The sequence below is a fragment of the Henckelia pumila genome, chromosome 4 (genome assembly GCF_033568475.1).
Source record: "Henckelia pumila isolate YLH828 chromosome 4, ASM3356847v2, whole genome shotgun sequence".
In the NCBI taxonomy this organism is placed as follows: Eukaryota; Viridiplantae; Streptophyta; class Magnoliopsida; order Lamiales; family Gesneriaceae; genus Henckelia; species Henckelia pumila.
This window is the reverse complement of record NC_133123.1, coordinates 30,947,234-31,007,611: the sequence shown is the minus strand read 5'-3', so window position 1 is coordinate 31,007,611 and position 60,378 is coordinate 30,947,234. Positions and strand designations below refer to the sequence as shown.

The following is a 60,378-nucleotide window of genomic DNA, read 5'->3' as shown; positions in this document are numbered from 1 at the left end:
CCACTAGATCTGCTCGAATGGAGTGTCCCTGCAGCTCCAATGCCAGATCCCTGATGACACTAGTGGTAGTGATAATCTGTCCGGATGGCATGGTAACATCGTAGCCACTGTCTACAACCTCTGGTGTAATGTCTATCCGTCTGATAAAATCCCGGGAGATAAACGAATGCGTGGCTCCTGAATCTAGCAACGCAAACGTGGAGTTTCCTCCAACTAGAATTCTCCCTGCACGCAGAAGATTCCCAACAATTCATACCACTATGCTCCCAAGGTTAAAACACTAAAATCCTCAATTCTAATCACAAAGAAACAAAATTCTTATTCTAGCATGCTGATAATTAAACTCATGCAACAGGCATTCAGATATAATCACAATAAACAAAAGCAAAGTATTGAAAAAGTTCTAGGGGTTAGGTATACCGGTGATCAAGGAGGTATCTGGGTCTGCCTCCTCAGCCTGCATCACATAAACTCTCCCACTGACATTCTGCCTCTGCGGGCAGTTGGCAATCTGATGCCCTGGCTCCTTGCAACGATAGCAGACTCCTGCTCCCAATAGACACTGCCCGGAATGCATCTTCTGGCACTTCGGACACACTGGATATCTCCCTGGAGTAGGGGCCCCGCCCCTAGTCTGCTGCTGTGGCTTCCCCTGAGGCCTCTGCTGAATCGGGCCCTTAGATGGCCCTGTAGACTGCTTCTTCGCAGGTGGCTGCGAAGATGGTCGCTGATACCCTGTCTGCCCAAACTGCCTCTTACCCTGCTGCTCTCTCTGTATCTCCCTCCGTCCCTCCTCGGAACGCAAGGCCCTGCTGACTGCAGACTCATAGGTAAAGACGTCTGCCATGCGTACGTCATGCCTGATCTCAGCCCTCAGGCCCTCAACAAACTGTCGCAGCTTCTCCTGCGGACTATCAGCAATCATGGGCACAAAATGACAGCCCCTCTCATACTGGCTCACATACTCAACCACAGATCTGTCCCCCTGACGGAGACTCATGAACTCACGGATCATGCGGCTGCGCACGTCCTCAGTGAAATACTTGGCGTAGAAGATACGCCTGAACTCAACCCACGTCAGGGTAGGTAGATGGACTCCTCTGACTGCACCCTCCCACCAAAGGGCTGCATCGCCTCGCATCATGTATGTCGCACAGCTCACCCTGTCGGTGTCTGTGATCCCCATATAGTCGAAGATGGACTCAAGTGAGCGAATCCATCCCTCAGCCACCAACGGATCGGTGGTCCCCAAAAACTCCTTAGGCCCCTTCTTCTGGAACCTCTCTGCGACGTCCTCCTCGTGGGACAGTCTGGGACGTGCCGCCTGCTGCTCCAACAGAGCAGTAATCCCTGCCATCATCGTCGCACTGGCCTGCTCCAGTGCTGTCATGGGGTGCTGCGGAGGTGGCGGTGGAGGTGGAGGTGGAGGTCTCCCACGTCGGTTCACTGGTCTGGGAGGCATTCTGCACCACCACATATTTATTTACGTAAATCGCCATGCATAACTAGGTGTTTAAAAATTAAGGCTAACTTAAATTCTAGAAATTTAAATCATACTAATAACATTAAAACTTACAGACCGGTAGCGTGGATTTCTGAGCTAGCATAGCAGTAGTGACCCCTCCAAGGACCGTGCTCTGATACCAACTGAAACGACCCTAACTCTCTAATAAATAAATATGCGGAAATTTTTTTTTTTTTTTACTACTAAATAAATATACGTACATATATGCCCATACATATATGCACAGAATAAAATATTTAAAAATAAATACATGACTAAATAACTAAATAATTAAACACTAAAGAAAAATGCATTCTTTAAATTAGATAATTATCTGAGTCAACACCATAATTAAAATATACTGCATAAATAAAATAATTAAAATTGTGTGCATGCACTAAAAATACTAAATAAAATATTCAAACATCTCAACCCTTAAAAGTATTAAAAATGTAATAAAATGTATCATAAGACTCAAGCATGGTGACTCAGAAGCTGTCACGGTCACGGGGCTACTGCCGCACTGCTCATACATCCTCACCACCGGTAGGAGTAACCTGCTCCTCTACGTACTCACCTGCACCATATCAGTGTAGTGAGCCTAGAGGCCCAACATGCATACTAACAAGGGTTTAAAATAATTTAAATCAATTTAATACTAATACATACATATACATGAATGAGCATGCTTAAAAATTACATAACATAAATTACATAAATAAACATACATAACATACATAATATCATACATACATAAGTTGTTGAGCATTTATTTTCTGAACATCGAATGGTCCTATCCGTAAGTGTGACCCATAGTGCGACTGATCAGTCTAAGAAACCATCGTACGAGGCTGGTGGCGAACCACCCATACATAAATGGCAGAAAACTGCCCATACATAAATGGCAGAAACTGCCCATACATAAATGGCCACACTACTTCAATTTCCACCTAAAATATTTTATTTGCTCAACCATAGAAATTAAATCATATCATAAAAATTGATTTCATGAATGCATGTACTTAAATAAATTGTGTGTCCTTCATATATATTTAATTTAATTTTCTTACTAACATATAAATATTAAAATAACTTAAATGCATAAAAATAATTAAATATATAATCAGGACACATGCAATTTTCTCATGGATGGTTCTGGACTGCTGGCCCTACACTCAAGCCCATTAACTTAAGACTTGGCCCATAAATCAACCAAAGCCCAATAAGACTAATTTAGGCCCAATAACACTGTCCCTGGCCCAATGGGCCCAAAAGCCCAATAACAGGCCCAATAACTTTCATGGGCTCCCAAGCCCATAAAAATTTCTGGCCAACTTAAAAATTTAAATAAAAATTATTAAAAGCCCAAAAATAATTAAATTAACCCAAAATAATTTAATGTACCCCAAATAAATTAAATGGTACTAATTAAATTTTTGGGAATTTAATTAGTCCATTTAATTCCTAATTAACTTAAAGACTTAAAAATAAAATACCCGAGCCCAACTAAAATAACCCGGACCCGGACCCACTTGACTTAACCCATATTATTTTAGACCCGACCCGGACCACTTGACCCGACCCGGATCCACCAACACCCAATCACCCGAAACCCTAGCCTTCCTTTTCCCTTGCCACGGCCGCCGCGTGCAGCAGTCCTTTAGGGACTGCTGCCGCCTCGCTCCGGCCGCCCCTGGCCGGAGCGCCGCCGCCCGGACGTAGCCCACGTCCGGGCGGACCGAACCTAGCCTAGCCCCTGTCCCCATGCAGCCTAGCCAAAGAAGCCGTCGCCGCCTTCCACCAAGCCCTAAGCTGCGCAGAAAATCGGGCAGACCTGGCATGGTTCGAACCAGACCAAACCTAGCCCGTTCCAGCCCGCGTCTGGCCCTACCCTTCGACCCTAGGGACCCCAAGGAACCCCTCTAACCGTGGACCAGCAGCCCACCTAGCCATGGACAAGAAAACGTGAGCATGAATCATTAAAATGCCGACCGAGTGCAATAGAGAAGAAAAAATTAAAAAAAAACTTGCTGTCCAAACATGATGACTCTCGGTCCTACACACCCACACACATACATACACTGATATAGGATTTAAAGGGAAGAAAATCATGCCTTTCACCGATTTGTAGAGTTAGAAACGTGTACGACGGGCTTCGGGACGACGGGACGACGACGGGGTGCCTTGGCTTGCTTGGAACCTTCGAAATAAATGGCTATGGAGTCTTGAAGGTTGCTGGGTCGAGGATGAAGATGGAGATGGAATGAAGGTGACGGCTGATGGGGGGGAAGAAAGTGATCGGCTAATAGGGTTGGGTAGATTAGGTTTTATTTTGGCATTAATAAAAATATAGGTTTAGTAATTAAATATAAGAAGGTTTTAAATATTAAAAATATAACTTAAACTCCTAATTAAACTTTAAAAAAAATAAGATAACATAAAATAAATCTCGAAATATTAATTTAGGGGAATTTTAAAAATACTAAAAAGTCAATATTTTGACTAATTTTGGATAAAAATAACCCCTAAAATTAAATAAAATTAAATACTTAAAATTTTGAGATAATAAAACTCAAAATAATATTTTAAGGCTCCAAAAAGGCTCATAAAATAATTTGGCTAAAAAGTTGTCATCTCGTCCGTCCGCGGTCCCGTCTACGCGATTAAAAATAAAAATAATAAAAATCATAAAAATCACTAATTATGGGTTAAATGCTTAAAAATAAATTAAATCATGCATAAATAATTCACATAATTATCTAACCCATAAATCATAAATTTAAATAATTAAATATCCTAATTATGCAGGCGGATTTATGTAATTAAAAATACCGGATGTTACACATGATATGGATATAACTATCGGAAATTGCAAAAGGTTATTTGTGCAAATAGGAAATAACCGACAATAAAGTTACTCAAAGATAAAATTGTTTGACTTAACGTGGAGCAAACTTAAGCATTCGATTAAGCAGTCGTCAGTTTAATTTATTTTATTCAAACTTTTTATAGGGATTCCAAATGTGGAGAAATTTCATGTCTCCGCATAGGCAAGTCATGATATAAAATAATTGTATCACATAAACGTCATTAAAAATAGAGGGGTCAAACAAAAGTAAAAGCATGAAAGTTGCTCAGGCATACAAGATAGAGTGAGTTAAAGGCAGTTCGTCCACACTTTGTGTTGTTACAGGCTCGCTTAAGCGCTCGACATGTAGTTAGCTTAAAACATGTTCATTATGTGGCTGAGGTGGCGGAGCGTTAGGTTCGTTGAGTTGGCTCATCTAATCATATAAAATAAGTAGGTTGAGTTGAAAATTTCTCAACCCACCTAATTAATGGTAGGTCATCCCGCCCCATTAGCCTGTTTTGACATGTCTAATTAAAAAGTGGATATACACACACATATATATACACGATGAAATTAATGAGGGAAAAAAATTGTACTTTTTAAAAAGTTACGTGGATAACGTTGTGTGTTATTATTATTATTACATAGTCCTTTTAATTATTTGTTTTTTCAATTAATATGTGAAATTTGAGATATGAATTTATTATATCTTAACGTACAAATTAGTCATTTTACGTAGCTCTTTTGATTTTTATTTTTATTTTTTCCAAAATTGACACTTTTGTGTCCCTTGATATTTTTTAATTATGAAAATATCTCCCACTTTTATAAATTTAATGTATTCATTGCGTTTTGTTGATTATTTGTTTACAAAAAAGGGTATATTTTTTGTTCCAATTTTTGGGGAAAAAAAACGAAATACCATTTTTTTGTTAAAGAAACGGACTGTACAAACACACAACACCTCCAACTGAGTACTAGTGTATATTATATTCATTACATCACAACTAGTGTACGTGTGTGTGTGTGTTACTATTAATTATACTTATTGGGTAAGAATATAAATTTCATACAACGGAAAACATGTATAATTTATACTAGGTCTTTCCAAGTTGGTTATTTTAAATTACTCTTTCTTAATAATTAATTAAGGAGATTAATAATATACACAGACGTCATTCGCTTATGTACGGCTAACTATTTATGTTAGAAATTAAGGAAGGTGCATTAATGTAAACTAGCTAGCTAGTAGTGTTTGTTGGTTTGCATTCTTTTGCAAATTCCATGTAAAAGTTCTCCTAATAAAGATCACTCACAAAGTTCAAATTTCGGAGAACGAAATTTACTAGGGTGGGCTTCACAACGCTACACAGGCACAACGTATATAGAGCAAGAGAAATGGCCCACAATTATAATTTAAAGAGGTACGTGGCTGGATTTTAAATATTTTCACACACACACACACATTTATATATTTGGCTCCATCATGAACACATGGCCAATCTAACGTCTTCCTAATTCATGCATGCATCGATATGTATTTAGTAAAGGGAATTGAAGGACCACATCTATTTCGTCCCACCTCTTCTTGTTATCTTTATTCCCTTCCTCTATGTATGTTTGACAAGAAGAAAACATATAACGTGCAAATGCATGTTATGTGCCACATTCATCATCACAACTTATTGAAATATCAACGAAATTAGGGGATCCAAGGATTCCAATTGTAATTTTACTTGTTTTAAGTTTTCAACCACCTCGAATAAGATCAGAAACCTAACCGATCGAGCTTAATATATATGGATCAGCTCACATGTTTTTGTTATGTGAACATTAATAAATTAATTCTAGACTAGCTAGCTAAAACTATAGTATACATGAGAATGACATTGGAGGTGCAAATTCTTCGAGATGTCGAAGATATATTTTCAATTATGATAGAAAAGATTATTTCACACTGGTATTTTTCTAAATTTACTTGGGTTGGATTTGGATGGCACGCTCTGAATCGGAGAAATGATTTGAAGAATGAATTTTGCAAGAATACCTATCTCGAGTGAATTTCAAACCCACATAACTTAAATGTAATAGTATTTTTTATGGATTTGAACGACGCATGAGAAAATATTATGGATTTGAATGTAATAGCTAGTATGCATATATATATTTGCATCATGATTTTTGTATCATTAACATATCAAAAAAATTTGAAGCTAGAGGTACTTGAACAAGAAAGAAAAAAGCCAAGAATCATTCGATCTTCTGCACTTTTCACGTGTATTTGGGTTTAAAGAAAGAGATGTTGAAAAAGGTTTGAGCAATTATTCAACCCACATGCACGGGGAGACATCATATCAGCTTTCCCAATCTTAAGCACAAGCACTGAAATTTATAATCTTGGGTATATGCAGAATATCTCTAAATGTTAGGGGGAAATGGAAAAAGTACTGCCTCAACTGGAATTACAATATTAGCATGTAAGAAGCACGAGTGGGATTGTAGAAAGGAACAAGCATCAGAGAATTGCAGTGAAAAAAATTGAGACAAGATAGAAGAAAAAGTGAAATGAAATCCCCACAAAAATAAAATTGGACAGTATCAAAGCTTTTATTGAACGAATAATCTTCTTCTTCTCCAAAGATTTAACAGTTTGATCAGAATACACATGCACAAACTAAACTAGAATAAATTGAGAGTGTGGATAGCTTCAGATATGCTAAAAACAAGAAACGAGAAAGAAATGTAAGTCCCCCCCTAAAATGTAAAGTAACTAGATCAGTGGAAACAGTACGCACTAACACTGGATTCGATAAGCTCGGACGAAAGAATTGATTAGCTTTCTTCTTGGTTATGTCTTATTTTGTTTGATTTGAATCCACTCAAAGCGACCCTCCAATGGCTCGTCCTTCACTACATCGTAGTTGTACCTGCAGCAACAGTGTTTGAATTTGTCACCCTTGTGAGAGAGGGAGAGGGGTGGGGGAGCTAGCTAGGGAGTGGTTTGTTTACTTGTCAATGAATTGTTTCTGCAGATTCTTCTCAGCGTAGGAGAAGAATTCTTCGATATCATCATCAGATGGTATTTTCTCGCCCGTGACAAGGCGGCGAGGATTCGATTCTTTCGGCTTGGCCGTCGACTCCATCTCGCCCGGTTCTACTTGACTCTCGCTCGTGGTTTCGCCCCTGAAAAATAAATAATCAAATTCTCTTGTCGGCTAATTTGAATTTTGAAATGATCCAGAGACGAGTTGAGAAAAATCATTACGTTTATCTTTATCATTATTATTATTTTGAAATTATTTTTACCTCTCTCTTCGATGAAACGTATCGCCATTTGAGGTCGCTAAAAACTGATGCACAGTACCTTCATTCTCCTTCCCCCGTACCTGTAAAAAGAAATTCAAATTATATATATAAAAAAAAACCTAAACAGATTTCGAACGAGAATTATCCGATCGATTTCGCGCTGCGAGATTTCACCTTCGCCAGATCACTCGATGATCCGTTGGTTGAGCAGCAAGACCCCAAAGAACCATCCGAACCCGCGCTCTCGCATGTCGAACTATGTAAATTCACCGGCGTCACATCAGCGAAACGCCGCGTTTTGAGTTGAACCGATGATGACGGTACGTCCACCAAATCTTCTAACGTCGGTTTCCTCTTCTTCCCCAGAGCCACCGTCTCCGCCGCCTTCTCCATGACCATCACATCACTCAATAATCCCCTAGAAATTCGGAAACGAACGATTGCCGATCACAAACGTCCTTGTTTCTACAATTAGCTAGCTAGGCGTAAACTCGATCAATGGGGAAAGCTAATTAACGTGCAATTCCTCTTGATCTTCCTCGATTCTGCAAGTACGAGAATGATGCGCAGGGAGAATTATCTGGTATTTGCAGGGATTTCTGTGCTAGAGAGCATTAGGAGGTGGTGATGATGATGATGGAGATGGTTCTGAAGAGTACAAAGAATTCTGTTGGAGCGGTTCAGATTGGATTCTTTCTTGAATACTCCGTTAATAGTAACGATCCGTTTTCTCCCGTTGCCTGCTCCTCCATCTATCTATCGACACGTGTACATCAATATTTATTTGGGGAATGTCTATGCTGCCCTCCGGGGTAGTGCCCGGAGGGCAATCCAATGGCCCCGAGCCTTGTCACATCACTATGATGTGATGTGCAAAATGGCCCGGGGCCATTGGATCCGGCAGATTGGGCATTGCCCATCTGCCGACTAAGAATTTCTCATTTAATACAAATTTAATATTTTTAAAAAAAATTAAATCACAACGAGTTGAACTCACCACTCTCCCCAATTCAACCAATTGGCGACAATATTTTGATGACCTCGTTATTTTCACTCATAACTATATTAATGAATTAAAAAATATAGACTTCCTTTTAAATAACACAAAAATTCTTATCAAATCGTATCACAGACCAAATTTTAAGAGATTGGTCTCATATCTGATTTACCTATAAAAAATTATCATTTTTATGCTTAAAAATATTAGTTTTCACCTTATGTATGGACCATACCCATTCATCTCACTAGATAGCTACTTTTGGACAAAAATTTGAACTAATTGGGAATCAAAATTCACAATTTATTGCGCCATATTTTCCTAAAATGTAATTTTTATTTTTTTTTTGTAAAGAGTGTATAATAAATTCTGAGTCAGTTGATGTTTGATAGCCATCAGTATCACTCCGCTGAAACATTTGAGATATTACTTCATTGTATTTGGAGTAATTTTAATTCAATGAATTTGAAATTTTTTCACTCATATTTAAACTTCTTGTTATTTATTTATTAAGACATTGCATTTCTAATTATATATTCTAGAACGAGGTCATTTCGAATCTATTAATATTAATATATATATATAAATTTAAATTTAAATTTAAATATAAACTATATCAACGCTTTAATATAATTTAGTCATGTAGGTAGGCTCTACTCTTTTAGTCTGCTTTTCTGAAATCTGAAAAGATAAAAAGGAGCAAGAATTAAAGGCAAGGCATAGAAAAGGCATGATCATGGAAATTATATCCACTTTAGCGTTTGGCGAAGCAAGTTATGAAACAACACAAAACTAATTAAAACCAACTTTTTTCTCCTTTTTCTAATCCCATATTGAAAGCTAAAGACTTGGATTCTTACTAAAAAAATTAAACCTAAGATATCGTCCCATTCAAAGCATTATTGTAGGTTCAAAGGCGGAGCCGACGTCGGATACTACGGTGATACTCTTTTTGTTTGAGCAAAAATATATTCCGTAGATATAATCTTTCGACAAATCAAGGAGAGGATCAACAATACAAAGGATTAACACTAGCATTAAGCCTTTATGGGCATCATAGTAGTAAAATATTAGGAAGATAATAAGAGTATCGTGAGTTTCGATGCACTCTATTTCTAGAAGACAAAATTTGTTCTATAAATTAAGGAGTTGTGTCGCCGCGGATTTGACCTTTCTACTTCGAGCGGTGCCATAAATAGTTTATTTGATTTGATTAATTAAATTTTATATAAAAATATTAAATAACTATTTTTTCTTTTTAACAATAAATAAAATAAAAATTATATTATTTATATGAGATAATATAGTAATTTAAATTCAACGATTTGATTGATGTATTATAAATAATTAATGATTTGATTGATCTAAAATAAAAAGTTAATATATGGATAAATAATATGATGAGAAGAACGTGAGATGAGATGAAATGAGTTATATATATATTAGTAATATGATGAACAAGACGGTGCCTTATTGTATTAAAATTTACTTGGAGGCGCCAAGAAGCTATATAAAGAAATGGCATCATGTATCTTTTAGAATTAGTCGAATGAAGCTTTAATATCTAATAAATTAAAAATTAAAAAAAAAAAGAAGAAAAGTTAACATTAAGTTTTATTTGTGTTCCTATAAAACCTTGAATAGGTAGATCCATAGATAATAGATAGTTTTCAAGTGGCGTACCAATATTTTTCAGTCGGTCTGACGAATTCAAAAAATACTAAAATTTAATGCAACACATTTTTTTTTAAAAAAAGTCATATACTAACTTCATATGTTAATATAATAACGTTCTCCAATATTTCATACTTTAAAAATGCAAAATAATAATTTCGCCATCAACTGTATCAAACACTTTTCGCTCAACATATGATATTTAACATATCATCTCTCACCGACTATGAATTGATGTTTTGAGGATTTCCATTGCTAAAAAAACTCTCTCCACAATTATAGTTGCAACCGATAATAACACTACTAACTTCAAATTAATTATGTCAAAGATATAATTGATAATTTTTCGATTGAACCATCTTTTTACCGATCTCGCATAATGACGATTCACATGATATCCAAACAAATTCCTTGTTAGAACTTGGTAGAGCCACATGAGAGTTATTCCGCAGTTCCATCAATTCAAATCAAAAGGCTTTACATTTTCTTTCTTTTTTTTTTTTTATTTTAAAAAAGGTCAATATAAACACAATGTCAAATCTATTATATCTCTAAAACAAACCTGTTCTTCTTTTATTAATCAAAGATCATCCTAATAATTATACAATTAAAATTGACACTAAAAAGATATTATATATATAATAATAAGTTATTTTAAAATTTCAAGAGACCGATCATACAATCAAATTTATATTGCAAAGAGATATTTATTACATAAAGAATACTAAAAAATTTTAAAATGTCATGAGACGATCACACCTCTTCGAGACAATGTAGGTCCATACTGTTTTTGAACATATCTCAAACATGAATCTGAAGAGCCCATGCACGATGGAATACAATTTTCTGAATCATATAGTACATAAACCTTCCACCAATCAACTCACACATGATAGAAAGTCGCATCGTTATCTTGACACGACTAATCATACAGAGGCAACAATCAATTTTCTTCCAAATTATACCCTTACATGTCATAAAATCGTGAATTTCACCACACAAATTTTAGCATTTTTGGGAAGTTCAGTGCATGCATGCCCATTTTTAGTCAAATGAACCCAACAAGAGCCGACCAAACATCTTGTTTAGATTAATTACATGCACTTATTAAAGTGTATATTAATGGATCTCAAACAGAAGGAATTTTTTCAAGTTTACCACCCTCCAAATCAAAAACTTTCAATTCTCATTATATTCGTAAATTTATACGATTTCACCATAATTTCCAAGCCCGCCGTTCGATTATAACGGAAGGAATATTCTTAAAAATCGAAGACAAAAAAAAGGGGATTCGTGGCATTTGGCCTTGCTGAAGCACATGGCACATCTAAATACAATGGTTTTGACATTATATTAAGTGGTCCTTGACTTGAAAAAGATAGATTAGGATTAGAGCATGACTATATATGGAGTGGTCCAAATTATTAGCCTTAATCTAGAACTCAATGCCATATTGTGGTAACATGAATGCTATCAACCACCCTCCAAGGTCCCCCCACTACACTTCATTTCAATGTAAATTGCAGCCTAAACACGATAATATATTCAAGGTCACACATTTTTAGAGAAATCGATGTTCAGAATTGATACTACAGACTACGATGATAAGATTACATTTTTGGTCTTATCACGTACACGTTTTTTTCATTTTGAGTTATGTTACTCAATTCACGGTCTTAACCCATTAATTTGCATTTTTTTCGATTTTGGTTCTTGTTTACCATAGTGTTGATGTGTCACCAAACATGTTAGAAATGCTCGACAATAAATCAATATTTTTTGGCGACTTTTCATCATTTTCTAGTATCATGTCACCATTTTTTGGTAACACGTCATCATTTCGACAAAAATATTAAAATAAAATAGAAGTGCACATTAGTGAAGTAAAACTGTAAATTGACGACAATATGATTAAAAAGTAAAAAAAAAAATTGCAATTTACCGGTTGAGCCCAAACGAGTTACCAAATAGGGTTTCGGGTTTCGGGTTTGTTACACATAATTAATTAAGAGGGGTGAAAAGAATATCAGAATATGGGACGGGGGCTCAATGGTCAATAAAAGGCTTAGAGATGACATCTTTGGATTCCAAAATTTGTCCCCATCCTTTGTTAGCGCTTCAACTGTTAGTTATGCAATAATGGGCATTCGATTACACCAAACTCTTTTTTTTTTTTTTTGTCTCGAATATTTTTTTTCCACGATTTATTTCTTTCTTTGTAGTCATCTTCTTGTCACCTAGCAAATTAATTAATTAAAACCATTGACCACGAAATCTTCTCCTGTTCCTGATTTAATTTACAGTTTCAGGTGTTACTTTTGAATATAAGTCGTCGACTATATATAATTAATGGGATTTGAATACAATGCATGATAACTCATTATATACTCTATAAAATAAAAATAAAAATATATTGCTTTGATGCCCATGGGAACTCGATGAAAGCCAAATTAGCATATTCAGAGGATGTTTGACACAATTTTAGCAAAACGGTACGAGAAATATAAAAGGCTTTTGTTTGTATGAATTATTTGATTGGGTGAATAGTTTAGTTTTTGGAAAGAGGGATTGGATTTCATACACACACTTTACTCTTTTTTTTTTGAGTCATACACACTTTACTTATTTGCTATATTATAATGAAAGATAATCTCCTAAAAATTATTTATTTTATTTTTTTAAAAAAAGTGAACACCTTAAAATGTTCTTAATTTTACTAATTGAGTTTTTTTTAAAAAAAACACCGGAAGGGTAAAAAAAATTGTTCCTCAACTATTATTGTAATAATTGGTTTTACGTTCTCTGAAAAATATTTTATTTACCTCGTAAAAAAACCATAAAACACATGTTCTTTTATCTTTTTTTATTCAATTTTTTTCTTTCATTGATATATTTTATGTAGTTTTCATACACATTGTGCACGTGTTTGCTTTTTTGCTAGTATATGTGTTTTTCTCAATTTTCAATCACGTGAGATATTTGATTTGGGTGCGCCATGATCTGCTCATATTAAAATCATCCAAAAATCTATAATGGATTTGAGACATATTTTTTTTGACAGTAAGAACTCGTAATATTATTATGCAAAAGTTGAGTCAGACATCACAAGATTTACCAACCAAAAAGGAAAAATTCCCTTCTTCCAAACAAAATGTGAGGGGATGAAATAGCAAAATGAGCCAGAGAATGTGCAATTTCATTCACCGATCTGTTAACATGAAAAATTGTTGAACCATGGAAGCTGTCAATTAGTAGCTGTCGGATTTCAATAGCAATTGCATCGGAATAGCTGAAATTTTCATCTGGGTTAGTGACTGCTTGCTCTGCCAGTAGAGAGTCAAACGTGACTTCATGTACGTGAATCTATCTCTCCTTCACCATATTCAACCCTTCCTTAAGAGCTACAAGTTCCGCATAAACAACCAAGCTGGCTTTTCTATTCTTTTCCCAAAAGCCAGCACAAATTCCCCACCCGATCTCGAACTGCTCCTCCAATCGCATAGCTGCCTGAATTTTCATTAACCTCAGCATCTAGCTACCTCAAGTCGGAATTGGTTTCTCGGTAGTCCAGTTCACTGTCGAGTGGGTTTACATGTCCTCTCCGCTGCTGGTCTCATTGCGAGGCTAGCATTTTTAGGGAGTGTTTGCAATAGATTGTGCTTTTTTTTAGTGATTGCAAACACTCCCTTATAATCCTGCGGTGGATTTGAGACATATATATTAACATTATCCAAACATCTGCAATGGATTTGAAACAATGATCTGGATTTCAAACGGTTCAATACCACATTTTATAGTGTGTGTTTTTGGATTGAATAATTTGAAATCAAATAATTTACCTTCACGATCGTCGATCTAAATCCATCGTGCTGGCTTGCATGCTTTTGAGTTCAATTAATGGATTTGAAATTCCTTCCCTCTCATCTTAATTTTTTTTAATGTATCAATGCAATGCATTTTAATTCTCCTGATGAAGTCCTGGAAATCCATCCATCAATTAATCCCTATCTCGGATCCAAATTCTTTGATCCAAACGTAATCACAATTATTAATTTTAAAAAACTATGTAATTATTCGTAGACTATTAGTACTAATTATTATTTTATTTTTTTTAAATGGACCAAATTAATGAGTGTCTGGTTTATTGAGCCTGCCCGTCGTTTGCAGGGCGTCTTGTTCTTGTTTTATTCTTCGGACAAAGAATAAAATACCTTTGATTTCAGAATGACCCATGCATGCAATGTTAATGGGTCCAATTGAAACTATATTAATATATATTATATTGGGTGTTTTGTTGGAACTTGAGTACTACAGTCAGATATTCATGTGAACATTGTGAAACATTTAATGCAGCACGTTTTTTACCCTAAAAAATCTAAAAAATGTGGGGGACGACTGATGCGACATTCAATAAGGTGTTCATGTGAATATTTTGCAACGTCCGTGCGGTGTCTAACAACAAACGTCCGGAATATCATACCTCTAGTTCGGTAAGTGAGATGCATGTATCTGTACATGCACTGCAAGATACGTCATCTAAGGGTGAACTCCACATATATTGATAAATTTACACTCTTATATCATTGAGATAGTTCTCTTATATCATTGAGATAGTTCTCATACAGATGCAATGGACCCCGTGTATATGTATATATATATAGGAAAAATTGCTTTTTGATCCTGTATATTTGATACTTTGCGATTTCAGTCCTTTATATTTTTAAATTTCAGTTTTAGTCCGCTATCTTTATTTTTTTTTGCAATTTTAGCCCTTTTTCCGACGTGGCACCAATTCAGTGTTGATGTGGAGCTGATGTTTACAGTGCCCATAAGCATTTTCGAGTAAAAAAGATCGAAATTGCCAAAAATCGAAACATGTAGGACTAAAACTGAAATATGAAAACATAGAAGACCAAAATCGCAAAATGACAAACATACATGACCAAATTTTTAATTTTTCATATATATATATATATATATATATATATATATGTACACACATATCATATCGCCTGATTAATTAGCTTATTTTATGCAATTTTTTAGTGCACTCCCACAAAATTTTAGTTGATCTTAAATTTTTTTTATTGATCTTAGAAAGAATATTTTAAAAAAAATGAGTTTTGCCCTCATGAAGTCGGATTAGGTTTTTTTAAAAAATAAAATAAAATTTGAGATTAGGGTTTTTTGGTTATTGGGATTAGTGTGCATGTGTTCCTTTCCTTTTCTTTTCTCTCTCTTTTTTTAATTTCTTAAAAAGTAGGATTAGGGATTTTTAGATTGGCAACCCAGGTCAAACATAATTTACGGAAAAAAAAAAAAAAAGGGAACTTCCCTTACTAAATATATGATCCTACACTTATGACCATGTATATTTTAACAAATGGATATCATATATATATATATAGAGTTTTTTTCAAGTGTCCACCACCATGTCCACCAATGATGTGGCACTATTCTATTGAACCTACAATTTATCACATCCAATAGAATAGTGTCACATCATTGGTGGGCATGATGGTGAGCATGGTAGGTGGGCACTTGAAAGAAACTATATATATATATATATATATATATATATATATATATATATTTGACCAAGATTATTTGTCTCATTTCCACTTTAAGTCATATGTTTGTGAGATGAATTTTTATTAGCTAAATTTTAAAACCATAGTATACTAATTTAGGAAAATATAATATTAATTGAGATGGATTTAAAATTTAACCAATATGGATGTCGTTTCAGATTGAGGTTTCAAATACATTGTCGAGTCACATTCCTCCATTGAAATTAAATACATCCATACAAACACAATCTTACGGATTTATTGAAAATGGATAATATAATGCGAGAAAAACTCGGCCGAAGATACGATTCATGTAAGAAAGCTACCTTCAAAGTATTATCCTCGTGATAGATCCAATAACCCCAATTGCTTCGTTCTTGTGGATCTCGCATTCAGATCATCTCGAAGGTAACAAGAACTCAATCATGAACATTGGCGTGTGGCACTTTATGGCCATATATGGGCCGCAAGATTTCCAACAGGCTCATCAAAACGATACCCAAATCAAGGCCCATAACAAGCCCACTACTTGCAAAGAAAGAAAAAAAAGCAAAATGCGACTTTATCAAAATTTTCGATCCATACGATAATATTATCCATAATTCCTGCAATTTGGGCCATAAGCGCGTTTTATTACACACGACACTGTGGACTGGGAAACGAGAACAGCATCATCCCGCGGATAGAGGTGAGAAGCGAGGCGGAATGGTGGCTGGCACTCCGATTCAGTTTCAACCCCGTTTATTCTCCTCCTTCCTCGGAGACCGCCGCTACCTTCCATTGATTTATGCTGCTTCAGTTCATCGGCTCCTCCGTTTCAACCCAGGTTTGCTCGCTATACGTTCTAATATGAAGCTGAATTTGATTAATTATTTCTGTTGGCTGTGTTTTCACATGGCTGTGGATTGTATTGGTTTGGAACCTCGGAGTGGATGCTTTACTTGTATGTTGATCTTGTGTCCGTATGGATGTTTTGAAATGGGTGGCTTGAATTTGAGTAGATGGAAAACTGTATTCAATTTGAACCAGAAGAAGTGAGGGGGAGGAGAGCAAGGTGGATTATATAGAAATTGACATGCTTTAGCCCTCGGAGTAGATTAACTTGTCCCTTAACTCATTGGTGATTTGGTTCCCCTTCAAGCCCGGAACATGGTGCTTAAACTAGTTGAGCTTTGATAGATATTTGAGCTAATGAATTTTGTGTTGGAGCTGGAAGGAATCGTTGTATTAGTTTAAAATTGATTTGATTCAAAATCAATTACGGTGGAGGTATCATACATTTTGTTAGTGGATGGTTGATTTTATTCGGAATAGAGGCAGTTCACATTTTACTGCGAGTAGAAGCTTGGATAAAGCTTTCAACAAAGGCATTTGAATATTAATTCGTTGGTTTTATTGTTGTAATACTTGGATGAAATACATATTATATAGTATATGGTCAATAAATCATAATGGTTTAAGAGGCTCGTGAGTGAGCTCATTAGTTTCCTAGCAATCATGTAAAAGCTCAAGCTCATTATTAATCAAGCTCGAGTCAAGCAGCTGATTCAATTCAACTTATACCCCTGCCTAAACCCACAACACAGATTGGGTTACTGCATTTATCTAGAGTGTATCTCTAAATCTTCGTGTGGGTCTATATCTCGATGATTCTTTCATTCGTATATTCAATACATCTACTCATGGATCTAATTTTCTTCATCATTTTACGGTCTCCACCGCTGTCATGCTTATTTATTGTTTTGGTATTCAATTGTTGCCTGCAAGATGGGGTAAAATTTGCATTATATGAAACTGACACATGTAGCTGCCTCTTTTTCTCTATCTTTATCAAGAATCTTGTTCCTGTAAAGGTATTCTTTTTCAAGGTTGATTAATTAAATTCTTATGTTCAAACAGGTAGAAGCCATGTTTCAATGGAAATATCTAGAACATTTTCTGGAATCACAAATTTGTTGTTTAATCGAAGGTATGCATTCTGTTTGTTGGCATAAACAACCATGTTTGGTCCCGTTACGAGTGTGCATTTCATTCTTTTATTTGACTACTCCATCTTGTTATATTCCATAGACACGTCATACTCTGTGAGTTTTCATTCCTTTTGATTTGGGGTTAAAGAATTTGTGTTTTGACTTTGTGCCACCTGATTACTAAAGTGGCTCTACGACCAAGAAAACACACTAGTAGGAAGGACTGGGAAATCGTGGCGGTGAAAGCCATTGAAAGATAGGAGGAATGCTCTTAAGATAAGAAGAAAAGGAGGAGCTCTATACCTATCTCCAACCAGCAACAATCCTTTATCTAAGTGCAAGTTGGTGATTAACATGCTGGGGCCTGGGTTTATGGAAATACTTTCCATCCCTATAAAATATGGACATTTTGCTTGAGCACTTTCTTATTAGATGTTTAAAAAAAATCGCTTCTTACTTTTAGATAAATCCATCAATTGGCAGTATAAACCCAAGGAGAACTTATAGGTTAGACTGCATTTGCTTCGAATATATGGTTGATGAGACTGTAGTGAGTTTTAGTGCTCTATTTTCTGCTCTAGAAGATGGATATAGATTACAAGGACCTGATTTCTTTGGGCTCTTTTCTGAAACAGATAGCAGGGTTTTCTAATTTTGAAGTTGTGTTATCTATAAGTGGCTCAAGTAATCATTGAACAAAGGATTCATGATCTTATTTGCATCCTCCATTTTTGCATCTGTTTACACACATGTGGCTGATTTCTTTTCACTTCTCCTGACAGAAGTTCGGAAGAATCCACGTATAGCACAAGGAAATGTTTAAAGCCTGGGAAAGTTTCTCCAAGACGGTCAGTCCCTGATCACATACAAACACCACCATATGTCAGATCTAAGAAACCACCTGGCATTGCAAGTGGGCCTGAAGTGCATGATGAGAAGGGCATAGAGTGCATGAGAGCTTCGGGAAGGCTTGCTGCCCAGGTTCTTCAGTATGCTGGGACTTTAGTGAAGGTGGATTTCCCTTATAATTAGTGTTGTTTGTGTTTGTTTGTTTGAGCTGAGATGTTATATTCATGCACAAAAATATAGATTTTAACTAATGTATTTTCAAAATTGTATTTTACTTATCCCGGCAGCCAGGCATCACAACAGATGAAATAGACTTAGCAGTTCATCAAATGATCATCGACAATGGAGCTTATCCCTCTCCCCTTGGTTATGGTGGCTTTCCCAAAAGTGTATGCACATCCGTAAATGAATGCATCTGCCATGGAATCCCAGATTCTCGTGCACTTGAGGTTTGTAATTCTTAACCTTTCCTATTACGTTGTAGTTTCTTTCACGATTTCATCATTTAAAGATCGCTATGTTATGTTGTCTTTTCAGGATGGTGACATTATCAATATCGATGTTACAGTGTATCTTAATGTAAGCAGTTCTTCGTTGACAATATTTCAATTTGTTTTCATCTGTGGCCTAAGGACTATCCTTGCTTCTGAAATAGCTGTTACCATTCATATATGCCTCTCAATGGCAAACTGACTTCCTAGTATATTTTGAAAGTGGAAATTATTATAGTTTGTTAATTATATGTCATTTGCTGTTTCATAAAATTTAGACCAAAACTGATCATTTTTCATCTACAAAAAGTAGCAATGTACTTCATATTATGTTATATCATATATGTACTACTAATACTGCATTAATAAAAAGATGACATTTGCAATATTGAGGTGATTGATCAAGATGAATGCATGCTTTAATCGCCTTTGCAAATCAATTTTATTATATGATAAAGATGCTCTTTTACTGTCCTATTCGAAGTTATTCCTCGACCTTTCGTAAATTGTGAAGTATGTGAATCACTGATATTTCGTCGTTTAAATATTTTTATGCGAGTTTTTTATTAACACTTTTATGTAGCTTATTCTGTAAATTCCTTGATTTCTCTGTGGATTTTAACTACATCTTTCACTCTACCTATCATGATTTTCAGGGTTATCATGGTGATACATCTGCAACATATTTTGTTGGAGACGTTGATGAGGGTGCCAGGAACTTAGTAAAGGTATTATTTTCTGAATAGCTGAACTCCTTTCGTTCATTTTCTGTATTGTTGAATCGTCTTTGATTATTTACTCCCCCAGGCTATTATCATGTTAAGTTATAATGCATTTTGATGATTCAGCAGTTTGCTATGATTTTAAAATTTTCCCTCTCTCTCTTTTTCAAAGAGTAATTTTATTTTCCTAGGTAACTAAAGAATGTCTCGACAAAGCAATATCAATATGTGCTCCAGGAGTGGAACTTAACAAAATTGGCAAGACAATACAGTAAGGCATTAGCTGAAGTCCCTTTCTCCTCACGTATTTACAGTGGCTGTAATTTTTACATTTATATGATCAGTAACATTATCTATATATTTTTAGGTGAAAAACGTAAGTCGCATTTGTGTATTCTGTACACATGTATATGCATTTAACTGATGTCATTATAAATTTATATTGTAGCAGTTGTGTACCCATCTTTGTCTATCTGGAACATAAATTTCAGAAGTTGTAATTTTTTTTGGTATACTCACTTCAATTTGTTAATCTCACTGCACCGATGAGTTTTGCCAGAACATAGCCTAAACATTAATGTTATCCTTAAAGTGACCATGCAGATAAGCATCGCTATGGGGTTGTTGAGCAGTTCGTTGGCCATGGAGTTGGACAGGTTTTTCATAGTGATCCTATAGTCCTCCATTACAGTAATTCCACGACCTATTCCCATTTCAATTTTTATCATATTTCCAACCTTGTCATTTGTCAATATGATTTTAAGATGCAAATAATCGAGGGACTTGTGAAACCTCTTTTACAAAAGATTAGTGTGTATTGATCATGTTTGTTACATTTTAATTGGCTTAACTGACATTGTTTTTCTAGGGAATAATGGACGCGGAAAGATGGTGCTAAACCAAACTTTCACCATTGGTAATTTTTTTTTTCCTAGTCCACCATGTATACACCATTACCGTGCATTGATTCCATTCCTTCCTGTCAAATATAGTGGGAAATCTAATGAACGCATTCAAGTTTTTTGACTTGTATCCACGAATGATGTTGCATTGCTATTCTTAATCTGTTGAAAAGAGCTGTCGCGCAAATCACCATGATGTTTTTTTCCCCCACAGAGTAGTTTAAAGCACCAATAATCTTATCACACCAGTCTCGTGCTGTGAAACTGAGATTGTGGGATTTCATTTCACATGGTTCTTATTTTTGCCGTTGAACACTGATATTCATCGCCCATAATTTAACATTTTGTTGTATCCCGTCGTCCGTTCTCAGAACCAATGCTGACGATCGGAAGCATCCATCCGAAAATGTGGAACGATAATTGGACCGTCGTCACAGAGGATGGGAGCCTTTCTGCTCAGTTTGAACACACCATTTTAATAACCACAGATGGAGCTGAGATACTCACCAAGTGTTAGCTGCTAGTTATGGTCGTTGTGAAACAGAGTCCCCATACAGGTGAATCCAGAATCTGAAACATTGATTCATTCATGTGTATTGCATTCTTTGCTTTCCTAAGTTTCTCGGAGAAAGCATGGTAACATTGTTTGAAAGCAATGAAGCCACAATTGTAATTGCATTATATTGCTCTTGGAATCTGTTGCTCGTGTTAGTTTTGACTGGCCCATCCAATGTATCATACCAGCTCAAATTTGTATTATGAGAAAATTACATGCAAAAATGGAATATTCTTTCGTATATAGTAACAATTTGTGTGGAATTAACACATCTCTGTAATATTGTTATTATTTTATGTATTAATTAATTTGATTGAAATATTTCTGTGTTAAATTTTTTTTTTTTTTTTTTAAATAAGTTTATTTTGTTTTATGTTTCGTATTTTTAATATTTGCTTTTTGTTGTTAGTTTAATGATGGCGATTTTGTTAAACAGAAATGGATGAAATGGCTAAAGACTCATTTACTATAGACAAAAATTTATGATTTATTCACAATATTATGTATAATTAACATGAACTTTGATGTAATTAATATTCTTGCAGCATGGCTTAGATTTGACTGAATTTTGTCAAAATTTATTGCTTGCGTTTGTTCCATTACGTAAGCAAGTAAACGAGTCAAGAATTCAGCGATTCGAAAAAGCAACGAGGATACCATATGATAAGATAACTAATTCGAGGTACTCAACCTCCAAGAACTAAGATAGAAAAAGGAAAAGAACAAAAATTCATAGAGAAATTTCACTATATTTGCAATTGAATGATCACTAATACAAGTATGTTTTGCATTCTTACAATCGAGTAGTTAACTTTTACTATATAACAATGCACTTAACTTTTGTAACAAACTAACTGTTATAACTATCTTGTAAACCATAGGGTAACTTTCCCTCCCATCATACAGAATTTTGAGAGGTTATTTGGAAAAATAGAATCGATTAAATATTTTTAAAAAAAATCAACCTCTCCAAGTGTATTTGAAATACACTGCAGATGGTCAATTTTTAATAAAAATAGTTAATTGAAGTTAAATAATAAAATATTCCGAATTTTTTGAGAGGGTGTATTTAAAATTTAAAGTTAATCGAAAGTTTTTTTTCCTAATTATTGCAAGGGTCATGGGACTATAGTCTATATATGGAATTTTTTTTCAAAAAAATAATATATACAATTTTGATTATTTATTTATATTTTATGTTATTTATTTAACCACGATCAGTTCGTTCGGCCGTCGTTGGAAAGACGTGGCGCTTCTGACAACCTTAGATTCCACCGGGAACCATGTTTAACCGCCTTCTCCAGAGATCTGTAAATAATAAAAATTATTATTATTATTTGATTTCATTTCATGATAGCACAGTGTTCATTATTTTCCAGAAGATTCATTGGTAGTAGCAATTGGCAAGCATAATCCAAGATTCAACCATCCATGGATTCCATACCTGTTAATTGGGAAGCTTTGGACGCACTCCTGATTGACTTCGCCAAATCCGAGCGATTGATCGAGGAATCTTCGCCTCCGTCGTCGCCCGCGCCGTCGTCTTCGTCGTACAAGTGGCGGCTTATGATTCGCCAGATCAGGCATTCGTTAGAATCCGGAGACGTCGACTCCGCCATCGATCTTCTGCAGTCTCACTCGCCGGACTTGCTCAACGATCACCGCCTCCTCTTCCGCCTGCAGAAGCAGGTATATAGGAGTTCTGTTGTCGAACTCATGTCACGTGGATTGGATTTTGCTATTTCTTTAGGTTTAATGGTGAATTTATGCTTAGTTATTGATTGTTGGCCTGCAGAAATTTATCGAGTTGTTGAGGAGAGGAACTGCTGAGGATCGCGATTCTGCCATTAAGTGCATCCGGACGTCTCTTGCTCCGTGCGCACTGGATGCCTACCCGGTAAGGTTTCTATATATATATATATATATACACGTGTATTTTTTATGCATTGGTTGGGTGGGAGACGTAAGCGCCAGCTGAACTTACAGTGCTTGTCAATATACTATATTGTTCAAATTTGAGTTTTTGTAACAGTCTTTGATCTGATTTAAGGATTGACATCGAGAGAAGCAGAAATAACCTTTTTTCTCGTATGAAAAAAAAAAAAGCTATCGGGACATGCTCGTTGTGCTTTGCTGTTTTGATACATTTTTTGTTCCTTGTTCTTGAGGTATTAGTTGAGTTTGAACATTCACTGTGTTTGCGTGAATCACTGATACATGTCCTTTCTGATAAAAGGAAGCATACGAGGATTTTAAGCATGTACTTTTGGCCTTCATTTATGACAAAGACGATCAGACGTCTCCGGTGGCAAATGAGGTAAGTGGTAATCTAGTTCCCTGCTGGGGCTTATAGCCGAGTTCTTGTTATTCACATTTAAGGAACTGCAGTGATTTGAATGTCATTTAAACCATGAATTTATACTGCGAGGATTTTAGAATTTAGTTTTTAGAGTGCTATTATTTGGTGACACCTAGCGTCAAAGGTTTCAAGTGGTAATATCACCCCTATCTTTCTAAATAAATTAACTCTCAAGTTACCATATTACTTCTATCCAAGAATAAATTAAACATATTTTCTAAACAAAAATTTCACACATTTATCTTTACAAATTGCAGATATTGTGAAAATAATTGCATCATTTTCTTAGAAAAAAATCACATGTTGTCCGAACGATAACTGCAAACTACAACAAAATAAATACGAGTTTTTCGAATATAATTATTCGTAATTTTATATAAAAGAAGATTAACTTAAGTCAATAAATAATAATAATAATAATAATAATATAAAAAAAACCAACTTTATAAGCACGCAATACGGCATAGGGGAACCAATTATAAATGAGTAGGATGATAGTCTGATTTTTTTTTTAAAAAAAAAAATAGGAGTAGGCTCACATGCTAAATGTGGTACTAAATGCATAAACATTTTTTGTAGGTGCTACAAGTGTAAACCTAATTTGAGTCTATTCAGTGACACTTCATACTTGTCATTTTTGTATAGTGAGTAATGAGATTTGTTACCTTTGTTTCAGTGGTCCAAAAAAAGAAGGTTCGACATTGCTGGGTTGTTATCATCTGTCTTAACGGCCCATCTAAACGCATATGATCCCATCTTTTCGTTGGCATTGAGATATTTGATCAGGTACCCTTTAACCTCTAATATTGTTTATGCTGTGCTCGTTCTAGCGTGTGCTTGGTTTTTGCTACGATGTCAATATAAAAATAAATTTTTTTTTCTTATTACACGAGGGATTGGGGATTGCATGGGTTAGAGTCCATCCATGACCTCTCACTTTTAAGGAGAGGTTGGCGCTAATCCAACCAATCAGTGGATGCCAAATCTAATGTAGTTGTGCACAAACAATTCCAGTTTGCTGTTTTTAAAATAAAGTAATTGCTTGCTGATACTCCTATGTTTTGGATATTTGACAAAACGATATATATCTGCTATGGTGGTTAACATGGAGTTTCTACATCATCTGGTACTAATTTTATTTAATTTTGTATTTATAATATAATATATTTATAATTTAACCAATTCAATTTTTTAATTAATTGAGCACAACCTTGGCCATTGTGGGGGATTTGGCTTGACCAAGTTTTTACTTTCAATTTGCAGCATACACAGGGGATTTTGCCTTCGTCAGGGCATTTTATCTCCCATATCTGATCTTACAGAGAGGCTGCTCCTTGAGGAACGCGATCCCCCGGCAATACCACAAGAAAGTTTGAGTGAAGTGCCTCCTTTTGATGAGGTGAGATATTTAGCGTGTCCAAAATTGTTTGATTTTATTCTGGACCTCGTTAGGTAGCTGATTATAAAGTGATATCTGAATTTTGTTAAATTACCAATTTAGTTCTATTCTAATATTATTTCTTTATCTGCTTTTATATAAGGTGGACATTCAAGCCCTCGCTCATGCAGTGGAGCTTACAAGACAGGGTGCAGTTGATAGCTTGAGGTTTGCCAAAGGCGATTTGCATCAAGCCTTTAAGGTTTTAGTCCTGCAAATTATTTGATTTGTTTAGGATTTACTTTAACCCCTCACTTATCCATACATTGAAAGAAAAAGCTGTTTTAATGTGTGGTGAGCCATGAGCGTAAAACTGTGCATACTGACGAAAAAGGAACGTAATATTTAATGATGTTGACTCTTGCTCAGCGTTTAATCAAATGTAAATTCCATGACCGACTTAGGTTTTAGATTTCTTCGTTATTCTTGTTCTTATTGAAGAATATGTGCTTCCACTGAAAGGCGCTCATGTACTTTGTTTGCTACATAGGTATGAAAAGATAAATTAGTGGTAATTGCTAATTGCTGCAGGAGGAGAAACTTTTGAAGATTTAAAATTGGAGATGAGATTAACCGAAGAAAAATGAAGATCCACGAGTGAAACTGCGGCTTACTTATAGTTTTTTTTTCTTTTTATATTGTGGGGGAGGGGGCATGTTTGGGGTGGATGGGGAAGGGGGTTCTTCCAAGATGGAGGATGCAATTTCAAACCATCTCAAACTGCTAAATTCTTCAGGAGATGCTTGTGAGCACCCCACTTTTCATACTTCAAATTCATCTTAAAAATGTATATGTATACATATTCAAAAGTATGAGTTAAATAGTTTCCGGCGAAGTCTGAATATTTAAACCCACCATGAAATGCATAATTTTCCAAACATACCGTGAGAAAGAGTAAAAAATTGTCTGTTTTCAAGTGTGCATTTTAATTTGAGATAGAGGGTGACGGAATGCCATATGGTGCAAGTTGCACTGGATAATGAGCTATGACCAGCACGTTCTATGGTATAATTAACAAAATGATTCAGTTAGCTGTCCTATCCGATGGGCGATGTTGTCATTGGCTCATTGCAGCTTGGTGACTTGTTTGCTGCATTTTGTATTCCTAATTTGCCTTTAGTATGATGAAGATTTGTAATTTGGTTACTAGGGAATCACTTCAATGCATTTGGGGCAATCACTTTATTCTTGATTGTCACAGAATGAACTGAGCCGGATGAGATTAGATGTCTCAGTGCTTGACGAACTTGTTCAGGAGTATTGTGTCTACAGGGGTATTGTGGATTCTGGTCCCGCAACTGCTGGTAAAAGGCTTATTATTTTCAATGTTTGTAATGATTAGAGTTCTCATATGTTTCAACTCTTAATTTTCATTTTCATTTGATTCACGAACTTGCCCAACAGGAATGCAAGTTATCTCTGGAACTTCAAATGTTGATCAATTAGAGCCTGGTTGTTTATCTCATAGTTGTTCGGTGGTTTCTGACAGTGATATGTCGGTGAATAATGCTCATGTGGAGGGTTTTTCGGAAACTAGAATAGAAATGCTGGGCGTACCAAATGCATACATGGAAGAGCGATATTGCTCCAACTCAACCAATCTGAATAAAGACTGTAGCATCAGTGGAACACGCCAACCTGATGACCACAAAGTTGTGCAAAGAACCAGAAGTCCGGGAACTGGGGAAAGGAGCAAGCGCAGGAGATGGAGGGGGAGAAATGAGAATCAAGAATTCATCACTGGAAGTTGCAAACATGACCTTAGTGTCACTAAATCTCTTGGTGACACAAAAATGGTAGGTGATTGCATAAGTAGATGCTGATTTTGCGTCACGGTAGGTGATTACAGAAGTAGATGCTGATTTTATTCATGTTACTTGAATTTTATGACCCTGTTATTCTACAGGATTTGAATGTGTCATCCTTGGTGGACACTTTGAGCAAGAGAGCAGACAAATATGAGATTGTCCTGGACATAAAGGAGTTAGCAAGCAAGGGAATGGCAGTGGAGGTTGTTGAACAAATAAATTGCTTGGATCCAGAATTTTTCACTGAGAATCCTTTGTTGTTATTCCAATTGAAACAGGTTAATTTATGCTCTGTATCTCTTCTGTTGAAAGATTAAAAATCAAAAAATTCCGTACCTCTAAGATAGAAAGAAATCAATCTGAATTTTATTCTGAATGTAGGTTGAATTCCTGAAGCTTGTCCGTGATGGTGAGCATCATAGTGCACTGAAGGTTGCCTCATCCCATTTGGGCCCTTTGGCCGCCAAAGATCTGAGTCTGCTTAAGCCCTTGAAAGAGACATTACTGACTTTACTGAAACTGAATGAAGAAGCAACTGTTGAAAATTTGCACTTAGATGCCCTTGCAACTTCACTTCAGGTTTTGCATGTTGATGATACTAGGCTGAATCTTTTGTACTTATCTACTTTCTTTGTCATATCTCTATGTCAAGCATCTTGGAGTTGCTGGAACGACACATACAAATAATGTCTTGTCCTGTGACCCTTTATTTAATAGAATTAAATTTATTTGATTCGGGAAAAAAAAACAAATAGAATAAAAATTGTCGTCAAAGAGCTTCAGAAATGCAAAATAATCTGTAGGATTATTGCAAAATGGATTATGCAGTTGGAGGGTTCTGCCTTCATTAAGTAACTCAGGATATGGAGTTTATGGGGATGGATTTCTACCATTAATAATATCTCATTACATTCGTTCACCATATTGTCAAAGCACATAACTGAATGTCCATTGTTTTGTATGCATGCTAGCATGCTCAGTTATCAACCATTAAGAACTGTGTTTTGGGCATGGGAAGAGACTAGAAAATGAGCTCTAAAGTTTTCTATAGCATATTCTGGAAGTTATTAATTCGTCACTAGCTCTTCTTTTATTCTTTGGAGATGTTGGCAATTAACTTTTGGTTGTCTTGTGGAAGGTTGCCGTTGGTAGGCGTCTAGGCATTGAAGAACCCCAGCTTATGAAAATTATAAGGGCTACGCTACACTCGCATAGTGAATGGTTCAAGCTCCAAATGTGTAAAGACCAGTTTGAGGGACTTTTATGGATCAATTCCCTGAGAGAACTCGGCAGTCCTCTGCTTGGAGAGTCTTCTTGCAAGACTTATAGTAATAATTGCACACAAGGATCTTCACAAGTTACGGTATCCTCTGGTAGTACTAGGACTCACGAAGATGGTAATAGTCCTAATCAAATCTCGTCCACTGATATTGGATGTGACGAAAATGCTATACTGAAAGTTATGGTGAGGCTCGGACCCTCGGTCCTCAATTGTTTGTTTTTTTTTTCAAAAAAAAAAAAAAAAAAGACGAAGTCATTTTCACATGTGGATCAGTTCCTATAAATCATGGACTTGTGAGATGTGTCATGTGTAGAACGATTGATGAATATTACCCGCAATATTATTATCAAAACAGCATGACTCTTTCGGAAAACTGTGCCTTCCCGGCCCCCTAGCTCCAATACTGCTCGAGTAGTTTTTATCATTTGTGCTAGTATCTGCCGCATAGCATTAGCAGTTCATTTCATATTATTCTGTTTGGTACATCTCCTATTTCAGTATGTATACATGCACACATATAGAAGAGTGGTATATGTGCCATTGATCGGCATATCTATTATCTAAGATGGAATACATTTTGGAGCATGATTTCTTGTCGAGAATCCATCATTATGTATAAGATTCCAATACCTTATTGGAGATTGAATCCTGCAAGGAGATCGGGTCATATGAATGTTTACATTTTATTGTGTTTGTCGTTTGTCGAAAATGATATGACTTGGCGTATCTTTGTTTCGTTTCAGGAATTTCTTGCTTTGCCCAGAGCAGATGCAATTCATCTTCTTGTCCAGTACAATGGAAATGCAGAAACTGTAATTCAGCAGATATTCGCTTAGGTGCGTCTATCATTGGTTTATTTGTCTCTACTAGGAATCATTTTCTCAGTTATTAATATATTCTGTACTTATACAAGTAGCTAGGTAGAAAAACCTTCGTGTACTCTTAGAATGGGCATTCCAATTATGCAATATTCCTTTTATTTTTCTTTTCTTTTCTTTCTTTCTTTTCCTTTTTTTTTGACCGAGGAAATGTCACTATTCTTTTGGATTGCTCAATATGAGTAAAATATCATTCAGCCCTCCCACAATAACTATATTTAATATCTGTAATTTTTTTTAATAATATTTAATATCTGTAATTTATTTTGATTCAAAATATGTCGATTTATATTTCCTATATTTGTGGGGTTGATGTGTGCTTTGGACAAAGATATGATAATGACTCCGACCGACAATTGTGGTATAGTTAAGTGTATGTATAAAATTTCGGAACATTATTCGAATGCAACCTAACCCAACCTATGCCTAAGAGTTCTCAATCAGCCTATGTACAAATTTACAAGCAATTTGGGTTACTAACGGGGTTTCCCTGAAAAGTTCCTTTGATGGTGGCACATTTGTGTATCTATAACATAGGAATCGTAGGACCTAGGTCGATAGATTATTTGATTTTTAAGGCGAAATTTGATTTGATTACTGAATCGAAATGGATTATATTTATTTTAAGATGTATTTGAATTGTAATAAGAGAGAAATATTTAATCTAAATTAAATTCAGAATCCAATGAAACGCGTCCTTTAATTTTTTTAGCCGAATTTTTTTTTTAAAGCGCTATATCATCATGCTGACATGGTATGGTCGATTGCAGTATTTTCTTTCAATAATTTTTGTAAATAGGATTTTTTTATCAAAGAAAATCTTACGAGATGGTCTTACTTGACACAACTCATGAAAATTTATATTTTTTATATAAAAAATATTATTTTTATTTTGTAGGTATGAGTCAGGACGATCTGTTTTATGAATATATATTTGTGAAATTGTTTCACATGACATTTACTTTTATCTTATTTAATTTAATTTAATATTAATTAATGACAAAAAGGATATAGAAGTATTCAACACTTGGGGCGAGACACAAAATCAACAAACCACGGGACGCTTGGCTCAACTTGTACCCTCTCCAACCAAGCGAGCGGCTAAAATAATATACGAGGTGGCCCAAAGAGTGGCTCATTTAATCATCACATTCCACTTTTATTAATTCCAAAAAGGTACTTTTACTTCCTTTTTTTCCTAAAAAAAGGTACTTTTATTTATTTATTTATATACAGATATATATATATATTAATATATAGACACACACTGCTTACATTGTCATCATAAATTTTATGCATATATGAAAAAGGCCTCGCTCGTGATAGTGATATGAATGAATGTGTCGTGAATTCAAAGCAAAAACGTTCAATAATTAAAGCACGAGTATTTCTTATGAATACTTTGCCCATCTGTTCTTATTAGTGGAGTTCGCTTTTTGCGCCAATTTGCAATGTCAGCACAAATTTGTGTTATGTTACTAGTGCTTTCGAATGATGCTTGATATTGAGGAAATCATATGTGTTTTAATTATGTTTTCGGTGTGAACTAAGTGGATTATATTAGGACAAATTGCATTTCTCCACCTTATAAAATATTGAAAAATATATATATATAAATCTCTATCTAAAGTCAAATGTGTTTTCGAACCCGTATTTAATTTATAAAAGTCGAATACATTTTCCCAATTTATAGAGGATTTAATTTTATGCCTGCTTTCATATACACCAGATTATAAAATATCATTAATTTTATATAAAAGTTTACGTTTTTATTTTTTTGGGTTTTCACGTAGGTAAATGTTACTTTGACAGTACATTAATATTTAATTTTGATTTATGGAAGTGCACGTATTATTATAGGAAAGTATTAAATAATTATTACATAAATGCTGGTTCTTTTTTTCGAAAATAAAAATGTGGGTTTTTTTTTTTATAGGGAGAATTTGGGTGTTTATTGGGGTAAGTTAGATCCTACCTATACAGGCACTGTCTTGAGGTAGATCTAACGGTAGACATTTACCAATAAATGTGGGGTTCATTATTCTTTAGTGGACCCCGGATGTATTGATAAATAAGTACCCTTGCTCCGTTTGGTAAGAGGATGAGATAACTAAATGATTAATAAATTGATTGATAAGTGGTTGATAAAAAAAGATTATATTTGTATTTGATAGCTAAGGTGTGTGATATATTAGTGGGATTGATTAATATATATTTTATGTCATGACCAAAATACCCTTACTTCTCTCAATTCTCTCATTTACCCCTTCAATAAGTTGTGATTTTATTATTTATTATTATATTGAAGGGGTAGTATGGTAAATGATGGTGTGTAATCCATATGGACAAAATTAATCCATGGCAGAAGTGTTATATCCATTGTCCAACTACAACAGTATATTTCTATCAATCCATATGTTTATCTAAGCTCAAAATTTGAGACAAACATGGGCTTGCAAATCAATCCTGAAGTTATCAAGCCTACCAAACGGGCCTTTAGATCTATCATGGGGGTAATGCCTGTAAAGATAGGTTGAAATAAACCGTTTAGTTTAGTGGGCGGATGATGTGGTAATTTTGGTAGTAGAACTGCATAGATGTTTGTTAACACTAGCATCAGGGATGGCCGAGCTACTCGCGAGTAACTCATGAGTAGCTCGGTCAAAGTTCGACTCGAGCTCGATTTGACCGAGTCGAGCTCGAGCTCGAAAATTATATATATATATATATATATATATATATATATATGAATAAAAGATATATTAATAAATAAAAATAATATTATATTTATATATATATATTTATATTATATTATATATATTTATGTGTTATCGAACACAGATATTTAAAGCTCGAGCTCGCTCGAGCTATTTCGAGTAGCTCGATCATCCATCCCATCCAACTGTCAATATTAAGCGGCAAATGCAATGTTTGTTTATGTGTCAACAATTTCAAGAAGATTTTTTTTGCTTATTTTGAGAGGTAACTTGAACTCATCCACAATTAAAAGATAGGAAGTTGAAAATGAAAATCATTCTTGGAATTGTAAATATAATATTTAAATAAAAACTTTGATCACAGTTTTTCACGAATAAATTTTATAACACAGATCTCGAAATCGACTTGAGCTGATTAATAGAAAAATATTTGTTTATACTTATTTTTTTTATTATATATATGTATCGGATCGACTCATTTCATAGATATATTAAGATCATCTCACTATAAACCTATTCTATAGAAATCAAGCATAATTCTACAATAACACGTACATTCCAACAGTTTCATTAAAGTAAAAGTATGTTTTACAAATTACAACTATATTATTATACATGACATACCTATAGAAACGATGTTGGGTATCACGTGATTCACGTGGTGTTCATAATCTCGTTAATCTTAAAAATACTTTAAAACATATTATTAAACACCATAAATTTTAAAAATAAAATATCTTACTCAAAACATTATTTTAATTAATTATGAAAAAATTTACAAAAATCATTTAAAGTTTTAAATTTTAATATAATATTTAAAACTATTTAAATAAATTTTATCTAATTACCAAAAATTATCACAATTAAAAAAATAATTAATTTATATATGCACGTAATACATAAAACTATTACTCCCATCTAAAAAATTTTATGACTCTCTCATCTCAAATAAAAAAAACAAGTTTGCTGGTCTTTTCACGCATATTAATACATTAAATTAATAAATATTTTTTTTAGGCAAAAAAAAAAAAAAAAAAAAAGGAACAAAGAACAAGAATATTTGCTACACGCGTAGTGGGTAAGGGTTGTTAAGTGTAAATAGCGTCAGCTACTCAGCTTTTACTCGGTGCTATGCCTTAAATGGTGTGTTAAATTTACTGAGTTGTCGTTTCGAGTAAATTCTTAAATTACGGTACTTTGTACCGATCAAGAATTATTTCTTCTTAAAGTTTGAATTTTTTCTTTGGAAGAATAAAGTTCGAATCTTGGGCAAATCAAACTTCAAAGCTCTACAATTACTTGTGTGATTATAGCCGTCGACACCGCTAGAATCATTAATAATAACTTGAATTTTATTTATTTTTTAACTTGCAAAAAAGAAACGATATTTTCTTGGAGTAGCATGAAAAGTACTCTGGCGAAAAAGCAGAGGCAGCTGTACCCATCAACGTCTTTGTGCTTAACGAGGAGCTTTGGTTGTTTTTTTTCCACTGCTTAGTTTACTCCAAGGCGCACTTTCTTACAGCTAATGTAGTACATTATATTATATATATATATATATATATATATATATATATATATATATATAAATTACAGTGGGTTAAGAACTAGAGGTTTATGTGTTCAATAGGGTATGAGACGAAAAATGAAAAACGAGCCTTTTGTTGTGGTGAATGATTGTAAAATTCAATTAGCAAATAACAAATATTTAACAATACATATATATACAAAAACAATAGATTTGGTCAATAACAAGTCAACACATATTTGAACAACTATATAAATAATGCTCGTCTAGTTATTTTAGATGTAAAAATATTTATCGAATCTGTATAATTCGATTTTCGAACCATTTCTTTCTCAATCGACAATATAGCTAGTTCATTTAGTCTATCATGCGACATTGTTGATCGAAAATAATAATTGATTAACTTCAACTTCGAGAAATTTCTTTCTGCTGATGCAATCGTTACTGGTATTGTTAACAAAATCTTATTTGCATGCAATATAAGTATTTGGAAATAAACCATGTAGTTTCACAAACATTGTAGCATATAAATTGCTATTTTTTCATTTGTCACATAACATCTCACGACCATCAACTACGAACACAATTCATCGCCATTGATGTTTGAACATTCATCATGACTCAAAATTATTGAAGATCCATACAAGACTTGATCAAGTTATTTAAAGGCTCACTCTTTGACTTCTCCATATTCAACAAAAAAACTCAAAAGTCTCTTGATACTATTTAAATTATTCAAATCGAACTTGAAGAGAAGATCGAGCTTGATCATTTATAAACAGAAAATATTCAACTCTAAAAACTCTTTGCTTAAATTGTTTCTCTCTTCGAATTATGTGTTTTTTTCTCAAAATTTAGGTTCGATCCCCATTTCACTTTTCATTTGTGTGGCTTCATCCATGACACTAACGAACCCATGTTCTCTAAACTCATCAAGAAATTGAACAAGTCCTTGTAAGAGGCTGATCACAATATCGATATACATATCTTCAGACTGAATAAACTTACTCACAACATTTATTGCATATAACAAATTATACCAGATATCATGCCAAGCAAGAACTCAAAACTCTCAAGATCATATAGTGTCAAGGTCTCAACACCACTCTTTGTTTTAGAATCTTCAGCAACTTCCGCTATATCGAGTAAAGCATCTCTTATATGAACAATTTACTCTTTTATGACTTTTACACTCTCAACATGACTTTTCCAACGGGTATGTGCGTGACAATGGCCAAACGATCAAACAAGACACTTTATCTTTAAAAATTTCATCTATTTGTAGAGGAAGAAAATAATGTGTAGATGCGTTGTACAACTCCGAAGAAAGACCTCGTTTTATGACATCATTCTACCATATCAACTAAGGTCGAATTAAGAATATGATAACCACATGGTGCTTTAAAAACTATGGAATTTATTTCAAGAAATTTTTTTGTACACCTTTGTTTTTTCCATTCGTTTTAGATCCATCGTCATACCCTTGTCCTCTTACATCGTTAACATCAAGCCCAAGTTTAATTAACACAATGGACAACCCAAAACCTGATGTGTCATCTGCCTCAAAAAACTCAACTCAATATTCTTCTACTTTCGGTGTGTCTGTTGAATCATCCACGCATCGTAGCACCAAAGACATTTGTTCATGTTGACTCACATCTAGAGTACAATCAAGTATCACAGAAAAATATTTGCATGTTTAACTTTTGCAGTGATTGCCTTCTTTACTTCCTTTGTCAAAGTCTCTATCAATTCATTCTGAATTTTGGGACTTAAATATATATACTGAGAATTTTTTGCTTCATAACATTGAACATGATCTTCCATTATTGGATCAAACTCAGCAACTATTCCTATAATTTGCAAGAATAACCCATTGTTCTCAACATAAAGCTTCTCATCATCTCCTCAAAAGGCCAAAGTGTTTTTGGAAAGTCTTTTCCCAATGGATATTATCCTTGTCAACACTTGCCTCCAATGTTGTTTTTCTTCATTGATTTGAATTTGCATACTTTAATAAATTTTTTTGTCTTTTTTTAGCCTTTTTTTCCAAATCAATCCAAGCAAACATGCAATCCATATGGTCCTTACTAGCTTCGTGATTTTTAAGGCTCCTATGCATATTACTTCAGTCTTTGTATCTATCATTACCCAAATTTCTCATTCTACTCATCATTTGTTCAGTCTTGAACAACTTGAAACAAAAACAAAATATTACATCCAATGAAATTGAATATACAAGACATCGTCTATCAAATGTATGTCCATTTTCCATTACTCGTGTATAACACGATGAATCAAAATGTCTGTTGTTACTATCTTTAGAAAATAAGAAACAATCCACTTTTTTTGGACCCATTTATACTAAGTAATCTCTCAATTTTTGACAGATGTTATTCCAATTTCCAAGATCTTTCAAATTCAAAGTCAAATTTAATTCTTCACATTTAGATTCGTCTTATAAGTTCTCATTCGATTCATCCAAATTGACTTCCTCGTTGTCATATAATTCACCCAAATTGGCTTCTCATTCGATTCATTAAAATTTATGGCCTCAGTCACTTCTTCATATTCATTGTGATTTTGTTGTTCTTCAATCACTTAATTATCCACTAATTCATCTCTTTATGTTGTGTTACTTCTACGAAATATTTGTTAATATCACCGGCTTGACTTTGAATTAAAGCCACTTACTTTTGTTTCGTTTTTCTCTTTTCATCTCCAGAACAATATTTAGGAGGTATTTTATAGTAACTCGTACCTCATTTTATGAGCTTAATGGTTAAACATGATTAAGAGATACTAATATAAATTAGCTAAGAGATTAATCGGATCATAAATGTGGAATCAAGACTTCGGAACCACCAAAGATATCGGACCTTCTGAAGTGGGTTCGGAAGCACCGAACCATAGTAGCTGAGATCGAAAGCAAAGGGTGGGTTCGGACCTTCCGAAAGTGATATCAGAGCTTTCGAAGGTTAGGTCATGTGTACTAGTGACGTGTCACCAGCGTTTGAACACACAAACACATGCATGAGATCGGAACTTTCTAAGTAGAGATCGGAGATTCCGAACTGGACAATTTGGAACATGGAATGCATGTAGAGATCGGAGCTTCCGAACGTTGCTTATAAATAGGGCATGTGAGGCTCACAATTTCCTTGCCAATTCGCAATTTCTTTTCCTCCTTTGGTGTTCTCTTGGGCGATTCTGGCCATCTATGCGAAACTCGGGCGTTAGGGAGATGTTTCCATAGCCGCAGCGGAGTTGTGCCCAAGAGTTTGGGCTTTCGACAGCAAATGGCTGACTACAGACGCATGTATAACCCTAGATCCCTATTAGTATTAGGGAGTATCTATTAGCTTATTTAAGAATGTAAGATCAGTGTTAGTGATATGGTAAATATCTGGCTGTAAGATCAGGCTTAGTGATATGGTAATTAAATATCTGGCTGTAAGATCAGGGCTAGTGATATGGTAATTAAATATCTGGCAGTAAGATCAGTGTTAAGTACTGAATAAGATAGCCAGCGAGTATGCATGCTTATATATTATATTTTATGTGTCATGATACATGTTTTACTGCTTTGATATATAATGCTGCATGTGAATATTTATGTTGAGCCGAGTCTTCTTCGAGATAGCCTTTATAGTAGGGTCGCTCAGCCCTATGTTTCTTGTTTATATTGCCCGACACCAGGAGACGCCGTGATGACGAGATTGACGCTATGGTTATATGGACGAGTATGTGGATGTACCAACCGAAATTGACCCAAATTGGTAGTACATACTCATTGACTCCTAGACTGAGCAGGACTTGTGATAACCACTACCCAGTCATTTGCATGCATCATACTAGGTTTGTATACTCGTGTTTATCGTATCAAACGTATTTGCTCACATCTAGTGTTCTGTTTTTGGACACTCTATTTGACGGGACAGGTCTCAGGTTGGACGACGTCGGTGGATCGAGGCAGGGTTGAGAGTTGGTGTTGTGGTCGCCGTGAGTTTTTCATTTTTTGTGATGTTGATATTGAGTTTTGATTTGGTTGTATAAACAGTTTACCACTTTTGGGTTTTTAGTCGCCGGTTGTATTCCTCGATTTCGTTTGTAAACCCGATTTTAGTTTTCTTTGTTTAATTTAATTATCGTTTTCTTAGTCGACTTGTTTGCATGCTTATTAAGTCTTAGTAAGTGATTCGGGTAGAGTCACTAAATATTTTCAGTTTTCTTTTGTTGTATCTACAAATTATTAAAAATGAATAATTCGGAAAATTTACCATCAAGTTATCAACCAACAACAAATTAAATTATGTATTAAAAATTTAAAAAAATTCCTAAAACAAAGTCAACCATTCTCAATCAATAGATACAAAACAATAAAAATTGCCAAAAAAAAAAAAAAAACTCTTATTCAATAATATAGTGAAAATTTTGAAAATATTTACATGACAATGAACGAGAGAATAAAATTCAGAGAAAGAGAGGAGAAAAGGATTGGTGAGTGGTGGTTCGATGGAGAGGTGTCGGCGTGTGTAATTAGGGGTGTTTATATTTCGGATAAAATCGAAAAAATTAAAAATCCAAACAGAAAAAATCAAATATCGAACTGAACCAAAAACCGTATTTTGTAATTCGGATATAAATATTAAAACTGAAGTTTATTTGGTTCGGTTTTGGATTATATATGTCGAAACCGAACCGACCGAAAAAACCAAAATTGAATTAAATTAATAATTTTATTTATATTTTTTATTTATATTATATATGTTATGAGATAATATTTAGTGAATGAATAATCATTTTGAATAATTTTTAGTTGATTGTTGTTTATTTAATTCATTGTTGTTGTTTATGTATTTTTAGTTGATTTTTGTTTATGTAAGTCATTTAAACTTTATTTTAAAGTTTTTACTAAGAAATCGTGTAAAAAAAACATATTATATTTTATTATGTATTTATATTATTAATTTTAATAATTGTATCAAAATCGAAATAACCGTATCAAAATTTGTTTTGTTTTTTTGAAAATATTATAAGACTGTGGTTGAATATTTGGCATTATATTGTTTGTTATTTTTTATTTATTCACTATACGACTAAAACTTTAAGTTGTATGTTGGGGTATTTAAATTACATGTTGGATGAAATTTATGTTTATTTTATTGTGTTATGTATTATTAATGATAAAACCGACCAAACCGAACCGTATAAACTGGTCCGTTATAATACAAAAACCGAACCAAACCGAAGCAAAACGGTTTAAATTCGCATTATATTTTTCATAAATCGAAAAACAAAAAACCAAACCGAAATTAGACAAATTAAAACCGAACCGACAGATTAACACCTCTACGTGTGACTCCACCAATTAACGTGAGTCGTGAGAAAACAGTTGAAAAAAACCAAAAAGTGAGAGATGCGAACTAAGAGAATTGATTTGTAATTGCATTATTGGGTCTTTTTTTAATTGAGCCATCCTTTTTTTAAAATTTTTTTTATCGGTCGTCCCATATGAACTTAATACATAGAGAAAAAATATATATATACCTATAATTAAAAAAAATAAAAATATTTCGTTAAAAATAAAAAATAAAAATATTGGGCCCTTGCTGGACTGGGAGTCTGGGACCTGAGGCGGTGGCTTCCCTGCCCTCACAAGAGATCCGGCTCTGTAATCAATAAGAACCCTTCTTGGGGTTCATTTCATTCTTGCGAGTATAATGGCCGAAGACATCTGTCTCTTCACAAAGGTGAGATTTTTCTTTTCTTTTTTGCGTTTCTTTATTGCTTTGTTTACTTAATCGTTTTCGTGGTTTTATGGGTTTTAGTCTTTTAAGTTCTAAGTATTGGGGATGCTCCTCATTTCAAGAGTTCAGCTTCTTTTTCTTTCTGTTTTTTTTTTTTGAGGGTTGGGGGGCGGGGTGTTTAGATTCTGTATATTGTCTACTGGGAATTTTGGGATTTGTGTATTACTGGGTTCCGAACTTTGGCATGAGTTTTGAGGTGCATGGAGTGTCCTTTTGAAAAAGTTGCGATCTTCGCATGAGAAAATCCCTGTAAAATTGGGTTTTTTTTAGCTGTACTCGTGTTCACCAAGAAAACATAAGTTCTACTTGTTTTTCTTCTTGATGCAGCGTTGCAAGCTGCTTTTCCTCTTCTTTTTTGTGTCTCAAATGTCTTCTTGGTGTTTTGCATTTTCCCTTATTTCTTGGTTGATGTCTTTACAGCTGTTGAAATTTTGAAATTCTATTGATCAATGAGGAAAAGGGTTCTGTGAGAATGTGATGTAGATTCTAGTACCATGTTCTGAGATAAATATATAAATACACACACATATACTATAAAGTAAATATATAATCTTGTAAGACAAGACTTAAATAAATTCTTACTTTGACAGTGATAAAGGTTCCCTTCTGCAATCAACAGGGCACCGTAATTGTAAAATCTGCCAAGAAATCTCCAGCTTCATTAAGGATGATAGTCTTAGTTTTTGCGGTGGTATGTGGTGTTTATATATGCTCGGTCTGTCTGAAACAAACCAATTTTCTTAGCCAAACAAAATTCCTGGACATCGAAACTAATACAAGGCATTGCCATATAAAGGGCGTCGACAGATCTCAAACTCCACGGTTGTACTACCCAAATCCCACCACCTTTAGCAGGTAATTGTGATACCATTGTTTGATTCAAAATTTGCAATTTCCCATAGGATTTGTTTTAAATGTATATTCTTTTATGCATACTAGGGCTGAATGTGCCTGTAATCCAGTGCAACTATTCACAATTCTGTCTATGCAAAGATCCGGGAGTGGATGGTTTGAGACTCTATTAAATAGCCATACTAATGTAAGTTCCAACGGTGAGATATTCTCTGTGAAGGCGAGAAGAAGTAACATTTCTTCAATTTTGACGACTCTGGATCATGTTTACAATTTGGACTGGCTTACTAGCGCTTCCAAGAATCATTGCTCGGCTGCAGTTGGCTTCAAGTGGATGCTTAATCAGGTGAAATATCACATACTTTTCTCTTACTGATAATTCATCTATTTAGCCATTCTATTTCGTTATGTAGCTTATTGTAGTATTACCCTTAGTGATCATTATTAGCACCAATCTCATATCACTAGAATCGAAATCCATTCCTCAGTCTCGGTTGCTTATTTAATAGTTTTTATCACAAGTATAACCATTGAGAAGCTATAATTGTCCCTGATCTTCTATAAGTTTGCCTATATGGGATATCGGTGGGATCATGGAGTTTGAGTTGTTCTATGGCTAAAAGAATTTTTCTCTTCCGGAGAAATTTACTGTTGTTTGTAGCTTTCGATATAAGAGTAGGTGCTCAGTCCTGAAAAAACAAACGCCAATCATTTTCCTTTTGTCTAATTCAGGGATTGATGGAATACCATAAAGAAATCCTTGAGTATTTCAATGATAGAGGTGTTTCAGTAATATTTCTCTTCCGGAGGAATTTACTTCGCAGGATGGTTTCGGTGCTAGCAAATTCTTACGATAGATATGCTAAACTCCTGAACGGTACGCACAAGTCCCATGTGCACTCACGTGAAGAGGTAACAGCTTCATTCTTCATCTTCTTGTCCCGTGTATGAAGATCTAATATTTTTGCATGCTTAATCCAGGCGGAGACTCTATCGACATACAAACCTGCAATTAACTCAACATCTCTGGTAATGGATTTGAAACTCACGGAGAAGATGGTTTTGGAAGCATTGGATTATTTCAGCAGCACCAGGAACATTGTTCTCTACTACGAAGATCTTATAAAGAATCAAACTGTGAGTGCTTTTCAGCTTTTGATGAAAATAGTTAACATGTTAAAAATGCAGGTTTCATGTTTGACCTCGATGATCATAGGTTTAAGAAACCAGGTCCAATGATACTCGGAAAAGAATTTGGAAAAAGTAGAATGGAAATTTGGGTCCATTAACTGCAGCAATATTCTTGGATCAACGTCCTTTAATGATACAAACTTAGATGGTTCATTTTATCCAGTGGGATAAAATAATTCACCGTTCCTCATTGTGGTTATTCCCGTTAATTTTCAGAAACTAGGGGATGTTCAAGATTTTCTTGGGTTGCCGAAAATGGAGTTAACTAGTCGTCAAGTAAAGATACACAAAGGATCATTGTCCGAGCACATGAAGAATTGGGACGATGTTAACAAAACTCTAAGCGGAACCAAATACGAAAGCTTCCTAAATAGTGACTACATGGATTAGTGCATTTTTATAAGATACAGAAGCCGACTCTTGCTGACCCTGATACACAGGTTTATAATGGATCAATCATTGCATAGTTGATCTTCACCTTGTGAGTTTTCTAACTCAAAATTCTTGCGGACGGCGTCATTTTTTTTCATCTTGTGCTTGCCCACCGCATCTTTCTGGGGTTGCCTTTTGTAAGCATCCAATGATTTGTATAGCTGTGTAACATTTTGTATAGCTGTCAAGGAGAATGTGATGTAATTTTTGGCATCTGATTTTTAGTTCGCCATTGCTGGTCCGACACTGGTATATGTTGCTTCATTTACTCTGCGTTTCAGGTTTTGTTTGGCTTGGCTTGGCTTGGCTTGGCTTGGCTATTACACGACTCCCTTCAAAATTCCATGCAAAGGGGAAGTTCATTTGCAGAGTAAAGCGTTTTAAACTATACATAAACTTCAATCACAGCAAATCATTTTCATGTAGACTGAGCGTGAGATCCAACACATCTAATGGTTAATCTCGTACTGATAGCAACACTCTAAATATGAGATAAAGAATTCACTCCTCCAAAATATCTGGCATCACAAGAACCCTGATGCCGCGAGGGATCTCATCCGACCCAGGAGTACTTCGAATTCAACTAGAAGTTGAGCATTATCCAATTCCGAGTTTAAACAAGTGTTTGCTGTTCTAATACATCTATTCTAAGTGGAAAAAACTAATACAATGTCGCGTTGGGGGGAGAGAGAGAGAGTACGGTGGCATAAAACATTTCTGAATATGACAGAAACGTGAATTCAAATTGATATAGAAGGCATTTACACTAATTTCTGCAAACATAAAAGAGGTGGAGTTTGGCAGGTCTTTATCTGCCTTGTATATGGCATCCTCTAATTTCCTTCTTCAGAACCACCACCACCACCTCTTTGTATTCACTGATAGCAGTGGTATGTTTTCACCAACTTACAAGTTCAAGAAAAAAGAAAAAAAAAACAAGGAATTATGGACCACCAAATAGGAGACCACAACACACACAAGAAGAAGAAGAAGAAGATGAAGATGAAGAAAAGGAAAAAATAACCTTCACAACTCATAAATAATTGTCCATTTTATTGTTAACCAAGACATACAGTTCATGAATTAGAAATACAGGCAATTAAACATAAATGGACTTAGAACAGAAATTTTCTGGCTGGAAAGTATGTTTCACAAACTGGAAGGAAGCTTGTATGCTAATCTTCTATCAATCTCAATAGTTGATTTCATTTTAATCAAATCGAGTGTCCAATCTTGATTTTTATCAAGTACTTTTCCTTTGGCTTTTTGATGAAAAAATTTCTTTCATTAAATCACTTGATTTCTGGGACAAATTTGAAATATCTTTGTAAAAAGTATTAGTTTGACAGTCGATTTTTCCATCAGTTTTTGTAATCTCTCACCATTCGCAAAACATGAGGTCCTTTTTATCATTTGGTGAAGCATAGAGATCAAATGTCTTGATTGTGCACTTCACAGAATGTATATCGCATATGTATCACACTGACACAGTTATACATTAGGAATAGATCTCATGTAAATTTATTAACATGAAATTCATAGATACTGAACAATCTCATCTAAAAATATAACCATTAATATGATACAAATTTGGGCTGTAAATATACATTAAACTCGGAACAGCAAAACGACTCATCACCTAATCTATAAAAGTATAAATGTAAGGGCAAAATGTTTGCATTGTGTATATACATGTTTACCCTTTTATTCCATATGAATGAGATGTTAATTAGGGTTATATAAGTAAAATTACAAAAAAAATAGGAACAAAATCTTTATCTTTAATATAAGGGCAAATTTTTTGCATTTTGTATATACATATTTACCCTTTTGTTCCATATGAATGAGATGTTAATTAGGGTTATATAAGTAAAATTACAAAAAACAATATGGACAAAAATGAGAAAATACACAAGACAATTGATTGGATGTAATAATTTTTCACATTTAACTTCCATCTTAATAGAAGTTATTTAATTCTATAAATTCAATTTTTTACTATTGATTGTGTCAAATTGTCTAAAAATTATCATACATAAATTTTATATGTTATTATATGATTTTTTTATTTTATCCATGTATTTGAAAGATTCTAATATAAATTTTTGTAATACTATTTTATTAATATTCAATCGAAGATTGAATAAATGATTCAAAATTATAGTAAAAATTATATTTTATTTTCACTATAATTATTTATTTATGTTTCAAAAATTTTCAAAATATTTTAATTTTTATCTGCTATAAAAGTATAAATGTAGAAGCAAATTTTTTGCATTGTGTATATACATGTTTACCCTTTTATTTCATATGAATGAGATGTTAATTAGAGTTATATAAGTAAAATTACAAAAATAATAGGAACAAAAATGAGAAAATATACAAGACAATTGATTGGATGTAATAATTGATTAAGTGTAATAATTCCTCACATTTAACTTTCATCTTAATAGAAGTTATTTAATTCTATAAATTTTATTTTTTACTATTGATTGTGTCAAATTATCTAAAAAATTATCATACATAAATTTTATATGTTATTATATGATTTTTTTAAATTTCATCCATGTATTTGCAAAATTCTAATATAAATTTTTGTAATAATATTTTATTAATATTCAATCGAAGATTGAATAAATGATTCAAAATTATAGTAAAAATTATATTTTATTTTCACTATAATTATTTATTTATGTTGCAAAAATTTTCAAAATATTTTAAGTAACAAGAAAAATATTCAATATTATCATTGTGTTTAATAATTCTATACTTATATTATTTTGTTCATGATTATGACATTAGTTTGGTTGTTTAAAAAATAGTTACATTATTTCAAAAAAAAACATTGGTCATGTCAATTTATTATTGAATAGCTTATAAACCAATAATTGTTAATATTTCTTTACGAAAATTACATTATGATATAAAAATAAATTATCATGAGGACAATTCAAATATTATATTAATAAAAAGTTTTGCAACATAAATAAAATGAACTTGCTGAAGAATGTAATAAATCCCTGATGAGTGGATAGTATAAAATATCAGCATCATATTTAACGCATAGTCAATGTAAGTTATTCTCGTGGACATCATAAAAAAGACATGAACACTGATAAAGGATCAAACATGAATCCAATAAGTTCTTTACTAAAATTAGATTAAAATCAACATCTGTTCAATGAAAAATAATATCCACAAAATGTGAAGTACTCTGTTAAGTAAATAGCCACCATTATCTGAATGATGAAATGTTACTTGATATTAAGTCCAGGATTTGGACCATAAGATCTATCACATTTGCATGAGTAAAGTATTTTCATTTGAAGGGAATTAACACATCTTTAGAAGGAAAATTCTCCACACTCCAAAGTTAATAATTCTTTCCCTGGGAACTTGAATTTAATCCGTGCAGTAAATTCTTAAGAAAAGCATTTCGTGAAAAGTAAAAGCTCACGAATTTGGAAATCCTGCCTGGTAACCTATTTTCACATTTCACGAGACAACGTAAGGAAGTTCGTGTTTTTAAACAGCTCAAACCATTTTGACACTTCATGCATTTTGTTCTCCCTCTAACAACAAATCTATAGAGTTGGGATCGGGTCGGGACCCGTCCCGTAACCCCCTTACCCGATTTCCGTCTCGATAAGAATTGAAATTTTTTTTTCCTCCCGATCCCGAACCCGAGAAGTGTCGGGATCCGAATTTTTGGGATCCCGAACGTCGGGTCGGGTCAGAGTAATCCCGAACAATATTTTTTTAAAAAAATTTCTATGTAAATTTTTTTTAAAAAAAAATTATGAAGAAACTCTAAGAATTTCTTAGTACATTACAAATAAATTAAAATTTATTTGTATATAACCATTAAAAACTAAAACATCTTCTTAGTACATCACAAATAAACTAAAACAAATACTTGATTAATACAATAATAACATATAATTATTGATAATAATAAAAAAAAACAAAATAAAAATTTATAACTCAATGTTTATATTAAAAAATATAAATATAAATATTTAAAAATAATTATATGGTAGATAATTATAGAACATTAATATTAAAACAGAAAATTAAAAAAATATATTTTTTTAATTAAAAAATATTATTAATATATTCGGGTCGGGTCGGGTCGCCTATCCCGATCCCGAAATTGATCGGGTCGGGAAAAATCTCGACCACTCGGGTTGGAAAAATTTCGAGACGAAAACGGGTTGAGAATCGGAAAGGATCGGGAATTTTCAAAATTTTGCCACCCCTACAAATCTATACATTTTAGCCACAATGAATCTAAGAAGGTAAAGAAAAGAGAAAAAGAAAATTAAACGCTGCATAATGAAATCCAAAGTTAACCATTTAGATTCAAAAGGCACAGGAAGATCCGCTGTCTTGCCGCAAGGGTCACTATCGAGTAACATTCTTTGCACAAGGCAAACTGGTGTGGTATATTGTTTATGATAATATTAAACTATTAACCATGATAATGGTATACGGGTTGGCACAGTAGAAAAACAGATGGTCTCTATTCTCTAATATAATATAGCTTCTTTCATTTCCACGGTCTAGTGGGCCAACTCAGGGAGATGGTTCCAAAAACCAAGGAACCAACCATGTTATGTCCTTTTTGAGGAATCTGTTTCTCAATTCCATGGTGGTGTAGAGTCAAAGAAAATGGAGGGTTGAGGTATCACCATTTAAAGCTCATCATTTGCATCCTTTAACTTCTTAGAAATTCAACACCAAACAGTAACAAAGTAGCACATTTGACATAGTGCAACGGGCACTCAGAGGTTTGATGGCTCTTAAATTTTTACATAATTGCATATTTTGGTTATGACAAGAGATATTTGATCAAACAGTATTTGTCAAACTAAGCCATCCTAGGAGAAAACAGTTTTCTTTTCCCCTCGAGTAATTGAAACAAAGATACTCAGGTTAATAAATATTCAACAAACATAAGTGTGCATGTCTGCCACCATTAGTTCCCTTAAATTGTATTACCATTATTGTTCCATGTAAAAGGCTGTATTTTTAGCACAATTAATCCCAAGATAACATTTTCATACAAGTTTCATCATAAAAATGCAACAACAGACTTTTTTCAGAAAAAACTTGTGCTGCAACAGGTGGTAGAAAAAAGTACATCTTCGAGATATTTTACCTAGTTTGACAAAGGTTGGGTTTGCTTCATTTTATGATAATCAGCATACTAACGCAAATCACCGACAGAACCATTGATCTGTAAAAGCCTGGCTATTCAGATTTTGGAGTTTCATGTATGCAAGACCATGAATAAACAGACAACATGGAACAAACAACAAATACAATTCAAAGTTAAACCACCAAATAGCATGGTAAAACAGAAATAAGCAAGGTCATTTTTCATGGTTATCAACGAAGTCCAATATTAGACAACATACACTTCAACACAGAGCAATTACATTGTGAATTATGCATGTGGCATTAGCAAGTCTAGCAAATCACAAAATATTGATGGTGTAGCTCAAAGTGCTATTATATTATCACTGTTAATCTGAACCCATAAACTCAAAAGCTCAAGATTGCCATGAATAAAATTAAGCATAAAGCACGATACAGATGTGTTTGCTTGATTTTGTTGACCAAAATAACTTAAAGCTTGCATATGAGCCGTCCACATAAAGAAGACGACATGGCAAAGTGGCCAGTACACAGAATCCAAGCCTTTTTCAGCCACACTTCCTCTGTTTTAAGCCCAACTGAGTCTTCTGGTATTTTATTAATATAAGAAATCTAGTTTTCCGGATCTTATTTACCAAAACTATCATTCAACCACCACCTCAAATGTATAATAATAAAGCAACACTTGAACACAATGAAAGGCCATTATAATTCCAGGGTGAACCCTCAAGCTATAAACCTCATTTTATGAGAACCTACCCAAAATTTATAAATCATTTACCAGTGCACATATATCTTTTTTTCCTAATAGGCGGACCCATATGATATGTATCTCATGTGCAGGACAGAGAAATGACTTCTTTTAGTTATCTACAGAAACACATTCCCAAATTTAAAAATATTCTAGGAGAAAGTTGAAAAACCAGGCAGTAACGGTGAACGAAAGAGAGAAAAGAATAAGAAACCCATGGGACCTCTTGGAGGAAATGAAGGCTGTAAAATTTTAGCTGTAGAAGGAGTGAAGAGCAGAATTGCTCGTGCACTTCAATTTTTTCAATACTTACACGAAATCACCATCTATTTGTTGCACTTTAATTAAACATGCGAAACTCAATAGTTCATAATTTTGATCAAATTAGAACCTATTCCTAGCACTCCCCTCAATTTTAACTTGTAAACAATAGAAAGTGTTCAACTTAGATACAAGAATCCAAGTCTTCTTCAACTTCTTTGGCAGTCAAAATTTTCCTTCAGGAGTTCAAGAAAAGTAGAGAAAAACAAACATAAACGATGAAAGCAGGTTAAACTCTTTCAATTGAAAAGACACTTGGCATGCAGAGAAACATCTAATTTTTGTGAGGATTGTGCAGCCCACACTAGGATTATCGAAAGACAATGAGATGTATGAATGAATATGTAAAAGATAAAAATAAAACACGTTTGATCATGCTTTATTACCGATTTAAATGACAAAATCATGATTTAAGACATGGAGACTTAAACCGATAAAGGTGGGAGGTATTGAGTATTGATTGCCTTTAACAAGGAACACCACAAAATATTAGAAGGCAAATTGAAAAGGTAAAGAATTATGGACCACACGTAGTAGGTCAACACTTTAATGAATGCAATTTATAATGGTAAAGATTCTTACATTAGTAAACCCCCAAGATTATAAATACTAAATAAGGTGTGCGTTGGAAACATTGTGTTTCAAAGCAAAATATCATCTCCCTTTCTTCTATCAAAAAACAATAACAGCAAACACACAGTCTCAAACAGAAATAAATTAATATCATTCCTTTTCTTTCAATGGCATGCATCCAGCATCTCCATATCTTCATATTTTTTATTGCATCTCTTGCCTGCCCAGAAATTCAGTTTACCGAGGGAAGGCAACTAAAAGATCTGATGAAGAATGAGTCTGGTGCTAACAAAAACCAGGAAGGGCTGCAACCTCATGCAACAAAACCCATTAACAGCAAGCAAATCCCAGAGAGCAAAATGTACAATCCACATGTCACTGAACACAGACAAATTCCCCCACCAATGACACCATATCACAGTAATGAAGTTGGCAGTTCAGATAAATCTCATTCGGATGATTTTCGACCCACAGCACCTGGAAATAGTCCAGGAGTAGGGCACTCTTTTACAGGACAAAAAGTCAGTGTGCAAGCAAAGGTGAAAAGTCATGAATCAGGTGTAAGACACACTGTCGCGGGAAGCACAGACGATTTTCGACCCACGGGACCAGGCCACAGTCCAGGTGTTGGTCATTATTATCAAAACATGGACAAGTGACCATGGGTTTAAACAAATGTTCACATTCATGAATATTTATGGTATCTTGTAATTATAGTAAATATTTTGTATGCCCAACCAAACTAAGGGCTCTGTTTCCTTTGTCTTGTATGTTGAAATTTGTCACAGGTGAATTATGTACTTATCTGTACGACTGTACCTAAATAACTGCTATTGCAAGAAATTAAATGCAGCCTCTCTCTTCTCTCCATGCATATTTATCAGCCAGCCATGCATACGTGCCTCTGAGCATTTACTTGTAAATAACAACTAGACAATACGCACACATATAATCCTATAATTAACTGCAAGTAAGAAGCAGTATACGACTAGGAAAGATGAACTATGTATAAATATATGCTACCCCAATCGTTTAATTAAGCCCATCCAGAGTCTTTTTGGAAAGCTATGCAAATTTCTGGTGCAAATCAATAAGCTTTTGATTCTGAGAAAAATTGGCAGACATCTCAGTCCTTCATACCTACACCTATCACAACACATGATAACTGAAAACGCTGTTAGCACCTCAGAATTTGTCATCTCCAATATTTTACTTAACGGATGTTTGACTGAACTTATTTTAATAGGCTTATTAGCTCTTAAATTTGCAAGATATTTTAAGATTTCTCAAGGTATATTAAAAAATAAGTTGTTAAGATGTTAGGATACAATAAGATAATAGAGTTTTAAAATGTGTATGTCTATTATCATGATTAGAAAATTGCACAGTATATTATGAAAATAATGCAAATGAAAATTTTGGTATATGTGACATTGTATTTTGGAAGGGCATAATTGAAATGTAATAAATTTGTGGGGGATATTTTGATCATTTAAAATATTAAAAAAAATTGAGATGATCCAATATTTTTTAAATCCTTATACGCTTTTTAAAAAAAATTTACAAAACATTTTTCCAGAAATAACCAAAGCTCTAAAAAGGTTTATAAGTTCCTTTAAAGAGCTTATAAGCTCAAGTGCTCAACCAAGTATCCTCTTAATTTTAGTATCTACGATTCTACATGCAGGCCTTCTCAATCTAAGAGTGACTCTTAACAAGTCAAAAGACCAAACATAATTACAAAAAAAATTAAAAAAATTCAACTCCATGCTTCGAAGTGAAAACAATTTGCAAATCATTATTCAATTTCAGCTTAATAGTACAAGGAAATAGGAGTAACGTGAAAAAGAGTGAAGATAGTCCATTGGTGAAAGTAATCTTGAAGATCCATTCAACATTATGGCTTTTTTCATTTTCCTCTTTTAACCAAGTCTACAAAATGATGACAGATTTGACGGGTACCTTTAGCAATATAAAAAACTAAGAGTAGTCAAACACGAGTGTCTTGATACTGAAAAAAATTCTAAGTTACAATCACATCCCCCAGATCCTCACTTTGCAAAAGTAATTGAACCATTAAAATAAAAAGATTCTGTTTTCCACTTTGTGGGATCTGAGTTTTATCGAAAAAAACAAGAATTCTGTCCAAGAAACACAATAATTAAATTCAGCAAAGCACAATTGAACAATCACCATATTGCTGTAAGAGAATTCATTGTTAAACATCAAGATAAAACATATTCGTACCACAAACTTATCCCTGCCGCCCTCTTCCACCACATGGTGGAGCTAATGACACAATGTGATCGCCATTCAAATATAATTCTTTTTTTCTAAAAAGTTCAAGTTTTGTGTCATAGTATATTGAACATCCACATTTACTTTTTACTAATCTGAAAATATAAATCTTGTTCATGCATTTTACGCAGACACGTAAATAGAAGCTGCCAACCAAAATTAAATTTCAAAGAGAGAGAAAAGCAAAAGCTGGAATAGCATTCCCAAATGGGGCAAGAAAAATCCCCAACCCTAGGATTGAAAAACAAAAGCAATCAGCCTGTCCACCACTCCAATTAACCTTTTCGATTTTAAAAAAAAGGCCACCTTTTCAATACGAAGAGCCAATTAAAAGCTTTGTGCACTTGCATACAGGTCGATATCTCGCGCACATGCAAGCCATTAATTTTGAATTTAAATTCAACGAAATCATTCAATGAAATACAGGATAAATCGATCGTATTACCTTGGAAACTGAGTCCGATGATGCTAAACGAACCCTTCAATTGAAGGGTTTCTTGATTTTGCATTTAATTGTGTATCCTCCATTAATTTGGTGAGAAAGGTCCACACCCGTCCCTTTCTTTGTGAAGAGATTCTGCAATAATTTTGACTGGTACTAGTTTATTTTTGCCAGCCGCAAAAAGGGCGAATCTTGAAGAATCTCACACTTTTGTTCGAGTTGTCCTATGGATTCCTCGAACGCTAGCTGCGGTATTTGTTTTTTTAAAAAATAATAAATATTCATTTTGATTTCAAAAATATTACCCTCGTGATAGATGCGAGCTAAATGACATGATAATCCGTGGATCATCTCCCAAAAAATTTACTATTTTTTTATAATTTCAAACCGAAATACAAACTATAAGCTTATTCATAAATTTTTATGGCCATGTTTTGAATAATTTCTTCAAATTTGTAATTCACACTTTATGTGTTCTTCCTTAAAATTATAAGACAAATGTTTTTATATTTAAATAATAGTCGTTGTAACGTGACCTTACAAAATTATCAAATTAACATAATATTATTGGAATATATTCTATATCTTGGAATATATTCTATATTATCTTTTGTATATTTTGTAATTATATTTTTTTTTATCTCTTAGGTCTTCTAGTTGTATATAAACATTCTTGTATTCATTCTTGAAAATATATCAGAGAAATATTATTCCATCAGTTTCTACATGATATCAGAAGTCTCTGGCATACGCCAATAAAATTTTCCTAACCCTACTACACGCAGCCGCCGCCGCCCTCTTTCTCTGCCATGCCGACCGCCGTCGTTTCCCATGGCAACCACCACCAATTCCGCTGCTGCTCCTGTTACTCCGGTCTCCTACAATGTTGCTGCTCATACGCCCTTGAAGCTCACCTCTTCCAACTTTCTCTCATGGCGACTGCAGTTCACGACCCTTTTTACTGGTCATGATCTGCTTGGATTTGTTGATGGTTCTCATCCCTGTCCACCCAAAAGTGTCACCACCTCCACATCTACTACATTGAATCCTGAGTGCACCGTTTGGATCCGCCAGGATCAACTAATTTTGAATATTTGGATCAATGACTCCCTAATTGATTCCGTTGATTTCAACTGCCACCACCTCTGCAGCCGCTTGGAACACCATCACACTCACTTATGGCAAGCCCTCCCGGGGCCGCATAACTTAGAAAAAGACGCAACTTCGCAATTCTGTGAAGGGTTCTCAGTCCATAACCGAATTCATGCAGTTCATAAAATCCAAAGCCGATGAACTGGCTCTCATGAACTCACCAGTTGACATCGAGGATCTTACGATCAAAGTTCTTCATGGTCCGGATTGCTCATGCTATTCAGGCTCGTGATTCTGCAATCTCGTTTGAGGAACTGCATGATAAACTCCTCAATCATGAAGCGCATCTTACTGCTCGTCGGGACACTCATCTCACCCTTCCAGCCATTGCCAACACATCTGCCCAATCGGGTGGCAGCTACCGCCGTTCGTCGCCCATCCCGCCTCCACCTTCCGTCTCGTCTCCCCATCAAGTCCGCCAACCGGGAGGCTGGGCTTCACGGCCGCCTCCGCCATCCTACCCATAGGCGAACGACCAGCGTGTTCCCCGCCCTATCTTGGGCGCTGTCAGCTTTGCGGTCGTCAGGGACATTCCGCTAAACGTTGCCCGGATTTTACTTATCTGCCAGCACCTGCAGCATCCTCTGGGCAGTCGTATTCTGCATCTGGTCTGTAGTAACCCAGATACCATTTTAAGATAATAATATGTTAAACATGATTAAGGGTTGGTATTTAACCAATTTCGGAGTGTTATTGGACTTCAGAAGTAAAATTTGAGCTTTTTAATTTTGGGCCGGATAGTAAGTTCCGATCCCGGATAGTAAGCTCCGATCCTAGATAGTAAGCTCCGATCGGAACGAAAGCTCCGATCCTGGAACGAAAGTTCCGATCCCCAGCTGTAAAAAATGATCGATGACTCAGTCGCGAGTTTTGACAAGTGTCGGTCATAGAGCAGATCGGAAGCTCTGATCGTAGATCGGAAGTTCCGATCCTGGCGTGGCAGACATGCACGCAATGAGCTGGATCGGAAGCTCCGATCCCGAAATCGGAAGTTCCGATCCTAGCCGAGAAATTTGGCTATAAATAGGGCCGTTCAGAGTTCATTTCTGAATTACGAATTCCTGAGTTTCCTTCTTCAGTTATATAGTGTGAGTTATACACTTGAGGGCCCTATCGGTTATAATAGAGGTTCTGGAATAACCAAGGTGTGGTTATAGTCATCCGGGACTAGCGAATTCAAAGGGCTATCGACGGACGAAGGTATGGTCCGGGAATCTATTTAAGTTTTGGGAGTACTTATTAGCTTAGTTAAGGCTTATAGAATTTATGTAGTGATACGGTGAACTTTTGAATATAGGCTTGAAACCTAGGATCTACTTTACTTGAACTAGACTAGAGGTACGTACACATTGACTGAGATTGCCAGCGAGTATACATGTTTATATGTTGCATTTATTTGGCATTATTATATGGCATGATGTATGATTTACCGTTTTTTTATACTCATATGTCATGTGCATATACACGTTGAGCCTATTCCCTGTTATACCTGATTATAGAGCCGCTCAACTCTATACTCGATAGTCTGTCACTGAGAGTACCGCGACGGCGGGGGCATTTATGTCTGTCTACTCTGGTGTACTAGACGAGTGTGGTTGCACCCAGAGGTTGATCCGTGCGGTGGTAGCACTCATATGGCGCCGGTTCTGAGCATGACTTTTCAGATGATCTTTTACCAGTCATCATGTTGCATGCATTATATACATATGTTTACTCATGTCTATGTACTGGGCGTAGCGCTCACGTCCTAGTTGTTATCTTGGACACCTTATTCCATGGGGCAGGTCGCAGGATGGACGGAGCAGGTAGTTCAAGGCAGGACTAGGGAGCAGGAGCCTTGAGGATTTTATTATACAGCAGGATTCGATATAGCTGTATAATGTTTACTGTTTAAGATTTCGATTTGGTTGTATCACTACAGATTTAAGTCTGGATTATATTACTAAGCTGATATGTAAATTATGGATTATGTTTCCGCACGTTTTTACTCTGTTAAGTATTTTGCTGTATTAAGTTTAATGCATGCTATTAGTTGCCAGTTAGTAGGTGATTCCATGCAGGGTCACTACATTTTTGGTATCAAAGCATGCTTAGATTTTGGGATTAGTAATTGGGATTTAGTTTAGTCTTGAGTAATTCTTGCGCATTTGGGATTTTAATGTGCAATTCTTTTCAGGATATGGCTGACGAGAGTCACGGTAGTGTTGGCCAGGGAGGTGGTCATCATCATCGTCGCCATCATCATCAGGATGATCAACATCGTCCTCATGAGGGTCGACGTCGCTATACTATTAATAAGTTCATGCAGGTAGGACCGAAACCCTTAGTGGGAGGCGAGAATCCTGAACAAGCTAGAAGCTGGATGTCTAAACTTGAGAGCACGTTCCGAGCTTTCGAGTGTACTGAGGAGCAGAAACTGGAAGTTCTAGAATTCGTTCTAGAGGATAGAGCACGTTTTTGGTGGGATGCCAAGGTTGCTCAGGCACGTACTGAGAGAGGACAGGTGACTTGGGGGGATTTCTGTCGGGAGTTTCAGAAATTATATTTTCCTCCGGCTGTTCGCCAAGCACGATCTATGGAGTTGCTTACTCTGAGGCAAGGATCAATGACTATTGATCAATATCAGCAACGATTTCTTGATCTGCTACCTTTCAGTCCTCATATTAATGAGAGTGATGCATCGAAGTACGATATCTTTTTACAAGATTTGAACCAAGATATCTACTCTCAGGTTGTCGTCTGTGATGACCCGGTATCTTTTGAGACTTTGGTGAACCGTTGCCGTCTTGTGGAGACTAGCAACAGGCGTGCACAATTGATGATGCCAGCACAGCCTAGTGGATCTTTTGAGCCTCGAGCTCAATCTGTTGTGCAATCCGGACCTACGTCTTCTTCTACTCCTACTACTTCATCTGGATCTCGTGGTTCACGAGGTATGTTCCGTTTTGGGAAGAAGAAGAAGAAGGAGGAGTTTTGTAGCCATTGTGGAGGGAAGCATCCTGCAGCTTCATGTCGGAGAGCTACTGGGGTGTGTTATATTTGTGGTCAGCAGGGACATCTACGGAGAGATTGTCCTCAGCGTATGGGTTCTGCTAGTGGATCGGGATCACAGGTTGGATCTCAGGCTTCTATTGTTCCACGTCAGCAGCCAGCACCACAGAGTTCTTCTGGTTATCGTCCCCAGACTCAAGGGCAGGTGTTTGCTCTGTCTCAGGAGCAGGCTACTGAGGGAAGCGATCGCATGTTGGCAGGTAACTTCTTGTCATGTGGTATTCCTGCACTTGTATTAATTGATACTGGAGCATCACATTCCTTTATTTCTAGTCGCTTCGTTAAGAGACATAGATTACCTTATGTATCATTAGATATGGATTTAGTTGTATCTACTCCGTTGGAGCAAGAGATAGTAACTAAGCGTCTAGTGATGGGTTGCCTTCTGAAGTTTGAGGGTAATGTGTTATCGGCTAATTTGATGATATTAGCGATGACGGATTTTGACTGTATCTTGGGAATAGATATGCTGACTTTGTATCACGCTACTGTGGATTGTTATCAGCGTCTGGTACAGTTTCATCCCGTTGAGGGTGATAGCTGGTACTTTTATGGTGAGGGTGCGCGACCTCCGATGCCACTTGTTTCGGCTCTGAAGGCATGTCATGTCTTGGAGTCAGGTGGGGAGGGCTACCTCATTTATGCAGTTGATATGTCCATGAGTAGTACGGGTATTGATCAGCTACCGGTTGTCAGCGAGTTTCCTGACATATTCCCTGATGAGATTCCTGGTTTTCCTCCGGTTCGAGAGGTTGAATTTGGTATTGATCTAGTACCAGGAACTACGCCTATATCCCGAGCATCTTATCGTTTGGCACCGTCAGAGATGAGGAAATTGAAACAGCAGTTTCAAGATCTGCTTGATAAGGGATATATTCGTCCGAGTGTTTCTCCGTGGGGAGCACCTGTTTTGTTTGTCAAGAAAAAATATGGATCGATGCGATTATGTATTGATTACAGGCAGTTGAATCATGTCACCATCAAGAATAAGTATCCTTTGCCGCGGATTGATGATCTGTTCGATCAACTACAGGGTACTTCTGTTTATTCGAAGATAGATCTAAGATCTGGATACCATCAGATGCGGGTACGAGACTCAGATATATCTACGACTGCTTTCAGGACCAGATACGGACATTATGAGTTTCTGGTGATGCCATTCGGTTTGACGAATGCACCGGCAGTCTTTATGAATCTGATGAATCAGGTATTTCGAGATTATCTGGATAGATTTGTCATCGTCTTGATAGATGATATTCTTGTCTATTCTCATGACAAGGATGAGCATGCAGAGCATTTGAGGATTGTTCTACAGACGTTACGAGATAAGCAGCTATATGCGAAATTGAGCAAGTGTGAATTCTGGCTTGATCGGGTAGTATTTCTCGGTCATGTGATTTCTAATGAAGGGTTATCTGTTGATCCTAGTAAGATAGAGGCAGTGCTGAACTGGTCTCGTCCGACGACGGTTGCTGACATTCGTAGTTTCTTGGGTCTAGCTGGATATTACCGTCGGTTCATCGAGAATTTTGCACAGTTGGCAAGGCCTTTGACTCAGCTTACACGGAAAGATGTTGCCTTCATTTGGTCCTCGGATTGTGAGGAGTCATTTCACGAGCTGCGTAGACGTCTTACTACTGCACCTGTGTTAGCTCTACCTTCTGGATCAGGAGGTTATGTTGTCTATGCTGATGCCTCTGGTCAGGGGTTGGGATGTGTGTTGACACAGCATGGACATGTTATTGCCTATGCTTCTCGACAGTTGAAGACACATGAGAATAACTATCCAGTGCATGATCTCGAGTTAGCCGCCATTGTATTTGCGCTCAAGATTTGGAGACATTATCTTTATGGCGAGAAATTTGAGATATTTACGGATCACAAGAGTTTGAAGTATTTATTCACTCAGGCAGAGTTGAATATGCGACAGAGACGCTGGATGGATCTCCTGAAGGATTATGATTGTGAAATCAAATATCATCCAGGTTCTGCTAATCTTACTGCTGATGCCTTGAGTCGGCAGGTGAGACTGTCTGCACTTCAGACTAATGAAATATCTCATATGATTCAAGAGTGCTGTTCATTGAGTTTTACGCTCAAGCACAAGAAAGGGAGGAATGGGGTTCGTGTGTATACTATTCTATCTGAGCCAGCATTGTATTCTCGAATCAGAGATGCTCAGATATCTGATGTTAAGACTCAGCGATTGACACGTCTAGCCAATGGAGTTAATACATCTGGATTCCATTTTCAGGCAGATGGTTTATTGTGCCTATCCAATAGAGTGGTTGTACCTAATGTTGCGGAGCTCAGGAATGATATTCTATCTCAAGCTCACAGGAGTCGATTATCAGTTCATCCTGGAAGTATGAAAATGTATAAGGACTTGCGAACTAGATTCTGGTGGAAGGGGATGAAGCGAAGTGTGTATCAATTTGTTTCGAGATGTTTGGTTTGTCAACAGGTCAAGGCTGAACATCGACGACCAGGTGGATTACTGCAGAATCTTGAGATTCCCGAATGGAAGTGGGAGCACGTGACTATGGATTTTGTTACCCACTTGCCTATGACGTCACGTCAGTGTGATGCTATCTGGGTTGTCGTTGACCGTTTGACAAAATCAGCACATTTCATTCCTTATAACCGGGAGTATTCTTATGATCGCATGGCACGCTTATATATCCAGGAGATTGTGCGATTACATGGGATTCCAGTGAGTATTGTCAGTGATAGAGATCCGCGATTTACTTCACGTTTTTGGGGTATTTTTCAGCAGGCGTTGGGTACCACTCTGAGTTTGAGCACTGCGTATCATCCGGAGACTGATGGGCAGTCAGAGCGCACTATTCGTACGCTGGAGGATATGCTACGTTCTTCTGTCATGGATTTTGGCTTATCTTGGCAGGATCAGTTACCTTTGATTGAATTTGCCTACAATGACAGTTATCATCGTAGTATTTATATGACACCTTTCGAGGCATTGTATGGTCGACGATGTCGTACTCCATTATTCTGTGATAAAGTCGGGGAACGGCAAGTCGAGGGTCCTGAATTGGTGCAGCAGATTGTAGACAAAGTAGATTTGATCTAAGCATAGGATCAAAGTTGCTCAAGATAGACAAGCCAGTTATGCGAATATTCGCCGCAGGCCACTTCAGTTTGAGCCTGGTGAATATGTTTTTTTGCGAGTATCACCTTTCAGGAAGGTGATGAGATTTGATGTGAAAGGCAAGTTGTCTCCTCGTTACATTGGGCCTTTACAGATACTGGAGAAGATCGGAGATGTTGCTTATCGTTTGGCTTTACCGCCATCTCTTTCCAGTATACACAATGTTTTTCATGTGTCGTTGCTTCGACAGTACATAGCTGATGAATCTCATGTGATTCAGTCTACTGATATTCAGCTAGAGCCAGATCTGTCTTTTGTTGAACGACCAATCTGTATCCTAGACAGGAAGGAGAAAGTTCTTCGGAACAAGACTATACCACTTGTGATGGTACAGTGGCAGCGCCGAGGCGTTGAAGAAGCAACTTGGGAAACTGAGAGTCGTATGCGAGCAGAATATCCTGAGTTGTTTGCTTTGTATTTTTTATTACCATGTAAGATGTAATTACCGTTATTGTAATAAGACATGGTTTGATGTTTCATATTGTTATCTTGATTTGTCTTTAGATGTTATTTCGCGGACGAAATATCTAAAGGTGGGGAGAATGTAGTAACCCAGATATCATTTTAAGATAATAATATGTTAAACATGATTAAGGGTTGGTATTTAACCAATTTCGGAGTGTTATTGGACTTCAGAAGTAAAATTTGAGCTTTTTAATTTTGGGCCGGATAGTAAGTTCCGATCCCGGATAGTAAGCTCCGATCCTAGATAGTAAGCTCCGATCGGAACGGAAGCTCCGATCCTGGAACGGAAGTTCCGATCCCCAGCTGTAAAAAATGATCGATGACTCAGTCGCGAGTTTTGACAAGTGTCGGTCATAGAGCAGATCGGAAGCTCCGATCGTAGATCGGAAGTTCCGATCCTGGCGTGGCAGACATGCACGCAATGAGCTGGATCGGAAGCTCCGATCCCGAAATCGGAAGTTCCGATCCTAGCCGAGAAATTTGGCTATAAATAGGGCCGTTCAGAGTTCATTTCTGAATTACGAATTCCCGAGTTTCCTTCTTCAGTTATATAGTGTGAGTTATACACTTGAGGGCCCTATCGGTTATAATAGAGGTTCTGGAATAACCAAGGTGTGGTTATAGTCATCCGGGACTAGCGACTTCAAAGGGCTATCGACGGACGAAGGTATGGTCCGGGAATCTATTTAAGTTTTGGGAGTACTTATTAGCTTAGTTAAGGCTTATAGAATTTATGTAGTGATACGGTGAACTTTTGAATATAGGCTTGGAACCTAGGATCTACTTTACTTGAACTAGCCTAGAGGTACGTACACATTGACTGAGATTGCCAGCGAGTATACATGTTTATATGTTGCATTTATTTGGCATTATTATATGGCATGATGTATGATTTACCGTTTTTTTATACTCATATGTCATGTGCATATACACGTTGAGCCTATTCCCTGTTATACCTGATTATAGAGCCGCTCAGCTCTATACTCGATAGTCTGTCACTGAGAGTACCGCGACGGCGGGGGCATTTATGTCTGTCTACTCTGGTGTACTAGACGAGTGTGGTTGCACCCAGAGGTTGATCCGTGCGGTGGCAGCACTCATATGACGCCGGTTCTGAGCATGACTTTTCAGATGATCTTTTACCAGTCATCATGTTGCATGCATTATATACATATGTTTACTCATGTCTATGTACTGGGCGTAGCGCTCACGTCCTAGTTGTTATCTTGGACACCTTATTCCATGGGGCAGGTCGCAGGATGGACGGAGCTGGTAGTTCAAGGCAGGACTAGGGAGCAGGAGCCTTGAG

At 35.5% G+C, this 60,378-nt stretch overlaps 4 protein-coding genes across 14 annotated transcripts; 3 read left to right on the top strand and 1 right to left on the bottom strand.

Moving 5' to 3' along the window:
• Positions 1-6,938: 6,938 nt before the first annotated feature.
• On the bottom strand, positions 6,939-8,342 carry LOC140866954 (cyclin-dependent kinase inhibitor 1-like). The gene is made up of 4 exons (XM_073272017.1): positions 7,836-8,342; positions 7,662-7,741; positions 7,365-7,538; positions 6,939-7,282 (listed from the first exon to the last, which is right to left on the bottom strand). Exons 1-4 carry the CDS (start codon positions 8,058-8,060, stop codon positions 7,204-7,206), a joined length of 558 nt encoding a protein of 185 aa, XP_073128118.1. The 5' UTR covers positions 8,061-8,342; the 3' UTR covers positions 6,939-7,203.
• An 8,198-nt stretch (positions 8,343-16,540) lies between these two features.
• LOC140863129 (methionine aminopeptidase 1D, chloroplastic/mitochondrial) lies at positions 16,541-21,663 on the top strand. 8 transcript variants are annotated; one of them, XM_073266309.1, is made up of 10 exons: positions 16,541-16,728; positions 17,802-17,871; positions 18,658-18,883; positions 19,009-19,170; positions 19,259-19,300; positions 19,869-19,940; positions 20,126-20,205; positions 20,527-20,624; positions 20,803-20,850; positions 21,208-21,663. In XM_073266309.1, exons 1-10 carry the CDS (start codon positions 16,608-16,610, stop codon positions 21,351-21,353), a joined length of 1,065 nt encoding a protein of 354 aa, XP_073122410.1. In that variant the 5' UTR covers positions 16,541-16,607; the 3' UTR covers positions 21,354-21,663. The 8 variants fall into 8 exon arrangements, 7 of the variants coding, with proteins under 7 accessions (XP_073122410.1, XP_073122409.1, XP_073122413.1 ...); XM_073266308.1 differs by having other exon boundaries at positions 18,655-18,883; XM_073266312.1 differs by having other exon boundaries at positions 18,655-18,883; positions 20,527-20,590; positions 21,208-21,346.
• Positions 21,664-22,609: 946 nt separating this feature from the next.
• On the top strand, positions 22,610-29,427 carry LOC140863504 (uncharacterized). Its single transcript, XM_073266970.1, has 12 exons — positions 22,610-23,081; positions 23,188-23,289; positions 23,629-23,709; positions 24,428-24,537; positions 25,015-25,150; positions 25,293-25,391; positions 26,391-26,493; positions 26,594-26,985; positions 27,096-27,275; positions 27,379-27,576; positions 28,136-28,462; positions 29,023-29,427. The coding sequence occupies exons 1-12, from the start codon at positions 22,824-22,826 to the stop codon at positions 29,113-29,115; spliced, it is 2,079 nt and encodes a 692-aa protein (XP_073123071.1). The 5' UTR covers positions 22,610-22,823; the 3' UTR covers positions 29,116-29,427.
• Positions 29,428-39,045: 9,618 nt separating this feature from the next.
• Positions 39,046-41,953, top strand: LOC140860124 (uncharacterized). 4 transcript variants are annotated; one of them, XM_073262941.1, is made up of 7 exons: positions 39,046-39,155; positions 39,832-39,903; positions 40,009-40,067; positions 40,152-40,410; positions 40,797-40,976; positions 41,046-41,201; positions 41,472-41,953. In XM_073262941.1, the coding sequence occupies exons 1-7, from the start codon at positions 39,126-39,128 to the stop codon at positions 41,643-41,645; spliced, it is 930 nt and encodes a 309-aa protein (XP_073119042.1). In that variant the 5' UTR covers positions 39,046-39,125; the 3' UTR covers positions 41,646-41,953. The 4 variants fall into 4 exon arrangements, with proteins under 4 accessions (XP_073119042.1, XP_073119040.1, XP_073119043.1 ...); XM_073262942.1 differs by having other exon boundaries at positions 39,050-39,155; positions 39,803-39,903; XM_073262939.1 differs by having other exon boundaries at positions 39,832-40,067.
• The last annotated feature ends 18,425 nt before the right edge of the window (positions 41,954-60,378 follow it).

What these genes read in the sequence shown, in the direction of transcription:
- LOC140866954 (XM_073272017.1), bottom strand. Translation starts at nt 8,060, where the DNA reads ATGGTCATGGAGAAGGCGGCGGAGACGGTGGCTCTGGGGAAGAAGAGG. An exon ending in CATCGAGTGATCTGGCGAAG is followed by an intron (nt 7,742 to 7,835) that starts GTGAAATCTCGC and finishes TTCTTTTTACAG; the next exon opens with GTACGGGGGAAGGAGAATGA. An exon ending in ACGTTTCATCGAAGAGAGAG is followed by an intron (nt 7,539 to 7,661) that starts GTAAAAATAATT and finishes TTTATTTTTCAG; the next exon opens with GGGCGAAACCACGAGCGAGA.
- LOC140863129 (XM_073266308.1), top strand. Translation starts at nt 16,608, where the DNA reads ATGGTGGCTGGCACTCCGATTCAGTTTCAACCCCGTTTATTCTCCTCC. An exon ending in GTGCCAGGAACTTAGTAAAG is followed by an intron (nt 19,941 to 20,125) that starts GTATTATTTTCT and finishes TTATTTTCCTAG; the next exon opens with GTAACTAAAGAATGTCTCGA. An exon ending in TCCTATAGTCCTCCATTACA is followed by an intron (nt 20,625 to 20,802) that starts GTAATTCCACGA and finishes TTGTTTTTCTAG; the next exon opens with GGAATAATGGACGCGGAAAG.
- LOC140860124 (XM_073262939.1), top strand. Translation starts at nt 39,126, where the DNA reads ATGGCCGAAGACATCTGTCTCTTCACAAAG. An exon ending in ACATCTGTCTCTTCACAAAG is followed by an intron (nt 39,156 to 39,831) that starts GTGAGATTTTTC and finishes TGCAATCAACAG; the next exon opens with GGCACCGTAATTGTAAAATC. An exon ending in ATCTTATAAAGAATCAAACT is followed by an intron (nt 41,202 to 41,471) that starts GTGAGTGCTTTT and finishes GTTAATTTTCAG; the next exon opens with AAACTAGGGGATGTTCAAGA.
- LOC140863504 (XM_073266970.1), top strand. Translation starts at nt 22,824, where the DNA reads ATGGATTCCATACCTGTTAATTGGGAAGCTTTGGACGCACTCCTGATT. An exon ending in GCATTGAGATATTTGATCAG is followed by an intron (nt 24,538 to 25,014) that starts GTACCCTTTAAC and finishes TTCAATTTGCAG; the next exon opens with CATACACAGGGGATTTTGCC. An exon ending in CTCTTGGTGACACAAAAATG is followed by an intron (nt 26,986 to 27,095) that starts GTAGGTGATTGC and finishes GTTATTCTACAG; the next exon opens with GATTTGAATGTGTCATCCTT.